This window comes from Carya illinoinensis, chromosome 15 (genome assembly GCF_018687715.1).
Source record: "Carya illinoinensis cultivar Pawnee chromosome 15, C.illinoinensisPawnee_v1, whole genome shotgun sequence".
Classification (NCBI taxonomy): Eukaryota; Viridiplantae; Streptophyta; class Magnoliopsida; order Fagales; family Juglandaceae; genus Carya; species Carya illinoinensis.
In genome coordinates, this window is record NC_056766.1 from 30,663,333 (window position 1) to 30,735,421 (window position 72,089).

A 72,089-nucleotide genomic window follows, 5' to 3' on the forward strand; every position below is an offset into this window, starting at 1 on the left:
GTTAATGCTGTACAACCACTCCACCACCCAAACCTCTTTTTATACCTGACTCCATTTCATTTTTTAAGACCTCACAGTTCTAATTCTTCTTCGCCTTATTCTTCTTCTCCTAAAAAAACTCTCTCTCTCTCTCTCTCTCTCTCTCTCTCTCTCTCTCTCTCAAAGCATTTAATCTGTTTAACTATGAGTTGCTCTGATGATGAAAAGCAGTTTGAAGGTAATTAATTTTTCAATCTCTCTCTAGCTCTCTCTCTCAATCCCTCCCCTAGCCCATGCGAGAAAAATCAGTTCTTATCTGCATGCATGTTCAGCTTTCGAAATTTTGTGCACCAATGTGTTGAAAATGTACGTCCATCGTACCTACCCCCAGAAAACGAAAAGAAAAACACGTATAACCACTAGTACTAACAGAAAATATGAAAGTACTACTACTCGTACGTATATTTTTTAAGGTTCGATCTTTGTTCTTTACGGCTTTTCTTTGAAAATATACTAACCCTTTTGGTCAACTCAAAGCAGTCATTATCATAGTACTTTTCACCATCAAGCATAACAAAATTACCCGATGATGGTGTCTGTCTACATATGCATATAATATTTACTGAGATGTTCTGGATATATATTTTACTACTTGTCACGTGCGTGGGATGGTTATAAAGGATTGATATAATGCCGGCCTCATTGTTAGCATGAGGATGATTTCGATGTTCAGATGAAAATCACTTCAGGTGAAAATTGTTTTGTCATGTGAATTGAGAACTGTGAGATAGTTTTTACAAAGTTAAAATGTATTTTGATTTCAGCTCCAATTATGTAATCACCTTATTAGAATTTACCATTTGAAATTATGTGTGATGCTAGTGATTATGCAGTTGGAGTTGTGTTAGGCCAACGTAAGGATAAAAGGTTGTGTTATTTATTATGCAAGTAAAAATTTAAATAGTGCTTAAATGAATTATTCAACACCGAAATCATCCTCATGCTAATTAATAAATTAATATCCCTGCATGTAAATACTGCCTGTGGTTGTTTCGTTTGACACTTTTTCACACGTAATTTTGGTTTATATATATATATATATATATATGTAATTTATGCTAAGAGTGTTGATTTGGGATTCTCATATATATACATGATCCTTCAGCTCCTACTCCGGTGCTACCTTATACGGCTCCACCACAGCTGGTTGTCATAATTCCTATAAAAGATATTCATGCTTACCCAACAAATCCTCATCCTCCCTCTCCTCTCCCTCAGGTGGAGGAATTTAAGGCTAGGAATTCTGATGATTTCTGGGAGGGATGGTAATTATGGATCTCTCTCTCTCTCTCTCTCTCTCTCTCTCTCTCTCTCTCTCTCTCTCTCTCTCTCTCTCTCTCTGTGTGTGTAATTATGGATCTCTCTCTCTCTCTCTCTCTCTCTCTCTCTCTCTGTTTTAGATATATATGTACTGATGAAAAAGGATTATGTACTTCATTTCTTTGCAGTTGTGATGATTTGCGCTGTTACCGTTGCTTGGATTTTTGGTTCTAGCTAGTGAGGAGAACACTAGCTAGATCATGAAAGTGCTTTTGGAGGATTGTTATAATATATTCCACAAAAGGAAAAAAAAAGGCCGAGATCATGATATAATACTTCTACACATCAATTCTCATTTTTATATCATGTTTATGTATTGATTTATATCCATTTCAGCTGTAGTACTTGCAAATGTACGTAGTATTTTATTTAAAAATCTTGAGCTGTGCCAGTTCATCACGTTGTTGAATAAATTAATGTCTCCTATCAGCTTGAGCTCACTCGATGATCCCCTTCTAACCGTGTAGAAAATTTATATAGATAAGACATTGCTTTCTTTCTACGTATATGTAGAATAGAAACACGGATCAATGCACTAAGTACTGCTCCGGTCAAAATAGCATATTGGAAATTTGGAAGGGATACTTAGAGCCTCAAATAATGGAAGCCCATGTATTAATGTGCCCCAGTCTAATGAAAGCCCGGCCAGAGGCTGAGCCACGAGCCTAAGGGTTGGTGTTTTGAATATACATTGTAGATAATATAATAGCTAGATAACGCCTTTGACTGATCAAAAAGTGATTATAATTCTAATTTATACGAAGAGTCTTCAAGATAAAATTTAGAATTAGTCATCATCACTATTATTGCGTCTCTATAAATAACGTCTAGAGGTAACATATTCATTCATTCATATACTTATATATATTGAAATCATTTCTCTTAAGCATTGGAATTCCACCAAGCACCTGGTACCGGCCCTTCATTTCGTTGCAGATTATCCGTCAATGTGTTATTGACGGTGCGAAACATGTTCTTAACACACACATATAAACTAGCAACATGATGAACCCTGAAGTGCGTTTTTACATGATCTAAGGCAACCGGAGCTTTGAAGCTAACTGATATAGATCAATGTGATGATCTACAGCTAGCTTTTCTGTACAGCTGGGAGAGAGTTTTGGTGGAAGAATTAAGTGCAACTCTTATAATACGTCCACTGTCAAGTTCAACTAAATCAAATACACCAGAGAAATAAAAACTACGTACTCCTTCAATGTAAGTTATAAGTAATTTAACAGACATAATGTCATGAACCTTCACCTTTTTAATTAGTCAAACAATCTAACAAATGGGTAGCCAATTATGAAATCTGAAGGCTTGAATAATTTTACATTTAAGTCCACAAGTGTAGAAATAAAATAAAATAAAAAATTCCTAGATCATTTTTTCTCTTATCTTCCTTGTTTTTCCTCCTTTTCATTTATTTTCTTTCTTATTTCCCTTCTGATCTAAACTTAATTCGTCTTTAGCTCTCTTCCTCTTTGTCTGCAAACTAAAGTCATGATATTTAGAATCACGGGGCCGCGGCCGTTTGTTGTTTTGTCTTGTAACTACATATATTATTTTTGAGTTTTTCTGGTTATGAATTTTATATTTTGTTGGCTAATACTAAGTTCTTTATCAAGAGGTACTTAAAAATGGCGTACTTTTCCAGAAGTAGGCTGCTAACTTTATTATTGGGTTCTTGCACGTAGTGGTAAATATTTTAATACGAAACATTAAATATAAGGATATTTGATATTTTACTATTCACGATAATAAATAATAATAGTTAGAAAATATACTTTTCTCTATTATAGGTTGATTAAATCTGATATGATTATGATAAAATGATCACTCTAACAACTTTATTTTCAAGTGTTTCTCAATGATTAGAGGCACAATAATATTGTAGGTGAAAACCTTTTAACCTCTCAGTATTATTTATAGACTTTTATCTATCATGAAATTTAGAGTCTTTGTGTCCCACTGTGATTAGATATAGAGGTACTATAGTTCCACTGTGACTCATTAAATTAAGTAATAAGATTGAGTTAATCTAAAATAATTAGATATGGGTGTGTAGGATATAGAGTTTAAATAAAACTATTACACGTAGATGTTAATTCGAAGAAATAATGCATGAAGCTTTTGCATGGTTTTTTTTTTTTTTTTTCAACAACCTTGAGTAGAAAAATATTAAGATCCCGTTTAGAATTTGGACTAAATTGATTTTAAACTGAATGTAATATCTAAACACACAACTTTCAAATCACTAAACTCATATCAACTCAAAACCTCTTTACACGTGGGACCCATAACCCTTTTCAACTTCTCATAAATGCATATAATCTCATCTTAACATCTAACTCATTTAATATGGGTTTCACAAAATTCACTCCATCATTTCAACTCACTGCTATTCATAAATAATTCAAAACAATTCAACATCTAAATGAGACCTAACACATATGAATCATGGGTATAAAAGCGCACATAAGCGATTAATCTTTCTTAATTAATAATTGATTCACATCAAGCATATATTTATTGATTTTAATTGCAGCCTAATGACATTTACCCTCCTTTTTCACAAAGTATGATCTCAATAGTACAAAAGTTCTTATCGACCAATTAGAAATTCTTGTGGGAAATGGTCTCTCTATTTGCTCCGGCTTGTATGCATGTACTACTTATTGATCTATAAATTATTGGATAGAGATTTCCATTACTTTTTCGTTTTCTTTTTGTTGGGGATTTGGTCTCATGTGTTGTTCGTTTGTGGATGTGCTTTTCCTTGTGCTTCTGTTGTTCGTTTGTGGATGTACTTTTCCTTGTGCTTCCGAACGACAGATCAGACCATATATTAAACTGCACACCTCTCTAGACCTCTCACTCTCTCTCAAAATCCAACATTAAATAAGGATGATGAAACAAATTTAAGGCCTTAAAAACAGGATAAAGTAATATTTCACCCGTCAGAAAATATATACAGTAACATTACACTTTTCATATTATTAAAAAATATAAATTTATTATTTTATCTTTATTTATTTTATATTTTAAAAATAATGATGTGTTGAGTAGAGGCTGCTGTATAACATCCATCTTCACCCGCATATAAATTACCGATTGATTGCGCTAAAGCGGCCATCCTAATCAAACCTTCCATGGCAGGCTATGCCGCAGCCTGCCATACATGCGCTTTTCAGAGTTTTGAGTGCGACAAGTCTTTCCTTTTCTTTCTTTTAGCTTTCAAGCAGGCAATAATAGAGCTCTGTTGCAGAGCCAAACCGGAAGAAAGAGCCCACATGCACGTACTGGGTGGGTCTCGTGCTGCTCTAAATTAATCTAGACAGCGGGGCCTCTCCGTCTGCATTAATTGGTTACCCTTCAAAAGAAAGAGCAGGAGGACAATTTTTGTTTTTTTTTTTTTTGTTTTTATTTTATTTTATTTTTATTTTTTATGTGGACGACACTCCCAGTTCATGAGCTCCTCGCTTATGGCTGAAGAAACCGTATTAACAATCAGAAGAGAAAAAGTTATTAAGATTAGGATTAGAGAGTGAGATGAGATGATATCATATGATTTTATATAAAAGTTAAAAAGTAAATAAAATGTTATTTTAATATTATTATTATTTTATAATTTAAAAAATTAGATTATTTATTATATTTTATATAAAAATTTAAAAAAATTATAATAATTACATGAGATGAATTGAGATAATTAGTTGAAACTATCTTTGTATTCAAATCTATCCGTTTACGATAGATTTTATAAAAATAAATTTATAAATTGATGTAATTTTATGCGATATATTAAATTTATTTTATAATATGATGTATCAAGTCAAATTAAATTAATTTATGAATTTATTTTTATAAAAATTTCTTTATAAATAAAACATTTTTGAAAGACTGATTTTACAAGTCAGTGGAAGTACTAAAAGTGAGCTTTTTCGCAAGGTGGATTTCACTTTTTTTAAAATGACTCCACGACCTGAGACTTGCATGTCTTATATATGCACAAATCATTTTCTTGCAGATAATATAATTCTAAAACACAAATTTTAACTAGTTTAGTGAGAGAGTACTGAAATTCACTTTAAATATACGTATTTATTGAGTAATGCACATGTAACGGTTCGAAAAAAAATTCAATGGATTAATTTTTTAAAATATTAGATCAGAATGTTATGAAATCTTGAAAAGATTTTATGAATTGAGTAACAGATTAAATTTCAATTTGTCAGCATAATCAGATCCAGACCCGTTATGGTGATAAAGTTGCATTTTTTTAATTTTTTAGGCACTTAGAAATATACGTCTGTGAAACGAAATGCACTATTAGTCTCGAATGATTATTTAGAATTTTCCCGTGCAATAATACGTTTTCCATTTCTCGGATGAATAGTAATCAGGAGTGCATTTTTATTTAATCCAGGCACATAGGAATCCAATTTCTCGAAACGAATTGCTACTAGACTCATAGGATTATTTAGGATTTATGGTACAATAATAGTTTTTACATTTTTTCGGATGAATAGTAACATTGGGGATAATGCCACATGGCACCCGATTCAAATGATTGTCAAATTGCTATATAGAATGTCCAAATCTACTTAGAATCACTATGATTACTTTTGGATGGACACATTATACAATCCTAACTAGCCACTCCAAATGATAGTGTTAGTACACTTGTTACTTAGAGATAAAGTATTTCAACCAAACCCTAAACCATTGGATTTCAATAAAAACCCTAAAATCCCATGTGTTAGCCGAAACCCTAAACTTGGCTTCAAACCCTAAAGTGACCGGTTTTGATTAATTGTTTAATCACTATGTTAATCACATCTACATGATATTAATCACTCAACTTTTCGCTCATATACCAATAAAAACTCTCTTACAATTGGTAATCATATTAGGCTAATAAAATTTTGATTTGGACTCACCCATAACCGAAACCCCAAATGAAGCCATTGAAACTCTAAATTGAAGCCCATCGGTTAGGCCCATTTTTGGCCCACCAAAAACCACCACAAGCCAGGGCTTCTTAAGAAAGTTTTTTCCCCCTCTAAAAGCCAAGTCTATGGATGACATCCACTCAAGTGCTAGCATCCAACAGTTACTTGATGAGACTAAAAACACCTACCTCCATCACTAGCCATCCTTTTAGACATAATAATATCTAGCATATCCATTTGTACTAGGGGTGTACAAGAAACGTGGAACCAGCTGTGACCGACTTAGACTAGCCGCCGGAGGTTGGAATTGGCCGAAACAGCCAAGGAACCGGTCGGCAGGCGGCAACGATTTAGCAAAACTAACTATCGTCGGTTCGGTCGAGGTTTGAGGCCTACTCAAACCGCTGAACTAGCCAATGTAATAATACTCTCTTTTTTTCATTATATTGATATGAAACGACGTCGTTCCACTAAAGTTTAAGTTGAATGACATCGTTTTACTCCTACGTTTTTGTTTTATACATAAATTAAACAACGCTATTTGTTATTAAACAAAATGGCGTCGTTTTGTCTATAAGGTGCAAAAAAAAAATTAGAATGGTGTCATCTCGTATTAAACCAAACGGTGCCGTTTAAATATTATATAGTCGTCTTCTTCCTTCATTCTTTCCCGTTTATGCGTTTCTAACCCTCTCTCTCTCTCTCTCCTCTGCAACTCTCTCTCTCTACTCTCTCAAATGAACGACGTCGCAGGGGGAACCGAGAACCTACCATGAACCTCCGGAGTCGATACAGCCGATTGTTCTCCTCCCCGTAAACCGGTTACGGTCGGTTGCTCCACCGTTTTCCCTATCATCTGTAGGCGGAGGTTTTGCCCAAAAACCCGCACCGAAGGGGTCGGTTTTCACCCCTAATTTGTGTGACGCCCCCAAATTCCGTTTGGGATCGGAAGAACATTTAAAGTGTCGAGACATGTAACACAAAGTTACCTGCTCCCATTCATGACATATAAGATGCAATGTTCCTAACATGCATCTAACATTATACAATATTCGCAACGGATAAATTTTTTCTTTAGCAATACTATGCACCAAATTGAAAATATCTGAAATGCTTAAAACATACTTTATACATAAAAACCCATTGAACAACTAAGATCACAACACTAGTCCAAAATGGTTATGATCCAAAAAGTACTAGAGATACAACTTCATCGTATAAGTAGTAATTTACGTTAACTACTATATTAACATTGACGTCGCACCATCGCTTAGTCAACTGTGTCTAGTTGGTCAGCTCCTGATTCTCCTTCGGGTCCTATAACAAGATCTACCATTCGATAGGAATGGTAGTTGGGACTACCACAGTGAGATTTGATTACAAATCTCAGTAAGTTAATAAAAAACTTCCACACAGGCTAATGATGCATGGATGATAGTAAAAGCATGAATGAATAATCATATTCATAAGTAATTAAAGCATAACTTGACGTACAACATAGCATAATTGACATAACTTAAATTGAAACGTGAACTGAACTTGACTTGATATGAACGTGATCTGAAACTTGACTTAACATGAACTTGCTCTGAAACTTGACTTAACATGAAAAATACATACTCCACAGTTGTTGTGGCCCCATGTTATCTACACATCACAATGCAGTTAAATACATACTCTACAGTTGTTGTGGTCCCATGTATTTTATGTGTCACAATACAGTTAAATACATACTCCACAGTTGTTGTGGCCCCATGTATTTTACGTGTCACAATTGCTGTGTCTCATGTAGTGTATGCGTCATAATTACTGTGAACCCATACTGTGACCCCATACTTCATGTGCCACAGTTGTTATGGATCCCACGAAACTGAATGTAACTCAAGATGAAACGTGACTGGAATACAAAATGATTGAAACCCTGACGTAACATAATGTGATTTGAACATAACTTGAAAGATATGACTAACTTAAGATAGAAACATTTCGTAACATGACATATAATAGATAACATATTTAACATGACATACTTGTAACAGTGAATATTACATGACTTGACATATATGTAATAGCTGGCATACTTAGTATGACGTACTTGTAATGTACAGTAATACATGACAGAATATATTATATAACAGATAAAAACTGATGACAGAATAAATTCTGTATAATAGACAATTACGTGATAACTTGGCATATCATGACATATATGATAACACACATACATACACTGTAGTTCCGTTACTTAGCACACATATACAGTAGACTACTAGTAAGTTAAAAGCTAACTTACCTCGATCTCCGTGTTTCTTATAAAACCTCAAGCGCGATCACGAGGAACTATAATTAGTAATTTTAAAAGTTAGAACTAAGTCACTAACAATTTGAAATGTGGAAAATACTAACTTAAAGAGTAAAATTTTCATTTTACTCTCTACATGTAGAAAAATGACTGTTTTATCTATAACTTAAGGATTTTGCATACTAACTCCAAAAGTCATCAAAATTTACATGCTTCATGTAAATTTTATCCTCAACTTAAATATCAATTTAGAAAAATTTAAAACTAATCACAACTATTAAAACTCCATAGGGCCGAAATTCCTATATGCTATTTTCATTGATTTTTGTTTCTAACTTGTTTTGATTAACCTTTTGATCTATGACTTATAAAGATATGATTTTCAAACCAAACCATCACATAGTTTAAAATGACATTCTAAAAAATATATAAGCTTCTAATTCAAGATCACATGATTAAAAATTAACTAAAACATAAATTTAGCCAAGAACATTCACACTTTAGCTTATCTGAATATTTCTTTGCATAAAATTTTATATCTTTGAAATAATATCAAATATCTTCAAACTAATAATATAACATGTATATAAGATGCTTAGGATCCTCCAATAAAATTATCAAAGTCATTGGAATAGGTTTAGACCACCAAAGAGTTAAACTTTCTCAAAACAAAAACTGTTTTTCCTCTTCCAGTTTCTAAGTTTCTAAATCTAAGAAAATCTTTCATCAAAACCTTTAATCATGCAAAAATCATCAACCAATAATCATATATACATGTTAACAATACTCCATAAAAATTTTAGACCAATATCTATCCATTAGTTTGGTCAAAAACTAGAAACTATAACATATTCTCCAGTTTATCTCGCAGAATGACCTTTTTATAGTTTACACAATATTTGGCTGACCAAATGATTTTCAAATAGAAAAAATAAGATATCTACGTAAATTAGACTAAAAAAGGAATAACTTATATGAATGAGAATTTATGATAAAATACTTACAAAAGCTTTGAAATGGGCGTGTAAAAGAACACCTAAAAGCTGTCCTAGAGAGAGTATTTGGTATTATTTCAATGGAAAGTGTAAATAAAGATAATTTCGTGGGGGGGTGGTTGGAGATACTTATGGATGAGATATGAAAGCGATGAGGCTAGAGTGAGAGTTGAGTGTAGGTCTTTCTTACCCGGAGTGAGAGTTAAGTGTAGGTTTCTCCTACCCGGAGTGAGAGTTAAGTGTAGGACTCTCTTACCCAATAATATCTACAAAAATCAACTCAAAATATTTTTATCCAATAATATCCACAAAATTAGCTTAACATATTTTTATCCAATAATATCCACAAAAATTAGCTCAAGATATTTTTATCCAATAATATCTACAGTTTTGAACAGACGTTTCGTCCAAAAATATGAAAAAGAGTTATTGCGCCATAAGATCTTAAATAACCAACCGAGTCTAATGGCACAAACCATAATACATTTAGACACTTCTAACTATCTCCAATAATCAAAAACACACTTCTGATACCATAATGAGTAATAACACTAACTATATAGTTAGACTAAAATCTATATGAGATTCGTGAAAACTTATAAAGTTTTCACGAAGTTCCTAAAATTAATAGAAATTTTACAATTGAATTTCTAGCGGGCTATTACAATTTGTACCCTCTTTTTAGCGACCATCCTTCTAGCAACTGTGTAGCCCCATTTGTCCCCACCTTTTGGCTGCCAACTTCCCTTCCAATGGCTACTAAGCCACTTCATGTCAACCCTTTCTCATATATTCTATGACCCTTGCATTTCTATTTTGCACTTGTGGATTTTTCCATTACTTGTTGAGAGAGAAATTGAGAAAGCTCATCAGGCAATTTTTCAAGCAGTTTTTACTCCAGCATTTCCAACCCTTTGTAAGTCGATTCTCACAACACAATCTAAATCTATTTTGTTCCTCTTTGAGTCTAGTTTACGCTGGAATATAATGAATAGTTTTTCATGAAGTTTTGATTTGTGAGAGTTTGGTTTGAACATAAAAATGTCTCACTAGATATTAGTTTTAAAGTTTGTGTGAATCTTTGATATTTTAATGAAATTTTTGGTGAAATATTTTGTAGATCTTGCTTGGTGAAGTGTTAACATGTGTATATAAAATTTAGCATTGGATTTATAACATGTTAATATTTTTATAAAGAAAAATGCTGTATATAGCCACCCTTGGGGAACCGTTGGGAAACCATTGCCCACGTGAAGATAAACGCCCCGTTTCATTTCTTCTCCACTCCCGCCCTAGTCTTTACAAACCCTTTGAAACCACCATCGAAGACCCCCCCTTCATCATCTACCTCCTCTTCTCCACTCAAATACTGTGACGCCCCCAAATCCCCACGCACGGACACAGAAAAATCGAAACGTCCAGATGATGACATAACGGGTCACCACCCTATCGACGTGCCAAGTGTGTGTAAAATCGACGAATGTGCACGAGAAATACGCAGCGAAAAGCAAAGTCAATAACTGAGTACCAGAATTTTTCTTAATTCAATACAAAGCTGTTCAAAACATACATAATAAAATATTACAAAACACAAATATAGTTTTAAACCAAATAACAAAACTTTAACTTTAACTTCAGCACCCCGGTGGAGCCGCATCCTCGGGCTCAACCTCCTCCTCCTCATCCTCGATCTCTGCACCAAAATCCACAGTACCAAAAATGGTGCCGCAGGTAAGTAAAATTCAAACACCACCATATAAAAACATATAAAACTCAAACAATATGCATGAAAGGATGCCAATGCACAAAACCCATAAAATCATATTTTTTCCACGCACGCCAAAAATCCCATTTGGCCCAAAATATATCCTTTAATCAAATCCTCGCCATTATCCCAGATAATGGCCCAAAAACCAGTCTCGCCATTTTCCTAGAAAATGGCCCATTAACCAAACCATCAGGGCACTGTAGGCGAAAATCGCAGGCGGGACTCTACCACCATCCCTGCTCACCAACATCCCTACGCATGCACCGTAGGCGGGACTCTACCACCATCCCTGCTTACCACTATCCCTACGCCGCGTGCACCGTAGGCGAGAATTGCAGGCAGGACTCTACCACCATCCCTGCTTACCACCATCATTACACGTGCCTCTGAATCAAACTAATCAATCCATACGTTCATATATACCAATAAAACATTTCTCGCTTGAAAACTCAGTTTTCAAGATTTAACACATGCATATGCGTGCACAATGCAATGCAAATGATACGACACCAAATAACCAACAATTTCCAAACATCCATAACAATCAAACAAGTAACTCTGTCCTCAATCCATCTAACCCCCGAACTCCTCGGACTCAGTCCGGAATCAGACAACCAACAGCAAATAATCATTGTAGGAGTAAAATATATTTAAATCTAAAATTAGGATTTGGAAAATACTTACAGTGCTATATGGTATTTTTCAAAAGCTCGAGACATTGTAAATGGCGGAAGAAAAGCAACGTAACAGTGTAATTTACACTGTAGTCGTGGGTAATAAATTACCCATTTTTGAACGGGGACAAACCAAGACTCGGGATTGATAGAGAATGGTCTAGGGATATTTATGAAGTTAAAGGAAACGAGTTTTGGCCGTGGGTGGTGGTGGAAATGGCGGTCAAAGGCCAGAAATGGGTGGTTTAGGTTGGCAAGAGATAGGGGAAGAAGCTGTGAAGAAATGGTGGTCAGAGGTAGTGCGACGGTGCCGGAATCGGTGAAAAACCGTATGGCTTGGAGGAGCTCGTGGTGGCTAACGATGGCTCGGATGGAGGTGAAACTTGGTGGGGATGTTTACCGATGAGAGAGGAAGAAAACTAGGTGGGTGGTGTAGGCCACGCCGCCTGCGAGCGGTTGTTCTGGGCTGCAAAAGCAACCGGCGACGGGGGAGAAAAACAGGTAGGTGTCGTGACTTCCAGGGGCTCGTGGTGGCTAACGGCTGGTCCGATAGCTCTGAAAATTGGTGGGGATGATCTCTGGTGGGAGGGGAAGAGAATGGTAGGGGTGGTGTACAACACAGCTTCTGGACGACGGCGCACTTGGCGGTCAAAGGGGCGGTGACGAAATGGAAAGGAGAGCTGCTGCTACGCACGGGGAGAGGGAAAACGGGAAGAAAAAGAAGAAGAAAAAGAAAGAAAAGAAAGAAAAGAAGAAAATGAAAATGAAAAATGGAAAAAGAAAAGAAAAGAAAAGAAATAAGGTCTAATCCTCACCTCTGGAGTCCTACAACTGATCCAACGAAAATAAGTTTAAAAGCAATAAAACTAAGAAAGTATTTTAAACACAACGTAAAGCTAAAATATAATAATTAACTAGTAAAAACAAACTATTTAATTTTAAATCCAAATACAAGCTAAAATAAATTAAACAGCAATTTAAATTCAACAGCAATTAAAATCCAATTAAAATCTGATAATTTAAAATAAATGAACTATTATATTAATTAAATTAAAATATTCTTTCAGTGAAAATACACGTAAAAACGGGATGTCACAAATACGATCTCCACAAACACTTCGAAGCCACCATCAAAGCTCCCTTTCATCTTCTCCAAGGACCCACGAAGCAAACCCCTTTGTCTTCGTTTCTCTACTCAAATCTAGACTCCACAAACCCACGATAAAAAACATCGAAAGCCCCTGTCAGCTACTTCACTTAGAGCTGAAATCCATGATTTTTTATGCCTTTTTGAGTAGGCAACTGGGATCCATACAACATAGCTAAAGAAAAAAAAAACAGAGAAATCTTGATTTAAAAAAAAAAAAAAACCCAAGTTAATCGTTATCATGTTTATCATTTTCTTGCAAATTTGAGAGAGAGAGAAAACCAACTATTTATAGATCTACAAGGATTTTCTTTGCCAAGAATTGTTTGGAGAAATGGGCACTTGGGAGCTGATGGAAGAAGATCGGGGGAAGAATAGTTGCAGAGAGAAGGGCGATGGATGCATTTTCGTCATCGTCGTTAAGTGGGTCGCCATCTCAGTAGTCCTTGGCCTCGATTTCAAGGACTAGCTCAAGACCAAGATTGCCTAGGCTTATGCTGAGGAGTTCCTCAAGACCATACGGGTGAAGTGCTTTACTAAGTGTATTACAAAGCCAAGGTCAAGCCTCCATGGGAGTGAGAGTAGCTGCATATCTAGGTGTGTGGATCACTACATTGAGGTTACTGGCATTGTTAGCAAATCTCTCTTTAGTGCACAACACTGATTTTTTAGAGTGGAGAATTTCTTGAAGAATGTCAGAGTTGCATAATTTCAGAGAAACTATAGATAGACAGGTAGAGGTCCTGTGTGGTATTCTATACCAACTCTGGTATTTTTCATCCAGAAAGTTTTCTTCACATTAAGAACTGATTTACATACTCAAAATTGTATCCCCTTCAAACTTTGTAACTCACTGCATTTTGCCTGCTGCTGCTTTGGAACTAAATGCTTGAATGGAGTTGAATTATTATGCGCTTTAAAGAAAAAAAAAAAAAAAGGAAGAAGAAGACTGGGGGCTTAATAGGAGGCATTTTTTTTCTTGGATGCTAAATTCAATGAAGACTTTGTACATCTGGCCCAGATTAGCAGTGTTGACATGGGAGTAAAGCAGAGTAGAGGTGGTCATGAGGTGCCGAATGTAGTTGGTGACAATCTTAGCATCCCGGCGAGTCGGAAACTTGAGAACCTTGACATTTTTGAGGTGGGGAAACGGGCTGAGAAGCAGGAGACCAGTGAGATCGTCCTTGACCAATTTCTTTGATCTCGACATAGAAGTATTGCAACATCCTCTTTTTTTTTTCTTTTTCTTTTTTTTTCTCTTTATACGCGTCTTAGATTTATGTTTCTTGCAACATTCTCTTTCCCCTTACACGTAAGCTTTGCCACGTACAACCGGTTGCATCCTGTTTCCGCATGCCGGTTGTACGTAGCAGTTCTCTTTTATAAAATAGTTTTGCATGATTTTTGAAAGCAAGAAACTAGATGACTCAAAATAGTTTCTATTTTGGTGAAGTTGTGATGAGTGGTTTTAGAAACTTGATCTAATGGATTTGATCTTCACATATGATTGGTTATTTATCTTGGTGGTTTCCAAAGTTGTGATGTGTGGGTGAGTGGCTTCGTAGTGCATGATTCTCTTCTCTTTTCTCTCTAGGAAAGAGGTGGAGCAATGCGTCAGTGCGCGGGAGGTACGTGAGTGTGAGTGGGGTTAGTTATAACAGCAAGGTAGTCCTAGTGAGTGGTCCGGGGCTTTTCCTGGCAAGTAGTGGTGTAGTCCTGCCGTCAAGTGGCAGAGCACACGGCGGGGGAGAAAAATTCAAGAGATGAAGGGAAGTATCAGGCACATACGATGGATGTTTTAGAGGAAAAATGGAAGGGACTTAGACTGAGGGAAGAAGAAGAAGCTGTGATAGAGCTGGAGGAGGAATGGCAGAGCGAGTTGGGATTGAAAGAACAACAGTCAATCATGGTGAAAATCTGCTCAACAAGGACCATAAGCAGGGAAGTAGTGGAGACAACAATGGGAAAAATCTGGAGGATTAGCAAGGCCGCACAGTTTTACGGAGGTGAGTAAAAACACCTTTGTTATTGAATTCAATAATGTAGCTGATAAGGAGAAAGTCTGGTCAGGGAGGCCATGGTTGTTTGACAACCAGGTTCTGGTAATGAAGGAGTTCGATGGTTTCACTCCTATACAGAGCATTAGTTTTGATACTGAAAGCTTCTGGGTAAGGTTACATAACCTGCCTCTTTCGTGTATGACAAAAAGCAAAGGAGAACAAATTAGGAATAAGGTTGGAAAGGTGGAGCAGGTGGATGTGAAAGATGATGGATTTGGATGGGAAACTTTCCTAAGAGTCCAAATCCTATTGAATCTGACTCAACCACTGGCAAGGGGCAGAATGACGAAGGTAAAAGGGAAAAACATTTGGATACCATTTAGTTATGAAAAAATGTCAAAGATATGCTTCTCATGTGGGTGTATTGTACATGGTATCAATGGATGTAGTAATGGAGAGGTGGTGTCAGAAGCCAAAGATCAACAATATGGGCTATGGATGAGGGCCAAGCAATTTCAAAAAAACAATTTCTTCAATAGTGGAACTAGTAGGTATAAGGATGAAAGCTGGTGCAGGAAAGAGGGTAGAGACAGGAACCTAAATGGGATAAGTGGAGGAGAAAATGAGGGAGAGGAAGGAAGGAAGGAAGGAAGAGGGGAGTGAGGGGGAAAAAAGTGTGAACATAGTGCAAGAAACAAGAGCTGAGGAAGTGGAGGGGATAAAACAAGGGGGTAGTAGAGATGTAAGCACAACTTTTGAAGAGAAGGAGAAGGGAAAGAATGAAGGAAGAAGAGACGAGCTCAAAGAAGGTAATGGTGAGTTAGTTTGCATATCTTTACAGTCACAAGAAGAGAGGGGGGAGGAAGGATTACAGGACATTGTGGTTACATTTGAAGAAGAGAGGGTGGATGGGAAGAAAAAGACCCGGAAGAATGGGGTTTGGAAAAGGAGGGCTAGTCAAAAACATAACCTTAGGGGGTTTATCAAAACAGAAAAATTACAAAAATAGAAAAGGGGGGAGGCTGAGGAGGATGAAAAGATAAATCAGAAGAGGAATAAGAGAGGTAAGATGGAGGGTGGGATTGTTTCAGAGATGAACACCAATGTATTGGCGGAGGCTGAATGTCAGCCCCGCCTTTTATTATGAAAATACTTAGTTGGAACTGCCGAGGATTGGGGAATTCTCGGACAGTTCGTGATCTTTGCACTATGGCAGAGAAAAATAAACCCAACTTGGTTTTCTTAATGGAAACTAAGGTTAGAAATAAAAGTTGTTCCAATGTTAAAAAGAACTTTGATTGTGATGGCTGTTTTGTAGTGGAGGCTATGGGAAGAGGGGGGAGGTTTAGTCTTATTATGGAAATCAATAGTGACACTAGAAATTATAAACTATTCCCAAAGACACATAAATGCATGGGTGGAAGGGGAAGGTGTGGATAGGTGGATGCTCACATGCTTCTATGCACAACCAGAAACAGTAAAGAGAAAGGATACATGGGTAATGCTTAAATCCATGAAACCAAAAGCTGGAGAAGGCTGGTGCATAGTAGGGGATTTCAATGAGATTTAACTAATGATGAGAAGTGGGGTGGGAAGACAAGGCCTGAAGGGCAGATGAAGTTGTTTAGGGAAGTGTTGCATGAGGGGAACTTATATGACCTGGGATGGAAGGGGGATAAGTACACATGGAGTAACTCTCACAATGATGAAACTTTTACAAAGGAAAGGCTGGATAGGGCACTAGCAAATCATGAGTGGAGGGATATTTTTAAGGAGGCTTGGGTGGAAATCTTAGTAGCTAGAACATCTGATCATAAACCCCTTTTAGTTCACCTAATCAAAAGTAGGGCAGCTGCAGACTCGAGTCAGAGGTGGAAGCATAGGTCATTCAAATATGAGGCTTGTTGGACTTTAGAAGAAGATTGTGAAGAAGTCATAAAAGAAGTTTGGAAGAGTGAGGGGTCAGAAGGATCACAGAGTATGTATTCTAGTGTGACTGGTTTATTGCAGAAAACTAGAATAGCTTTTCAGAAATGGAAGAAGTATAGGAGGAAGGGAGTGGAGAAGGAAATAGAAGATAAAACAAGATTGTTAAAAAGATTATAAGCAGAGGAATCTAATAGCAATGTGGAAGTTATTAAGAGGACAACTGCAGATCTGAACAGGTTATTGGATAAGGAGGACCTCAGGTGAAAACAAAGAGCAAAAAATAATTGGTACAAGCATGGAGATAGGAACACTAAATATTTCCATGCCTATGCTAATCAAAGGAAAAGAAAAAATTACATTAAAGAAGTGGAGGATGAGAATAACAGAAGGGCTGTGGGATATAAGGAAATAGAAGAAACTTTCAGGCAATATTTTGAGAAGCTGTTTCAAACTACGAAACCTAGTTGAGAGGAGATTGAAGCTTGCCTTGTGGGGTTGGATAGAAAAGTCACTAATGAAATGAATGAAAGGCTAACAAGAAGTTTCTCAGAAGTAGAAGTCGAAGAAGCAGTGAAGCAGATGGCACCTTTAAAAGCTCCTAGACCAGATGGGTTTGGCCCTTGCTTCTATCAGAACCATTGGAGCTTAGTGTCAAGTGAGGTATGTAAAGCAGCAATCTCGGTGTTGAATGATAACCCACTAGAACCTTCTCTCAACTATACTTACATAGCTTTGATTCCTAAGACAAAAAGCCCAAAAAAAGTGAGTGAGTTCAGACCCATAAATTTGTGCAATGTTATGTATAAAATAGTGTCAAAAACCATCACAAACAGATTCAAACATTTGTTAGCTGACATTATATCCCCAACACAGAGTGCATTTCTTCCAGGAAGGTTAATCAATGATAATGTAATGATTGCCTATGAACTATTACATTCCATGAAAACCAGAAAAAAAGGAAAGGTGGGAAGTATGACTTTGAAGTTAGACATGTCAAAAGCCTATGATAGAGTAGAATGAGAGTTTTTAGAAGCTGTTTTGACTAAGTTGGGGTTCTGTGAGAAGTGGGTATGTCTATTAATGAAATGTGTTAGGACTGTTTCTTTCTCTGTATTGATTAATTTTCAGCCTTCAAGAGGATTAAGACAAGGTGACCCATTGTCACCTTATCTATTCCTTTTATGTGCCGAGGGTTTAAGTTCTTTACTAAACCATTATGAGCAGAGACAATTCACAATAGGAGTGTAGGTGGCCCGAGGAGGAACTAGAGTAAATCACCTGCTTTTTACAGATGATTACATATTATTCGGTAGAGCAAGAATGGAGGAGTGGAGAAGGATTCAAGAGGTGCTAAAAATATATGAAACAGCATCAGGTCAATTCCTTAACAAGGATAAGACCTCGGTTTTTTTCAACAAAAACACAAAAGTAGATGAGAAGAAGGCTATAAAGGAAGCTGACAATTCTATAGTTTGTGGAACATATGAGAAGTACTTGGGCTTACCTGCAATGGTAGGAAGGTCAAAACTCAGCACCTTCAGGAACCTTAAGGAAAGTATTTGGAAGAAAGTGACAAGCTGGAAGAACAGTTTCATCTCACAAGCTGGGAAAGAAGTAATTATCAAGGCAATACTGCAGGCCATCCCTACTTTCACTGTGGGGGTTTTCAAACTTCCTAAGAAGTTGTGTAAGGACATTAATGGCATGTTTGCAAAATTCTGGTGGGGAAAACAGAAGGAAGGGAAGGGTATTGTGTGGAAAAAATGGGAGAAAATGGGGGTGCAGAAAGGGAGGGGGGGTTTGGGCTTTCGAGATTTAGAAAGTTTCAATATAGCTCTCTTGGCAAAGCAAGGATGGAGGTTCATAAAATCCCCCAACTCTTTGGCAGCTACCATATTTAAGGAGAAATATTTCAGAAAAATAAATTTTTTAGAGACAAAACTGAGTGCAAATCCTTCTCTGGTATGGAAGAGCATTTGGTCAGCTAGAAGCTTGTTAAAAGAAGGGATAAGGTGGAGAGTAGGGGATGGGGAAGAAATAAATATTTGGGGATCGAAGTGGATTCCTAGCCCTTCATCATATGCCATTCAATCCCCAGTAACAGTGATACACGCTGAATCTAAGGTTGCTGTTTTAATAGATAAACACAAAGGGGAATGGGATGAACAACAGATCAAAAGCATATTTAGTAAAGAAGAAGATGAAAAGATACTTATCATTCCTTTGAATAAAGGTAGATCCAAAGACAAGATGTACTGGGGTCCTTCAAAAAAGGGACTCTTTTTGGTCAGAAGTGCATATTTTTTGCATATAGAAAATAGAGAAAAGGCAAAAGGCGAGAGCTCCTATGAAGTAAAAGATGATGAAAGATGGAGGTTCATTTGGGATTTAGATATTCCAGGAGTGACAAAGTTATTCTTGTGGAAAGCTGACAATGACTTACTACCTACTAAGATGAACTTACATAGGAGGGGAGTGACACAAGACAAAAAATGCCCTATGTGTGAACTGGAAGATGAGTCTCTGATGCATGCCCTTTGGGAATGTCCTGCAGCAAATGACATATAGGGAGATGAAAGTAGTCATGTACAGAAATGGAACAGTCTTGAAGATGATTTTATGCTTTTGTGGCAGAAACTAATGGTGGTCTTAAAGAGAAATTAGTTGGAGGAATTGGCAGTGACATTCAGGAGGATTTGGCTGCGTAGAAATGGTTTTGTATTTGAACACAAAGTTGAATGTCCTAAACATCTGATTACTTCTGCAAAAGCTACGGTCAAAGATTTTCAAGAAGCCCATAACAAGTGTATGACTGCAGGGAAAGTACAGGAGGATGGTCAAATGCAGAATAGGGGTATGAAGAGGAATATGAGATGGGAAAAACCTGATAAGGACTTTGTTAAGGTAAACTGGGATGCATCTCTGGACACAAAAAGGAAGTTAATGGGTATTGGTATTATGATAAGAGATGAGAATGGTGAGGCTTTGGTTACTTTGTGTGATCAGAAAACAAATGTGGAAGATGCAGCTGTGGCAGAGTGCTATGCACTGAGGAAAGCAGTTGAATTGTGCAATGACCTCAACATTCAGAAGGCTAGATTCGAATGGGATGCAAAGGAAGTCATTGCAGTAGTGAAAAGTGAAGAAGAAGTTCTGGCTAGTTATGGCCCTATAGCAGATGATGTAAAATTTTCTTTTAAACATAGATTAAATTGGTCTATACAGTTTGCCCATAGAGAAAAGAATATGGTAGCTCATACATTAGCAAAAAATGCTCTGACCATAGATGAGGAAAAAGTGTAGATAGAGGATGTCCCAGAATTCATTGTGGGATGCCTAAACAGAGATAAAAATTGTATTGATTGATGTTAGTTGAATGAGAAGTTTATTTTCAAAAAAAAAAAAAAAAAAAGCATGCTGATTTGGTTATTATTGTATTTATATTTTTATTGGTTTTTGAAATATGTATTTATATTTTTATTATTCTTGTTTAGATTGAGAAGGCAAAGGTAATGTACTGATCAACATAAAAAGCCACATTTAATTTGGACCATTGTTAGAATCTATTGAGGCACTAACCAAAGTGGTAAATGCATATGGATAATATGCCAACAAGGAGAAAGAGAGACTGCCTACCATTCCAGCTGCTAATGTCAGGGATGACAATATTTGTGAGAGCATGTCTATTAATGCAAAGAGACCACTAGGCAAGAAAGCTGAAAAAGAAAGGAAAAGAAAAAGGAAACGCAAAGAATCTTCACCTAGTGATTTTGATGAAAGGTTAAGTCATAATAGTGATTTTGATGAAAGGTTAAGTCATAAGGAAAGTGACAGGAAGATAATGATAATTGGGCGACGGGAAGCGGTAAGTCAGGCTAAGAGGGATATGACTGAGATGATAGACCTTACGAAGAAGAAGATGGAGATGGAAATCATGAGTTTGAATGTTAATAACATGAATGCGGTAGAACAAGAATACTTTAAGTCACTTCAAATGGAAATCCTAGAGAAACATAGGAATAGATCATCACCATCTCAATCTTAATATATTTTGCTTGGTTGTTTTTGTACGGTGGTTGGGGTAACTTATTGTTTTAATCCACCTACTTTGTGTTGCTGTTTTGATTATCCTACTTTGTTTTGCTATTTTGATGAACTTATACTTGGCTGGACATTATGTATTAGGTTGGAAATGTATGGATGGATTTTGTGTTGGAAATTCACCTACTTTTTGTTGCTACTTTTGTATAGTAGCTGGAAATGTATGATTTTATGATAGAAATTCAGTTTGACAGATTATGTATTAGGTTGATAGATGGAAATGTATGAACTTTTTATAGATTAGTATGAACTTATGTTGTAGCTGGAAATGTGTGGATTTTATGATAAAAAATTCATTTAGCATGGTTATTATATATTAGGTTGATAGATGAAAATGGTTATTATGTATTAGGTTGATAGATGAAAATGTATGAGCTTTTGATATATTAGTATGACTTATATATTAGCTAAAATGTATCGATTTTATGATGAAAATTCAGTTAGCATGGTTATTATGTATCAGGCTTATAGATGGAAATGTATGAATTTTTGATACATTAGTATGGAGTTATGTAGTAGCTGAAAATGTATGGATTTTATGATAAAAATTCAATTAGCATTATTATTGTATATTAGGTTGATAGATGGAAATATATGAACTTTTGATATACTTTTATAAGCTTATGTTGTAGCTGGAAATTAATGTATAGAATTTTTGATAAAATTTAGTTTGATAGATTATGAAGTTAATTTAGGTTGATAGATGAATTTTATGTATGTTGATATAGAGATTGTTGAGAATTATGAAAATAAAAAATATATATATATATATATTTTAAAAAATAATTAAATAGTGCATTAAAAATATATAAAAAATGAAAAAAATTATTATTTTATTATTACATAAAGTAAAATAAATAATCTTATATGAAGTCCAACTTTTGAGTAATTAGACATAAGGCAAAAAGTGGCATATTAGCCATGCTTTAACAGGTCTTCCTTTACCCCCTTTCTTTTACATTGACAGTTAAATCTTAACTAGGGGCATAAACTATAGGAAAATGCTAGTGTACCGTATTAATTTATTCCTTTATTTTGATTGTTCATATATTTTAATTTTTTTTATTTTTTTACTTAATGGTTAAGAAAGTGAATATTAGTATATCATCGTGTTTTTTTATTTTTTAAAAATATTTAAATATGGTTAAAAATTGTGAAAAAGAAAAAGAAAAAAAAATTGAAAAGTGGTATTTAACCTGTGGGGCACGCCCAACAGTCAAAGTGGAGCATGACTCTAAATACTCTGTTTGGATGTTGAGTTGAGTTGAGTTCTTTATAAATAGTAGTGAGTTGAAATGGTGAAGTAAGTTTTATAAGACTTGTCTAAGATGAGTTTAGATGTATTTGAATGTTGATATGAATTTAGATGTATTTATAAGAAGTTGAAAAAGCTTGTGGTTCTCGCGTGTAAAAAAATATTGAGTCGAAAAAAGTTTTAGGTCTCACGTGTAAAAATGTTTTTAATTAATTTGATTTTAATTATTTAAAAAGTATGTGTTCAGATGTTAAACTCAATTTAAAATTAGTTTGAACTGAGTTTAAATTTCAAATTGGGCCTAAACTTAACTCTTTATACTTTACATAATCTAAAAATAAGATATTACATCAAATAAGATAATAATCATTATGTTATGGTTTATTAAATTTTCTTTATTATGGTTATATCCCATGTTTTTTTTTAAATATATATTCCAGCATCCAAAGCCTTGTTTTCTTTTTGTTTTTCTTATCAACTTTCATATATACTCAAACAAAAATTTTATGTACAGTTATTTTTATGAACTCTTTTATGCACTTTAGTGATATGATTGGTTATGTATTAAAAAAAAAATTAATCCAACCAATCATGTTAGTAAAATACATAAAAAATATATAAAAGTGACTGTACATAACATTACTCATTCTCAAAATTAGGTACCTTCTCACCACAAAAAGAAAAACCACTAAAGAAAAAAAGGAAACTGATGGGCCAAACTCGGGTCAACGAATCCGGGTCTCTCCAAATTGCATGACTTTACCATTACAACGGTCAAAGAGACAAACTTTTGGATAGTATGTCATCCATTTTCCGTCAACTCCCTGTTTTCCGCCATTCTTTTTGTGAGAAATACCAATCACTCCGCCATTGATTGGCCTAGCTTCGAATAGGTCCGATGGGAGCCACTACTTGGATCGATTGGGAGCTGGAGTCGTACCCGAAGCCCGAAGACTTGTTGGTCGTTCCCTTATTTGCTCTCTTTTTCCCTTCCGTGCGGCTTTTTCTTGACAGATGCGTCTTTGAGGTACTCCTCTTATTTTTCACCATTTTTATGTCTCTTTTTATTTTCTTTTGGGTTTTGGATGTCTTTTTTTTTTTTTTCTTTTTTTTCTTTTTTAGGCTTATAACATTCGAAGCGTTGTTATTCCATTGAACTGATATTAGTATTGCAGTTTGTGTTGACTGTTTTCAAATTCGTCGAATCCTGAAAAAAAGTCCGTATTCACAAAGCCCAAGCAATTATCCCACACTGTGTGTGCACTTAAAGTTGAAACATTGTATTTATCACACACTTGTCTTTCTTGTGTTTAAAAGCGTTGTATTCATACTTAATAAAACATTGAAAGAATGATCTCTCTCTAAGCTTTCTGCACACGAGATGATTTATTTATTTATTTTCACAGAGAATAATGACATTGCCAGCCATCTAGGGGTTTATGGCTTGAGGAAGGACATTAATACAATCTTAACTCCAATAGGATTAGCAGTGGCACTTTTAATTACTCAGAACGATAATTCACTGTGGTGTGGTTCAGTTCAGTATATAATCAAAATAATCCAACATATCAATAGAAATCACCACTTTCACAATCAAGATAGATATGTTATAGTCTTATCAGATAAAATGCCCAATTTTATTAGTGATAATATGCACTTAATTTATAAGTTACAGGAAATTTGTGATTTAAATGTTCTGTATATTGTACTCTCATTCATACACCTAAATCTCATATAATGTAGATTTTATTAAATAAAATATTAATACAAAATGTCATACAAATTGGATTCTTAATGCACTATTCCTAACGCATTTACTGTTAAAGATATGATGACAAAGGAACAAGAATGATAGAAGAGAGGATAATAAAAATTAGACATTTTTGGTTTCGAATGTAATGAAAATTATTATTGTTATTTTTTTTTTAAAAGTAAGAAATACATGTTATTAATATGAATGTTATGCAAATTATTAACTTCACATTAAGTTTTTAAGTAAAATAGTCTGTAACACTTCAGTTCCACATTGGGAATATGATGTGGTACTAGAGCAGTGGTTCTAACTCACTCTTTATTTCACTTACATATTTCACATGCTGGACATGCATTTTAGGGGAAATGTTGCTTAAACAAGCAAGTGAGATTTGTTTTTAAAGTTCCTACCCCAAAAAGATAGTCATATTTTCAAAGGGTGAATGCAATGAATTTAGAATGAAAAAAACTATTGCAGCCCTCCATTCACCTCAAATTAGTGCAAAGATCCTATTTTGCCACATTTATGATTTTAAACAACCAAGCTTCAAAAACTCCTCTTATTAGAACAGCCATCACTTCTGACTTGGTTGCACTATCGAAACTTGTGGAGTGCAAAATTGGCCTTATGTCATTTTGCTATCCCAACGGCTATCATTCATTTGACAAGAAAAAAATGGTCTTAATTAATTTTTGTTGTAAAACCTCTAGGGGTTGGTTCAAGCGGTAAGAGCCTTGGTCTTGGGAGATTGCTCTTTCTAGGTCTAAAATTCAAACCCTTGGGTGTAAATAATTTCTAGGGGTCATTTCTTATAGGTGAAAAGCCGTCGATTTGCCTATCCATGTGATGCAGGCATGTTAAATGGCTCCATGGTTTAACTGGATAAAATACATGTTGTGTTTGTATAGTCTCCAAGGTTCCCCATCATCAAAAAAGAATTTGCTCTCAGTTGTAACCATTAGTTCATACCTTTGTGTGACATCTGAATTCTGAAGTTCTTTTCTGCTTTTTGAACATCATCGACTATCCTTTCTGCTTAATTTTTATGTCTACATTTACCTTTCCTTCTTTGGCAGTCTCTTTCTTCCTTTTTCCCTTTTTTCGTATAATTTTGAGCTTATATATTTTGAACTAGATGATCATGCTTGATGCAGAAATTAGCCAGGCGATTGATTTTTGGAAAGGGGCACATCGCTTTGGACGTTGAGGCACATGATAAGAGGAAGAAACTCAATAAATTCAAAGAGTCTGCATGGAAATGTGTTTATTTTTCCTCAGCAGAGCTTTTGGCTCTTTCTGTTACCTATGATGAGCTATGGTTCACTAATACCAAATACTTTTGGGTAGGGCCTGGAGATCAGGTTTGGCCAGACCAGAAAATGAAGTTAGTTCCTACCCTCATACAGAGCATTTATCAATATAAGTCGACTAGTATAATGGGCTTATTTAATTTAATTGGTCTTGATGATAATTACATCTCATTTATCTAGGCGTAACCACATAATTAACCTCTCTTACCCTGCCAGGTTAAAATTGAAGGCATTCTACATGTATGCTGCCGGGTTCTATACTTACTCCATCATTGCTCTGATCTTTTGGGAAACGAGACGTTCCGACTTTTTGGTATCAATGTTTCATCATATAGCAAGTGTTATATTAATCACGCTGTCTTATATTTTCAGGTATATTTAGAGGGCTTTGGCTTTCAGCTTGTTATTTCATAATGTTCTTAAAAAAAGATCAATTCATAATTAATGAAAAACTAGTCCTAGTTCTGTTAATGCATAAGAAGAGTTGAAGTTTTAAAATGAAAAATAGCATACATAACTAAGTTAACATATCTCGAGTCATTTTACAATAAATAGGACCTTTAAAAGTGTGTCGATGTTAGTGCCTTGATTTCCAAAGTTTGGTCGAGCACCTTATTCTTTTCTTGCCCTACTCTCCTTATGTTTTTATGTAAGAAATGGAAAGGCTCACAAGCCTTGTTTGAATGGAGAAAGCGAACCAAGAGCTGTTTTTTTAGTGTGACAATGTAACCTTACTCATAAAAGTCATAGCTTGTAAGCTTTTTAAGTTCCTCTGAAATTCAATAATCCTTATGAATCCAGGATTCATTGATTATAAAACTAAAAAGGCATGAGTTGAGAAAGCCAATGCATTAAAAAAACTAGAAACTCTATTAACATTTGAGAAGATAGACAGTTATCCAACATCATGAGGGAGAAGATGATGTTAATGAACATGAGTAAGAAAGTAACATGCTTGTCTTTTTATTCTAAAAAAATCTTAGTGCAGGCACATGCTCAGAGCATTGGCAATGGTCTAGCCAAAGCCAAAGCCAAAATTTGCCTAAAACTACATGTTTTGCCTAAAACCAAAGCCATTCAACATATAATCCCATATTGGATTATCCATATATTGGCCAAAGTATAATATAATATTTTTTTTTTTAATAATAATATTTTAAACAAAAATTCTTCATATTTTGCAACTACACTAACCATATGTTAATTAATAATTAGAGATAGTAATATTTTTAATAACCATGCACAAAATCAGTTAATTAAGATTATTATTGACAATGTTAATTAATAATTGGAGATACCAATATTTTGGAATAAAATATGTGTTTTGGCTATGAACAGCGTCTAACCAAAGATGGAGAAAGGTTTGGATTTACTGTAGCTCATATGTGGAGCTCCCAAGTTTTGGCTACTCCAATGCTGAGAGTTTCACCAATATAAAGCCAAAAAATTTAGATGCACTGGCATTTGCTAAGCCAATGCCAATGCTCTCATGATTCTCTTGTAAACATTTCCTAAGTTTTAGATCAAGATGCACTCATGTCTTCTGTAGCTCATCTATCTCCATTTGCCACCTGCAGGTTTGCCCGTGTTGGTTCGATCATTTTAGCTATCCATGATGGAAGTGATGTATTTATAGAAGTTGGAAAGATGTCCAAATATAGTGGCTTTGAAAAGATAGCAAGCGTTTCTTTTGGTCTTTTTGTTCTCTCTTGGACTGTGCTTCGCATTATCTACTATCCCTTCTGGATACTTTGGAGCACTAGGTGAATGTTATGTGTCAATACTTTTGAGTACCTCCTTACCCCATATTTATTGTGACATGGCCAACAAGATTGTACATCAATATGTACTCAAGGATGTGTGTGCATTATATCTGATAGATATACAGAACTATGACAAAAAATATAACCATTTATCATATCATGTGAGATAACGACCTAATTTCTGTCAGGAATTTGAGGGTGACTTTTTGTTTTGTCAGGACTAGATGTTGCCAAGTTTCATTTTTTTATTTTTATTTTTTGTTTAATTTGCACTAGTATTTCGTTTTTATATTGGTAAGAGAGTCCTCCCCCCTTTTCCTTAGAGGCTCCTCTACTTGCACCTTCAAGTTTCTGCCACGTAAAATCTCTTTTACAAATTTCAGTATTGTGTTTCTTTCATTAATGAAGGCATCTATTGTGTCAAGTTTGAGCATAATTTTATGTGGCCTTTTCCTATTAGAATTCTTAGTGCCATACTTATAGTAACTGCAGTCATCATTTCTTTGACTATAGTAACCTAATATCTTCCAATTCTGAAAATATATACACCTGGGTGAACACCATATGGTCCAGATCTTGTTCTCGCCCTTTTTTTCTTTTCTAATTATGGAAAGGACAGTTCTTTCATTGCTTTATATTATTCTCTCCAAGTCGATTAACTTTGTTCCATTTCTTTGTGGCAGCTATGAAGTTCTTTTGACCTTGGACATGGAGAAGCACATGGTGAATGGATCCATTTATTATTACTTGTTTAATACTCTTCTTTTCTGCTTGCTCGTTATAAATATCTATTGGTGGAAGTTGATGGTTGTAATGCTCTTGGAACAAATTCATGCAAGAGGCCAGATTGGTGATGATCCTAGATCTGGTAAGTAGCATAATTTTCATTGTTTGGAAAATAGCGCACATACACCTGCACAAGCATGTGCATGGGTAAAAGTAAGAAGAATTTCAATTCAAGGAAGGATACATGTGAAGGCTTAGTATAAAAGATGCAATAAGAATGATAAATGCTAGGCCTACAAACAAAATTACAAGGAAGAATAAAAAGAAAATTAGAAGAAAGAAGCTGGCACGGTATAATGTGATACATCAGATTTGCTTAAAAAAAAAAAAAAAAGAGTTTTATAGGCTGACAAACCACATCAATCCACATAACAGTGTAAACCAGTTTTGTATTCACTTAATGTCAGGCTAAGTAGCAAAATCAATGTTATATCACTTGCATACACTATTGCATACATCATTTTCTACCTGTAGCTATATATTATCGTTACTCATTAATCGCCCTTATTCATAAAAATTAAAAAAATAACGAAGAGACTAATGTTATCTAATTTCATTGTATCCATTCTTGTAAGTTCCTTCACCAAAGAACTTATTTAACCCACATGCCTAAAAGTTTATGTATTACCCTAGGATGATTCCACAATAATTAGTCCACAAACATAGATTTGTGCTTGGAATTTATTTTATAATTTTACATTAACAAACCTGATCATATCAATGTCATAATGAAAATTTTACGTTAGGTCCAAAATCTTAAATATTGTTTCAAACATCTTTGGCTGTAAAAGGTTGATCTAAATTCTTTCAAGTGAAGCTTCTATCCAGAGATTGACTGCAAGCTTATTATGCTCTTTGAAGATTTCACAGAATGACCTTTTACACGATCTTCAAAGTTCAAACTCTTGAAAATCCAGATATCTATTGGCACATATGAATCATTCTACCATCAAATCCAACATTCGCAGGAAAAGTTTTGAAATCATTTTGGTTAGGATTTTAATTTATGAGAGGTGATTGTCATGTCATTCACAATGCTCATTAGTTAGAGCCAAAAAAAATTTTAAAAGTCCAAATAGACAATTATGCAATTATTCAAAAGACGTAGCAGATTTTTATTTCTTTCCCAAAATTACACCCCATCACTAACCTACATGTAATAAGAATGCTATATGGGATAGGCTGTAGTTAAAGGAAAGAATTTATTGCTTTGTAGCTATCACCTATGGTTATGCAGTCTTGGATGCCTTTGCTTTCTACAGATTCTGAAAGTGAGGCGGAACACGATGACTGACCATGATATCGAAGTACACCAAGAAGGTCTAGTATTCTCACTTTCACCATCCTGGTAGAATACTCTGCTGTTAGTTCATCATTCTGATGGTTGTGAAACAGGCATGCCAAACTTGATGTCCACATTCTCGTATTTGATCTGAATGTAAGTTTGGATTTTTAAAGTTTTTTGCACTTGATAAGGAATCATTGTAGTTGAGGAACTTTATATATTATATGATGAAACAGAAAATGTGAATGACTGAAAGGTGGTAAGTTGTTAATGGCTTGATTCGTGCCCAACGTTTGGCCGGTATAAAGCAGAGTTAATCATAAAAAGAGTAGTTACAGGAGAAATCTTGCAGTGTTTCTTTTGTTCTACTTGTGCAATTTTAGACCACTTTTGTTCTACTCGTGCCATTTTAGTCCAGTTTTTCATTTCATAATGGTTGTCCATTCCTCAAAGACAGCATATCTATTGGGAATAATTTTGCTTCTAGTATATTTGACTAGAGCACTGGCATTGGCTTAGCCATATGCCAGTAAAAGTTATATTTTAGAGAATGTCTATTAAATTGAGCTTACATTGGATTAGCTAAACACAATTCATCTGAAAGATTAGCTACAGTAAATTCATCCCACATTCCAATATGAAGTGAACTGTAGCACCTTTATATTAATATTTTATTATTTCCTATTGTCGTTTCCCATTTCCTTCCGACTAGTCTATCTCACTCCTCTTTTCCTTTTCCTTTTCCTGCACATCTCCTTCTCCCGCACGGCTCTTTTCCTTTTCATTCCCGTAAAATTTCCTACAACTCCGTTCCAGCATAGACACGGGATCAAACTTCCAGCATTCATGATTTCAGAGACTAAAAAAAGATAAAAAAAAAAATACCACCTTCAGGATGGAAATCTTTGTTCAAGAGAATGGGAGTATTTTCCCTCAAAACTTTGAGGCTAAATTGATCAGGTTTCTTACCTCAAAACTTTCATACCAAAAGAGAAGAAAAAAAGAACAAGCAGATCGAATCAAAATCATAGAGAAAACAAGGAGAAGAGCCAAAGAGAGAGATTCAGAAAAGCGAAGAAATATAAATATCAAGTAAAGCAAACAGCTTGTCCAAACATGGTAGATAGAGTAATGTTTAAGCAGCTTTAGCTGTACAAGCCAATAAATGTGGGCTAGATCATGCAGAAGACCAGCCAGATCTCCATCAACCTCACCTTCTTTGATCTCTGCAAGCGCTCTCTCAAGAAATCATTGAGTACCCATTTCTTGATTTGCAGGAGATTCTGCCATTTCTTCATTGCATTCTCAAAGAGAGAGAGAGAGAGAGAGAGAGAGAGATGGATAGAAAAAAATATACTTCTTAGAGGAAGAGGGGATGAGCAATCCCTGAAACACAAAGAGAAGACCATAGGAGTCATGGAGCTCAACATGGACTGCATCTTGAACTAGGTAGCAAATCTGAGAGGTAAATTAAAAAGTATTTAAAAAATATAAATAATAATATTTTATTATTATAAAGAATGTAATGACTAATTTAATGTAGACTACAAGTTTTGAGTGATTAGTTAAAAGTAAAAAAGTTACATATTAGTCAAATTTTAAAGATTGAGATGACTAAACCAATGTCAATGCTCGCAATAGGAGGATGAGTAGCCAAAATTTGGAGGTCAGCATATGTGCAGAATCCGAGCCACACATTCCTTAGCATGGAAGCCATCACACCTCCACACAAGAAGTAATTTTCTGTTGATTATTGTTCTCTGTTTCTTTTCTAAATTAATCCATGGATGAATGTTACTTTTCTCTCCCTTCTCTTTAGAAAATCCAAGCTTTCTCCGCTTGAGGGAGGAGCTCATCTCTCCTCGCCGTGCTCGCCCGCCTCTCTAAGCCACTGTCCATACATCTTTTATTCATGTATTGCTAATCTACTGTTTTTCCACAAAATATTAAACGCACACCATCATCATGCTCATTGGCTGCTGATCTTCAAAACTCAGGTAGAAGTGCTGCAAAAAGACCTGCATGTGGCTCTCATGCGCCACCCACACCGTCGTGTATTCCAGCCACTATCATCCATGCAAAGCAAGACTGATTTCCCATGTCCATATCTTACAAATCTTGAGCATCCCATATCACATCCCACCGCACGCAAGGCCAACATGTTGCCACTCTCATTGCGAATTTATTTGGTGAATTACCGTTGGTATAGCTTGTCCAAATTGAACTATCAAACTATGTTCGTGCTTTCCCTGCTTAAAATTTTGGAGGAAGAGGATGTGGATAACCCTATCATCAAGATAAATACTGTAAATTGCAGTGATCCTTACTCGGTTGATGTTACAAACTACATCTGAGGAGTCCATCTATTGGACTGCAAACTGCTTTATCTAGCAGTCCTTTTTTTTTGATGTTTTATGCTTACACTGCATCAATTTTAATGGAGTTTTTGTTGAGATCTCCCATCTCTTACATTCTTAATTTTACTTCAATGCAAATCTTTAATTACCAAAAGAAAACTATCATAATGTCAATTCCTTTGGGCACCATCTCGTTGAATAAACGGCCTCCAACATCATTATCAAACGTATTTTCCCGTTAGGATTCCTATTACGAGTTTTACTACACGTTACACACCCATTAGAGTCAATCAAAAATTTTGGAAAAATCCTATAATCCAATCAATGAAATTGTGTTACGTGCGAGAGACATTTTTTAAGTTGGTGTACTAATTTTAGGTTAACAAATTCAGATTTTAGATGTTCAACATATCAGAAAAGTATTAAATTAATTATACTAAAATACGTAAGTACTGCTACTCCTGCAGAAAATTCGGTACCAAATACTATAAATTGATATCTCAAGAGATAAAACTAGATAGCAATTACAAAACAATACATTGCAAGAGATAAAACTAGATAGCAATTACAAAACAATACAACAAAACTAAACCAATGCACAGCTACCCAAACTATTACTCCACAATCGTTGTAACATTGGCACGTAACACTATTGCTTAAGTTGTTTTGATAACTTCATTTCCATATATCCCTTGGTTGAAAAATGGACGATCAATGGAACTTAAAAAGTCAATCTGTTGACATGCATATAACCCATTTATCACGCTCCAATGTGTTCATTCCAATATTGTCTTAATTAGAGAACTTTGAAATCAACTTATCCACATGGATTATGATATCATCTATGCGAGGGCGAACTGCAGCCTGGGGTTGAAGCATCCATGTCACAAATTGGTGAAGAGCTTCTGGATATGGGGGCTTACGACCAGCTGGCCACTTTACCTGGCCATTTACAATGGCCAACTGTAGGCTTCCTCCAGATTCTCCAAGTGCGTACTCAAATGGAGATACCCCATACCTGCAATAAGTAGCTATCAGTGACTTATATATTAAAATTTCTTGCTAAAGATGCAGCTTTGCTTCAATGGGAGAATCCATTTTCTCAAGATGATGAGTCATAATTATCTTAAGAAAAAGCCGTGCTTGTAATCCATGAAACTAAAAAGAATGTTCTATGCAGAAGTCTATAGCATTTGTATGCAGATACAAAGACATTCTACTAGAATTGATATCTCAGATTTGGTTCAGTTTGAATGTATTGCTGGAGAAGGTGTTGAGTATTACACTGGACGTATACTTAGTTGATCTTGTCTATATATGAGAGATTACAGGGAGCCCCAATAGTGACTAGTCCTTTTGATATATTGGTCACATGCAATTAGTGTCTCCTGTAGTGAGAAATGGTACTAAAACTAACCTAACAATGCCATGGTAGTGTTGGGACATCTCAGCTCAACATACACCTTGATGAGGATATTAAAAACTTGAATGGCAAGATCATGATTACCCACCCCCCCCCCCCCCCCCCCCCCCCCCCCCGGCCAAAAAAAAAAACAAACAAACAAATAGTGTGGATGGTGACAATGACGCAAGGACAGAGTTGCATCCTATATTTAGTGTATATCAGTAATGGAATCAGACACGAGAAAATTATGATCTGGTTGCGCTGTATTGTAACAGCACAAAAGCATATAAAAGATAGAACTTCTCTTTTTGGGCAAATGAGAAACTACAAACTGTTCGGATAAAAAACTAAGGATACTTTATTAATCAACACTCTTAAATAAGAAAAGTAAAATACAGTCCTATTCTAATCTTAACAGTAAACCAAAGAGAATTAAACTAGCAATCCAGATCCGAATAACATTGCAATCCTAATCTTAACAGCAATCCAATTTTGACCTCCTCCCTGAGCAGAGATTACGCTTTATACAGGTAGTGGGGTCATGTATACTCACGGGATTGCTTTTTTTTAGTAATTTGAACAAATTCAAATTGCGTCCATACCAATCAAGATCTAAGTAGTTGTTCGGTAAACTATTATACTTATCACATGCAGTCTAATCCAAAGTAGACTGCTCCGGAAAAAAATCCAAATAAAACTCTAAAATAATAACAAACAAACAAACCTAATCCTAATTAAACTTCTTTTTATTGCAATACTGTTTCACCAGCAATCTTTTACCACATCCGACAGGTTTTCCATCACTTTCCCCTTTTAAGAAGTACCTCGTCTTCAAGGTTCAATAAGTGAAAGGCTGCCTTGTATCCAACAATTTTCCTCCAACCACTATACCCTCCTCGATGAGGAATACTTGAGGTTGAAGTTTGTTAAACTCGTGCCCCAGCATACAGCATTCATTGCAGTTGAAACATAACCCTTTCTTACGTCTCTTTCACAGCAAAATTAGGTACTTTATGGTCGACTTTATGGCTAACAACGGGGAAAACGGTGTGCAAAGGTTTTCATAGGCAAGGAAAAGGGCATGCTTTCGAGGTTGCAAAGAAGAAAGAAAAGAGAATTTGGTCAGCAGCTATGTGAGCAGTGACACGAATGTCCACAATACACCAAAGAAGGAGAGAGAGAAAAAGAGAGGGGGAGAGAGAGGGAGAGAGAGAGAGAGAGAGAGGTGCTACGATATTCTTGCCTCAAAATGCAAATCACTTCAATCTTTCATTAATCAAAATCTCTAAAATTCATTGAGAAGATTCACCATAAATACATCTGCACTCATATCTAGTACTAACATTAGGATTCCAAATCAAAAATAAAAACTTAATAAACTCAACTAAAGAATAACTTATACTCAAAAGAAATACACCAAGACAATCAAAATTAAAGACTCCAAACTATATTACCTAAATATCCATGATTCACATAGAGTTGAGGAAAATTAATTATCTGCCCTCATACAAAACCTTTTTTTTTTTTAATAGAATCCTGGAGACCTTGAGCCCTCATTCAAACTTAACAATAATTGTAAATCAAAACAAAAATTGAATAATATGAATAGATCATCAAAACCATATGCCTGTTGCTTCAGTTGGACATCATACGTTTGAAAATTTCTTAGCAGTCATACCAGACAGCTCTTATCAGGAAAAGATGCTGTTTTTTTTATAATTATACTAGATTTGAGGTAGGTGATGGCTTTAAGACTAGACTCTGGCATGGCTTATGGTGTGGTGACAGCACCATGATGGCAGTGCTCACCCTGCGCTTCCTATAAGGCAGCACCATGATGCATTGAACCAATACCTAACTGAGGCAGCAAAGTTTACAACATCCTTTCACACGACTGTTGCAAAATCTTCTTGGTCCATTGTTATTACTTCAGAAAAAGTCTTGAACTTGAAATCTAATTTCACATCCATCATGCACAAGGATGGAAATTTTTTGCAACAATCTTTTCTTAGAATCTCTTCACTCAAGTACCAAACTGATATGGGACAGGATAATGGAAATGAAAAATTCTAAACATAAGCCTACACACCACATACCATACTTTTTTTAATTTTTTCAAATTTTTTTCTTTCAGAATTTATATTTGCGAAATTACCACTTGTCCCAAAAGCTTAAGCTAATGGAAAGATATAGATTTTATTATTTAGTTTATATCTTAACACTCCCCCTGAAGTGGGTGCAACACGTAGAATATTTAATTAAAAGAGTTGGAGTGTAGAGTCAAGGTTCAAACTCAGGACCTCTACTCTGATATTATGTGAAATAATCACTTGTCCCAAAAGCTTAATCTAATTTGAAGAGATGGATTTTATTATCTAATTTATATCTTAACAATATTGAATTGGAGTTCCAAAAATTGAATTTTAGTGGCTGAAACAGCGACATCAGCTGATGTGAAGAGCAACAGCGCTAGAGAGAGAGAGAGAGAGAGAGAACTAGAGAACATAGACACTCTTGTCCCACAACTCAAATCACTCAATAAGGTCGTAAAATAAGCTGATTTAAATCTAGTATACTTATAACTAGACCTTTGAACTATACGACTCTTGCTTCAATTAGACTTTGCATGTTAGCACTACATATAAATAGTCGAAGTTGTCAGAACTAAAGATCACTCTAAAGACAGCAACTTCACTCTTATCCCATGGCTGCATCAATATCCAGTCAAGCTATTAAAAAACTAATCAGTTATGCTAGGCCTCACCAGTGAAGGTGTATTATCACTAAAGATAAAAAAAAAAAAAAAAAAAAAAAAAAAAAGCTGACCCTTGAGCTCCCTATATTCCTCGAATAAATATTTATGTACATTAGAATGCATGCACAGACCTACATTACATACAATAAAAAAGTTTCCCAAACTGTTTAAAATATTATCACTAATGACACGAGGTACAGTAAAAAAAAGTTGCTTAAAAATCATGAATATAGTGGCGACAGTAAAAGAGCAAGAATTATCCTCACATTATTGCATATAAAGTGCAACCTAATGACCAAATATCAGTTCTCTCATCAATGTCTGCATGGCTTGGGCAATCCCACAACTCAGGAGCTCGAAAAGGAGCTGAACAATGCTCAGATGCCCATTCCTACACAAGAAGAAAACAAAAAATCACCATAGCTATAGCATACAATCCAATGGGTTGATTGAGATGAAAATTGCAAGCATCTATAAATATTAATCATAACAGTAAAGGAAGAGACAAGAGGCTGACCTTGCATACCAAGGATAAGAAAACATGGAAATTAATTTTCAAGACATTTCAAATTAAAAGTGAAGAACTTAAACTAAAGAGTAAAATGGTTCTCTTAGATATCATTAAACTACAAAGCACGCACAAAATATGCAAATATGCATAGACAAAGCATATTTAGATATTTACCAGGGATCCAGGACAATCAACGTTCTAACATCACAATTATTGAAAAAAGAAAGATGAAAGTGAAGAAAAAGTACCTGCAACTGTAGTGCCTCCGAACGAGAGCGAATCTGCTTTCTGGCAGGTCTAGCACTGCCAAAGTCCATTAATATAGCAAGAGGTGGTTTTCCTTTTATATGAGTAATAAGAACATTACCAGGTTTGACATCATTATGTGCATATGGAGGATCAAGATTGTGCATATGATTGAGTCCTGCACAAAGCTGTCAAATTGAATTTCGTTAATTAAAATGATTATTATGCATGTAAGAAATTTCAGATCAATTTATAACATCATCATATCTAAAAATACTACAGATATAAACACAAACAAGGAAAAAAAACTCGTACGTGCTTCTCGTATAGAATCTAGAGCACAAGAAACAACAGACATCCATATTTCTAACAACATGTCTACCTTGGGCCTCAAGCAATCAACTGCAACTCTCGACAGAAGCTAACCAAGTACTTTCAATGATTGTGGCTTGGAGTTAAGAAAGTGTGAACAAAAGGCAGAAAATTATGATATCCATGAGAAAAATATCCACCTTAGGCAGTATCTAGTTATCATGGAAAAAAAAATATTCTAAGAAAATTGATTTGCAGTAGGAACAGTATAAATGAAGTAGAAAAAGAAAGGAGATTTTATTCACCTGTCGAAATATATAAAGAACATCTGAGGTAGAAAAAACCTCCTTTCTAGCTTTCATAGCTTTGGCATTATCCAGTAATGTTCCATCCAAATGAACTGGAAATAACAAGTATGCTTCATGGTTCCTAGATCCTTCTTGTGTTGGCTGTCAGTGAAGTAATATAATGTTATATAAATATCTATTTTTAAAATTATTTTAAATCACATTGCATTCTAGAAGGGATTTTTTCAAATAAATAACATTAAAAAAAAGCTAATATCGCCCAAATAAATTATATTCCCACCACCTAGTAGCAGTTTGAACCTTAAAAAACTTCCCTAAGCACACTATGGATGATTTCCATGCCAATGTGGTTAAAATACTGTTGGTGTGCAACTCCAGCACTAATAATTGCTTTACCATGCTTCCTCAAATTTACACAAAATGTTTCCAAATCTTGTGATTTGGGGGCCCAATGTCAAAGCCAGAACTATATAGTTCAATACCAAGTAATTTTCACACTGAAGCCTACCAACTAAAGCAACAGCCATATATCATTCCTCTTAGAATATTGGTCAAAAAATTTATTTTTTTTAAAGATGAGAAAACTAATTAATAAACTAGAAATAAATAACTATACCAAGTAACTACCTTAGTAGAAATGATAGCATGATCAAGAAGCGGTAGCAAATTTGGATGACTGAATAGCGATGAGACGCGGATTTCCTCCCTAACCAACTCTAACTGTTCAGCATTCTGAATGAGAACTTTCTTCATAGCATAAGTGCCATCATCTGCACACACGCCAAGAAAAATCATTTTTTTCCATCAAATTACTTTCATAACAGGAAGAAAAAACCAGACACAAACATTTTAAGAAATTGAGTAGACTAAGAGTTTTAGTACAAGAGATTACAGAGTATAAATATAACTTAAATGCTATTTTAATAATTTTAATACCCCATATTGAGCGAGTATAGAAAGGTGGGGAATTAGATCCCACATTGTTTTGGAGGGAGAAGTTCTTGCTTTTTATAATGATCCCACGGGAATCCAATAGTATCAGCAACTAGTCTTTTTGGAGTACGGGTTCAAATGTTACTTGGACTTTTTGTGAGTCGTTACAAATGGTATCAAAGCCAAACCAAACCACGAGTGTGAGACTACAGCCGTGTCACCTATGATCGAATTGCCTGACAAGGTTGTCGAGATTTAAGGGTTGGAGATTGTGATGCCTCCATATTGAGTGAGCATAGAAAGGTGGTGAATGGTATTCCACATTCATTGGAAATAAGAAATTCTTACTTTTTATAATGATTCCAAGGCGCTCCAATTGTATTTTTGACTAATCTTTTCCGAATATGGGCCTCGTGTGGCTTGGGATTTCCTTGCATGGTTAAAATAATATATATATATATATATAGACACATGCTGCCGCCAACAATTTTATTCATGTAAAAAAGATAATTGCTTAGACTCCACTAGCTCAAACCAAGATAACAAATTCTTTATCCAGTAAATTTCTTTGAATAGTTTTGATCTACAAGTAATATCACCAGACAATATGGAAATAGGTGAGGGCATCATAGTTATGTGTGAATGCAGATAAATAAGATAGATAAGATAGATAGATAGATAGATGTGTGTGTGTGTGTGTGTGTGGAAGTCTACAAAGTTTAAAAAGAAGAGTACATCGCCAGATTTGTGAACCCAGAAAACCTTAAATCAGAAATTCAAATTAAAAAAAAAAAATAAAGCAAAAAATTCAAACACCCAAATCTGATTCCAAGTATCATAAATTGTATTTAATGATATATATATATATATATATATATATATAGAATAATACCTGAAACACAGATCCAAGGAAAAGAAAGAACAGCAAGAACAAAACAAAGAATATTGGAGAATATAAAAATGCAAGCCCGCCACATTTTAAGATCTACTTTCATAGAAAATTCTATAATTCCGATATATCCTATATAACAGTTTCAGATCACCAAAAAATCCCTCAAGGCCACCATATCAAATTGAGATTCACTCGAATTATTCGATTCAATGGCAAGATTCAATCACTTCTGAGCTCAGACAGACATTCAAAAACGGTTCATTCAGATTCATAACTCGATGATCCAGATGAGAATATCTTAAAAAATGGATACATGCTGACTGGTTTAGAAGAGAGAGCTCAAACCAGAGAGATGAGATGGGTCCTTGACTTTCTTAGCCAAGCCACCACCGCCACCAGTGGCCGAACCAGAGTCTGTGGGCACCTCCTTGACCAGAAAAACGTAGGCGAACCCGCCCTCCCCGAGCTGCCTCACGATCCTGAACCGGTTCTCATTGATCCAAACGTCTCCTCCACCGTTTACTGCATCGTATAGCGCATTCAACCCAGAAAATGAGCACCCCATCTTCCCCCTTGTCAATCTTTCTTGCGTCCTTCTGAATATATGGGGACTGTTTCTTTCTCTCGTTTCTCTCCGATCTCAAGCAAACACATGGTTGGGTTTCCGCGCTTCATGTCGTTATAAATCCACCTTTCGTCGTAAAAACCTCGAAAATCCTTTTTAAGTCGAATCAAGTTCAACTTGTCATAATAGTTCATCTTAATCGAAATAATTAGTTGATAATATATTAATATCCATCGGTGGGGAAGTTCCGTCGATAGTGACACATCCATATAAAAGGAGAATAAATGCAGATTAGACCTTAATGCACCCATTGAGTTTTGTTAGATCCATATCTATTTTCTGATCTTTGTAAATGAGTAGTTATTTTATTATTTTTTTTGCATAATATCATATTCTACATCATAACATGGTAGAATTATTATCATCTCAATCTATCATTTAATATCACATTATAATATAATAAAAAAATAATAAAAAAACATATGACGAATAGATAATTTCTAATTATCTAAAACCGTGTCATGAAATAATGAAAAAATGATAAGAAAATAAATAATAAGTAGAATTATTAGGTTTCGCACATTTTTTTTTTTTAAAAAAAGACCATAACATAAAATTTTATATTTTTAAATATAACCTGCTCAAAAGATTTGCATAACAATTGTACACTTTAATTTTGTAACTATAATTACTCGCAACGTTTGGATGTTAAAATGATCTCAGATGATTTGAGTTGATTTATAAATAAATAATAATTACTCCAAATTGGATGTTCGATAATGATATAATATATTTAATTAAAATAATATATAAATTATAAAGTAAGAAATAATTTTTTAATATTATTTTAATGTTAATAATTTTTACTAATATAAATATAGTTTTAAAATTCCATTGTTTACAAATATTTGTATTTGATAATTTACAATTTATATTTAATTTTGTGTCATTGGCTTGAGATAATGTTTCCTTTATTTTTATTTAAATATTTAGAAAGTAATGATACAATATATTTAATTAAAATAATATATGATCTTTTTAAAATTTCATGTTAAATATTTTATAGATGTATAAAATACTAAAATGTTTTAGCAACTTGATTATATATATTATTTTACATTTAATAATTATATTTTTATATAAAAAAATGAATTTCATTAGATTTATTATATTTCATTTTATAAGCTTAACTGAATTTTATAAACTCATTATTTCTCATTTAATTATAATACAACTTGTGGTATATGGGAATATGTCAAATTATTCACATGACATAATTTGATTTAAAAAATAAATTTTAAATCTTACAAACAAAATCTTACCATTTCAGTAATATAAACAATGTACTCTACACACCAATTTGAGAACAAAATTTTTCGAAAAAATATATAGGTTATAGATACAGATAAATTTAGATAGATATGACTATAAGACTTTCCTTTGAACCGTAACACAATCTATAAGATTGCAGCCTTGCAGGCGATTTATTATTACTTCCATTCAACATTTTGGCATGTCAATTTCTTACATATCTGCCTGAGTGGTACGATTCATAGCACCATCTAAAACAACATACAACCTCAACGGTAAACCTCTGGAGGCACTGTCTACACCCATTTTCCTCTGCACCATCTACAACAACATACAACCTTAAACTATCTAGAAAACCAGAAATCAAAGGGATGTGATAAATAAAACCGTGCAAGTTAATTGTTCAGCTAATCTCAATATGAGCACTAATACATCTGTGCCCATGTTCATAAGGAATCAGTCGTCTTTCACTGTTCCATGCGGGATAATGGCAGGTTGTTGTTGAGTAATACAATGTATGTTTCCACCCCCTAAAACAATCTCTCTTGCTCCTTCGATTCTTACCACCTGAGACAGCCAAACATCATTAAAAGGGTTTGTTCAGGACTACAAAGTTACAGGGCAGTACTGATCCAACAAAAACTAGGCCATACCATATTTAGTAATATGTCACTACTTGGATATTAGCCATGGAAGTGATGAAAAGTATGATGTTTGATAAAAACAAAATGATTTTTTATTAGGTAGATAAAATAAAATATGTTGGCTGATGCATGTGGACTCTCCACAACTTTTGAAATGAAGATTGTACATGTAAACTGAAGAGTGTTTTCTTACTTCATAATCTGGAAAGGCTTCAGATATGACACGAGCAGCTTCTTCATCCCACTTTGGGTCGCCGAACTGTGGCAAGATTATTGCTCCATTGGCAATGTAAAAGTTCACATATGAGGCGGCAAGTCTTGTACCTGGAAGTCTTGGTTTAGCCTCACCGTCCTGTTGCAAAAACAATGAAGATTAGGGAAAAATAATAATAATAAAAAATAAAAATAAAAAGAGGTTCTATGCATTCAAGTGACTACTATTCAATTGAAAAACGTAAATATTGTTCTCAAAAAGGAAAAAAAAGAAGAAGAAAAGAGCACAGAGAGAGTACGAGGCATTCTGAAATAAGTTTAATTCTGTCAGGCATCTTGAAGACGCCTAATAAGAAGATCCACAATGGCATGGCCACAAGAAAGAAGGCATCAGTTCTCCAGATTCAAAGCAGCAGTGGAATATGTTCCGGTAATTTATTTTGCTTGATTAATGCATGTGTGTAGGAGTAATTCACAAGTTATTCATAGCTCAAATGGCCTAAATTTGGGATTGATATATAGCTATATTCAGGGCAGTGGGGCTTATTAGAAAATATTAATGGCATACGCTACCACAGTTTTGTGCTAGGGAATATGTTCCTAGGTATGCTATCAGAAAATTCCTGTTTCTGACTAGCATACGGCAGAAGAGTGTGTATGACAATGCTGCACACTGCCAACCGATGACAGCGGCCTTTATTATAGTTTGTGAGAAAACACTTGGGCCATGCCCTTTTCCTAATGAATAAATCTTCTTGAGTACCTAAAAAAACAAAACCCTTTGGAAGATAACGGCGGGATACCATCTTTTATCATCTTGTGTGCCATTTTTACAGAAAAACACTACAATGCGACCCACTCGGCCATAGGTTATTTGAACCCATGCCCTCACCCTAAACCATCATTTAGGGAGAAGATGCTATATGTCCAAAGACAATGCAAAGGCAAAGGAAAGAATCACCTCATATTTAGAAGGTAAGTAACAAGCCCTGTTGATTTGGACAAAAGATCTATGAGAGCAAAGAAGATGATTCAAATAGTTAACCTTTTGGCCATCTTAAAATCTAAAAGATTTTTAAAAATTTATTTAGCTTCTATTTTGTAACGGTAATCATATTTATAAATAATAAAAAAATATAGATCTTTTATCTTGAAAAAAGACAACAAAAAAAAAGGAAGAGAGAGAGAGAGAGAGAGAGAGAGAGAGAGAGAGAGAGAGAGAGAGAGAGAGAGAGAGAGAGAGAGAGGAAATGCAAGCATTATTCATTGAAAAAAATAAAAAATGAACCACAAACTTTCAAGGTTCCGAAAACTAACACACTAGTGCTGTTAGTGTATCATGTTCATTTCTATCCTTTAATTACTGAACGAAAGAACTGCAGTAGGGACATTTCTTACCCTTAGATTGTAGATTGACAAGTGTTAAGACAGAGCCAAGAAAGGCCAATGCTGGACCTATAAAACACTACCTGAATTACTCCAGCCGCCTCTTCATCTGTCATATAAAGTGGCCCGGGAACATGGAGTTTAATTATTTGTAGTTTCCTACCATTGGCATCAGTAGCACCAGAAAGAACAGAAAAGGCTTCAACAGATCGTTCATACTGAGGATCATTTTCATCATCAGTCCAGGATAACAGAACCACGCCGGGCTTCACGAAACAGCACATATTATCGATGTGACCATTGGTATCATCATCACCTGTAAAGCATCATCCAAAATATGCTTTAAGGAAAAGTTGAGAAGGTGACCAAGTGATGTCCATCTGTTTAAATATTGTATGTAAATAAATACATATTGCAAGAAGGTGCTTGAATGAGGAAAATGGAGGGATTTGAACGTTAGGAAAGAAAATTTCCACAAACCAGGGGATTTTGTTGTTTTAATTAGTGGGAGGAGTGTTGAATTCCTGGAGGGTATGGAGAGCACAAATCATCTTTCCTCCACCTGCATACATGTTGTAAATGGAGCCCCTCCATTTAAAAGTATCAAGGCACATCAAACCTCATCACTACCCCCATCAAGCCCACCACCATCACACCATCAAAAATTTCCACAAGAACAAATAGACAGAGGATGTACCCTATATCCTCCCCAGAGTTTACTAAAGTTTAAGAAAGCAATAAATCCTAAAAGAATGGCAAGGTCAGACAATATGACAAAGGAATAACATTCTATGCAATCTTGTGTATATGATAATAAGAGAGAAAGGCATGTAGATCTTCATAAAGAGAACAACTATCAAGAGCAAAGAGTTTCTCAGTAAAGAAATATAAGCCATAGGATTAAGCAAAGCATCATTGTAGTATCACATACCATATAATCCATGAGGCAACCAAATAACCTTCCTGACTCCAAGATAAGCCTTAAGTTCATTCTCTATTTGCTCCTTATTTAAATGCGGGTTCCTGTTTTTATTCAGAAGGCACTCCTCTGTGGTAAGGCAAGTCCCTGAAGGCAGAAAACAAATCCTGAATAAATGCAAAACAAGTCAATTCAATGGGCAGGAAGCAAACTATATGGTGATGCGTTGAAAGTTTCAGTAACAGAAGAATGGAGAAAAGCTCGGGTTCTGAATTTTTTCCATGTGAAGTGCATGGTGATTCAATCCTTGATATATTGACTACGGGTGTAACCTTTAGTAACACTTTCTGTGAGGAGAAGTTTGACAAAGGAAAATGTAGGAAATATAATATGTGAGCCCTTGAACAATATTAAGATAAGGAAAATCATCCCAGTAAAAGTAAAATTGTATATTTTGTGAGTTAGGTTTTGTTTATATATTCTGCTTTCCAAACAATCTCTGGCTTAACTGTTTATAAAACTTCTGCTTTCTTCTAGCAAAACTTGAAGAGATATGGAAACCTTGATGCATTTAGTGGACTGAAGTGAAGCGCATCTTTCAACCACACGGCAAATGTCCCTCAGTTACAGAGGATATGAGCCTCCCTTATAATGCTTGCTCATTATAGAATATTCAAATGGATAAGCATGCAATCATCTCAAAATACAATGAGGAAGATCCGGTTAAAAGGAAGCATGTAGTAATGGAATGTCATTCGCCTCAGGTAACACAGGATAAACCGTTACCTTGCCCGAAAATGGTAAAGGAGATGTAGGATCTACTGAAGTTGCACGTTTAGGGTCGCCTGAGGTGAAGGGACTTGCTGTCACCCCAGAAGCTCTAATGGGGATGGAAAGAAACAATGGAGTTGATGAGGAGGTACGGGACTTGTCGTTGGTGCCTTGCATGGAAGAAAGTCCAGAATTGGGAATGCAATTGGTTAATGTGTCTGAGGATAATGTTGCTCCCCTGGTCTCTTTTCCTCCAATAGCGGATTGGATTCTATCTACAGTTAACGAGATTCTGCCTTTTGTGGAGATTTCACATGGAGGATGTGAATACCATTTCAATGAACTAATCACTACGATCGAGGCAAGCCAGGCACTTGAAACCAAAAGTTTCAAGAAAAACAAGGAGTTACAACGTCTTTCTTGGGCAATTAACTACGACACTAAGGAAGGTAGCTCAATTAGAGGGAAATCTAAAGGGAGGGCAATGTGAAGATGGGAAACACAAGGGACTGGGGTTTGGCTTGGGTATTAGTTATACGAGAAACAAGGGGTTGAGGTTCAGTGTAATTTTGGGTAGTTTTGGGATTAGTGTATTTTGAATTGTTTTTCTCGGGCTTTGTTGGGTCATTAGGGGCACTTTATTATGGGTTAGGTGTTTTCTTGTATACGTTCAGTGTACTTGGTTACTCCTTTTGATATATATAAAATATTTTTACTTATTAAAAAAAAAAGATCCGGGTAAAAGTACTTTTAAAGTTAAACTACTTTCACGTAAGTAAATACTGAGTAAAAGATAGTGATGTATGCAATTAAACTACAGATTTCTTTAATAGAACTGGTGGCAGTCCCGTAAGTTCCAACATGGAGTAAATATGCGCAAATTGGTGAATGTCCTTAAGAATTAGTTTTATAGTATTTTCAAAATAACTTACATGTAATGAGCCACTTGCCCAAAATGACTATGGTATGCAAACTTCTAAACCTGGGTAGATAGTCTTAAATTCGGAATGGAGCTGCATATTAGTGGATTATATTTATTTAAATTAATTCCTATGTTTATCTAATTAATTCCTATGTTTATCTATGTATTTCGGGTATAGACAAATTTGTACAGCTGTATAGGATTTATAGGATTTGTAATTTGAATATTTAGATTGGGTAGATAAGTATGGGAAACATATCTTATCCAAGATTTGAATCCCTTTAAGATAGGAAGTCGGATTTCGAATTTCCTATATATGTAATCTATTTTTTGCTATTTATGAATGAGAAGAAAGAGGAGGAGATCATTCAGCAAAAGAAAATTGTTATGGTATCACAGCAAGGTTCAGAATCCTAGGTTTTTCTGATCCTAAGATTTCTTTTTTTCTTTTTTTGCTACGGTTTTTCTGTTTCCAGAGTTGTGGCTATTTTTTTCTCTAGTCTCAAGGGTTGTGGCTAGGGTTTCTTGTCTATCATGTCTTTTGAAATTAAGATTCTCTTCTGGTTTGATTCAATGGAAAGAATTATGCTGAGTGGTCTTTTCAGTTTCATCTTTTGGTGAAAGGGAAGGAACTTTGGGGTCATATTAATGGGAGTAGTGTGGCACCAGAGGACAAAGATCAGCAGGCTTCTTGGGAAAGCAAGGATGCCCGAGTCATGTCTTGGATTTGTTGATCTCCATATTATCTTGAATTTACGCTCATTCAAGGATGTTCGTGATATGTGGAATCATCTCAAGCGGCTGTATACTCAGAATAATGCAGCTAGGAGATTTCAACTCGAACTAGAGATGTCGAATTTCTCTCAAGGAGCTCTCTATGTGGAGGAGTTTTATTATGGTTTTTGTAACTTGTGGGCTGAGTATACAGATATTGTATACACATCAATTCCAGCAACAAGTTTGGCCAATATTCGAGCTGTTCATGAAGCAAGTATGCGGGCATAGTTTCTTATGAAACTAAGGCCTAAATTTGAATTTATTTGTGATAATCTGATGAATCGAGATCCTGTACCTCCGCTTGATATGTGTTTGGGAGAGATATTTCGAGAGGAGCAAAGATTGATGACTTAAACAACCATGGAACAAGCTACTCCAGCTTCTGTGGCATATGCAGCTCAAGGAAAAACCAAAGGGAGGAATTTGAGCACTACTCAATGCTATAGTTGCAAAGGTTATGGGCATATCGCTGCAAACTGCTCCAAGAAAACTTGCAACTATTGCAAGAAGCAAGGACATATCATCAAGGATTGCCGGATATGTCCTCCACATTGCCAAGAAACTGCCTATTCAGCTACTAGTGCTGCCAGTTCTACCTTGGCCACTTCCTCTCATGTTCTAGCTTCCACTTCTCAAAATACCACCTCTATTACACCAAAAATGGTACAATGAATGATCATCTTAGCTCTTTCAGCTTTTGGTATTTCAGGTAAAACTAAATCTGCCTCTAAACCTTGGTATTTTGATTCCGGTGCCACCACCCATATGACAAGTGCCTCTCACTCACTTGTTAATGTCTCATAATATGCTGGTCCACTTAAAATTCACACGGCAGACAGTAGTGCCCTACCTATCACTGTCATAGGTGATATTTTTCCTTCCTTGAAAAATGTTTTGGTGTCTCCTTCATTAAATACCAATCTGATTTCTATTGGCCAATTAGTTGACAGCAATTGTAGAGTGTCATTCACTTCTTCTGGTTGTCTTGTACAGTATCAGGTGACTGGGAAGATAATCTGTAACACCCCGTTCCCGTAGGATAGAGACGTTACTAACAAACATGATAAAATGCCCGGTAAAGAGACTCATTACTCTGAAAGACCTCATTTATTGAAAGAAACTTAATTGAAAGGATATAAATAGTCTTGAAACTTAAAATTGAATAAAGCAAAACATGAGCTAGTCTTAAACAAGACTAGTTATTGAAATGACATAAAAGAAACTTAATCCTTGTGTAAAAGACACTTATTCATCTCTAAGTACTTATACTAAATCTACTCTTGGCCATCCAGCTCTGCATCATCATAATCACCATCTGTGGCAATCAACATAGAAGAAAACAAAAAGACAAACAACAAAAATGAGTCGAATACTCAGTAAATAATACATCATACTGTAAAATACTATCTAGCTTAGCATAAAATTGATTTTAAAGCCTTATCATAACTTTCATATAACATTCATGGATTACATGAACGGAAACATTCATAATCATGGCAACATGAAGCGTGAATGCATGAGTAACTTGTTTATCTTGAATTGTACTTATTTCATGTTGAACCACGCTTGAGTCCATGGCACCACATAACTTGTCATGTAGTGAAACACGCTTGAGTCCGTGTTTCACTTAACTTGCATAACATGAAGTGAAACACGCTTGAGTCCGTGTTTCACTTATCTTGCTTGACGTGGAGTGAAACACGCTTGGGTCCGTGTTTCACTTATCTTGCTTGACATGGAGTGAAACATACTTGGGTCCGTGTTTCACTTAACTTGCATGACATGGAGTGAAACACGCTTGAGTTCGTGTTTCACTTAACTTGTGGTAACCACGCTTGAGTCCGTGGTACCGTCTTAGCATGACTATGGTAAACACGCTTGGGTCCGTGCTACCCTAAAATGATTATCTTTCTTAATGCATGATAATTTTTTTGGACTTCATAGACTTTTCTAGCATGGCATATTCTTGTACATGGCATGGCATAACATGATATATTCTTATACATGGTATAGCATAGCATGACATGGCCTAACATGATTTAATCATTTTATGACATTTCATGGCATGCATGATCTCAAAACTGCATGAATATGACATACATGATCTGGCTATTTATTACATGGCATGCTTGACTTAAGTTATTGCATGAACAATACATGGCATACATGGTCTAAGCACTACATGAATGAAGCATGCATGATCTGGCTATTTTAATTCATAGAATACCTATCTTAAATTATTATATGATCATATCATGGCTTCCATGTGATTTTAGTAACATTCAATCCATCAATCAACAATCCATAAAAGCATAACACATATATAGGCTTACTTTCATGTAAATCATCATAATTCATAGAAGTTCATGAAAGCGATCTAACCTTGACTTGGCTCTTAGCTCAACGTAGATAACCATCAAAACCATATCATATTACCATACCCAATTATAATATTTACATTACACATACATTTATATGATCATATTATTTACCTCTTAGCGTTGCTTCCGAAAACTCACGTCGTAGATCGTGACCTATACGAGGCACTAGACGTTACTAATCTTTCTAGAAAACATGTCGTAGCAATCTAATTATTTAAAATCTTACCATAAAGATAATATAATGAATATTCAAATATAAAAAGATTACCTAAAATAATATTATTCCAAAGCTTATATGATAATCTTAATAATTTTATAAAACTTAGTTAAAGGTCAATTGAAATATTAGCTAAGATAACAAGCTGAAACAATATAAAAGAATTCTTTAAAGTATGCTTAAAAGCCCTTCAATATATTGTATAAAAGAATGAGTCTAAGACTAATATATTTATTTAAGTGAAACTTTGGTCTGATTTAAGTTTCAGCCCAGCCCCAATTACAGAAAACATTAAGGTTACTAGAACAGTTTCTGTAAATACAACCAGCCCAATAAAATAATCAAGCCCACAAGAAATCAACTCACTTATCAATTAAAACAAGTTTCTGAAATATACTAGAATCAAGCCCAATTTAAAACAAAAGTCCATACTAATGAAACATGTCTAATAAACCTCAAGCCCAGCCCACAAGGAAAAATAGCCCACGTATATGATCAGGTTTAAAATATAAAGTCTGCCTAGTTACTAGAGGGTAAAGAGGTAACTTCACCAAAAGTTCCTTTATGAGGCAGTTTACGGAAAGGTTAGGTGCAGTGGGTTGAAGGGCATTTGTGTAATAACCAAAACTTGCATGTGCTTTTCAGTAAAGTAAAAGAAATAAGAGGATATGAACAAAGCAAATAATCATTTGCTGGAGAAAGCAGGCCAGCGATGGGATCTAAGGCTTGCTAAGGAAAGGTAATGTGTGACAAGAGAGAGAGAAAAAGGTGGCAGACTGCAGTGGCTTACCAGATAGTGGGGTGTTCAACGAAGTGGTTGACTAGCAGTGTCTGTGCAAATCTCAAGGTGCTCTGATGAGGTGGCTGGGTAAAAGAAAAGAAGGGGCTGCACGAGTGCTATCCTTTTCTTTTCCCTCTTTGTCAACTAAAATTTCTGAAACATTATTCTGAGGGTCTGGTGAGATTTTATAAAGGTGAGGGAAAGGGTTTTACGTGAGTTTTCAGGAGATTAGCTAGAGTTTTCAGGAGATTAGCTAGAGTTTTCAGGGGATTAGCTAGATCTGATTTGGTTTTGATCTTAGAATCTTTTCAAAAAATTTTAAACCTATCCGATAATAACAGAGAATACAAGATAAAAGGAAACCACCCTAAAAAAACTAATTAATCTGGTTCATTATCTTATTTAACAAATAGATAATTATAAGCATCTGAAGATAAATAAATAAGTAATTAATAAAAGCAATAAATATAATCAGAACATAACTAAATAATTCTAACTGAATTAACCTAAATTCTAGGTTCGTACGTTACATAATCGCAAGGGGTCCTAAAGAGGGTCGGCTGTTTCCTTTATGTTTAGATTCAAAATCTGTTGAGTCAAAGTCTTTATCTTCGTTTTCTTGTAATGTTGGTACTTTGAGTGTGAAGGATTCAAATAGGCAGTTGGGCCAGCCCAATTCTTAGATACTTCATAAGTTGTTATCTTCCAGTTTAATTGGCAATAAAGAGATTCTCTTGATCAATTAAATTTTGATTGTGATACATATAAGATAGCTAAAAGTAAATTTTTGCCTTTTCCTTCAAAAGGATCTCATGCCACTCGTGCCTTTGATGTTATTCATAGTGATGTATGGGGTATTGCCCTGATCAAATCTCATGATCGTTATAAATATTTTGTGACATTTATTGATGATTATACTCGTTTTACATGGATTTACTTTCTTCACACTGAGAATGAAGTATTTCAAGTATTAAAGCGCTTCTTGGCTTATCTCACTAATCAATTTTCTGCCTCTCCTAAGGTTCTTCACTCCAATTCAGGAGGAGAATAATATCTACTGAGTTTCAAATGTTCCTTCAAGATCAAGGAATTATTTCTCAACGTTCTTATCCATATACTCCACAACAAAATGGAGTAGCTGAAAGAAAGAATCATCTTCTTGATATGTTCTGGGGTTCTCCTAATTGATTCAGGTGTGCCCTCTCGTTTTTAGTGTGAAATTTTGTCTACTGCTGTGTATTTAATTAATAGATTACTTACTCCGGTATTAGACAATGTTTCTCCCTATTCTTTGCTATTTGGGCACTCTCCAGACTATTTTCAATTGGACTCATTTGGTTGTATTTGTTTTGTGCATCTTTCATCTCACGAAAGACAAACTTTCCGCTCAATCAGTCAAATGTGCTTTTTTAGGTATAATTCTTTTCATAAGGGTTTTGTTTGTTATGATCCTCAGGCTAAACGCATTCGAGTTTCTCGCAATGTGGTGTTCTTTGACAAACAAAAATTTTTTCGTACTCATCTAGACCCTATTCCTCCTAGTTTATGCGTTTTGCCAAATTTTTCATATGAGGATACAACTTCTACACCAGCTTCCTCTCGATTTAAACCTGGTTGTGTTTACACAAGGCGTAAATCATCTCATCCAGCAAATCTGACTGCTCTTTCTGCCCCTTCTGAGCATCTACCCGTGGGTCCTGATCAATCCCTTGACACATCTTATAATCCTCTCATTCTATTGGTATGGTTTTTCCTCTCATTCTTCTATGACTACTACACTTTCTTCTATTGCTATTCCTTCCTCTTATAAGTAGGCTATGGAACATGAGTGTTGGAGGAATGCCATGCAAGTAGAAATGGATGCACTAGCAGCCAATGACACTTGGGACATTGTGTCTTGTCCTTCCTCTGTGACACCTATTGGTAGTAAGTGGGTGTATTCTATGAAACTTAGATCAGATGGGTCCCTTGAGAGACATAAAACTCGATTGGTAGCTTTGGGAAATAGACAAGAATATGGGATTGATTATGACGAGATGTTTGCTCCTGTTGCTAAGATGACGACTGTTCGTCTCCTTCTTGCCATTGGTGCTTCTCAGTCTTGGCAATTGCATCAGATGGATGTGAAGAATGTTTTCCTTTATGGTGATTTAAAAAAGGACATTTACATGAAACTTCCTTGTGGTATGCCACTTTCCTTAGCTAATGATGTTAGTAAGGTGAAAAGGTCATTGTATGGTCTAAAACAAGCTCACAGAGCTTGGTTTGAGAAGTTCCGCAATACCTTACTTGAGTTTCAATTCACTCAGAGTGAGTATGATGCTTCTTTGTTCCTTCATAAGAGTGATTCTAGTTTTGTTTTCCTATTGGTCTATGTGGACAATATCATTATTACTGGATCCGATATTGAATTTATTCAGAGGGTTCAGATGTATCTTCATAAGGTTTTTCATATGAAAGATTTATGATTGTTGACTTATTTCTTGGGGCTGGAAGTTCATAATCAGCCACATGGGTTACTTATTAATCAACATAAATACACCCAGGACCTTGTTCAGTTGGCTGGGTTGGGGGAGACGACTATATTTGATACTCCTATGGATGTCAATGTGAAGTATCGGAAGGATGAGGGTGATTTGATTTCCAATCCTACATTATATAGGAAGCTTGTTGGGAGTCTAATCTACCTCACTATCACACGTCCGAATATCTCATATGCTGTCAATATTGTGAGTAAATTTATGGACACACCTCGGCACTTGCATTTAGTGGCTGTTAGTCTTATTATCAGATATTTGATTGGGACTCCTAACCGTGGGTTATTTTTTCCTGCTGGCAGTTCTCTACAACTTATGGCTTATAGTGATGCGGATTGGGCTGGTTGCCCAAATTCTAGGCATTCTACAACTGGTTGGTGCATCTTTCTTGGAGATTCACTCATCTCCTAGAAATGCAAGAAGCAAGAGTGTGTTTCTAAATCCTCTACTGAAGCTGAATATAGAGCTATGTTAGCAGCTTGCTCTGAGGTGATGTGGTTGCAGGGCATTCTTCAAGAGATTGGTTTTTCGCAAGACAAGCCAACTCCTCTTCATGGTGACAACACTAGTGCCATTCAAATTGCTGCCAATCCAATATTTCACAAACATACCAAACATATTGAAGTGGATTGTCACTATATTCGTCAAGCCTATGAGGCTAAGTCTATTATTCTTCCTCATATCTCTACGAATTGTCAAGTAGCTGATATATTCACAAAGGCGATGACTAGACAGAAGCATCAATTCCTAGTTAGCAAATTGATGCTAGTAGATATCAATTTGAGGGGGAGTATTAGTGGATTATATTTATATAAATTAATTCCTATGTTTATCTATGTATTTCGGGTATAGACAGATTTGTACAGCTGTATAGGATTTATAGGATTTGTAATTTGAATATTTAGATTGGGTAGATAAGTATAAGAAACATATCTTATCCAAGATTTGAATCCCTTTAAGATAGGAATTCAAATTTCAAATTTCCTATCTATGTAATCTATTTTTTGCTATTTATGAATGAGAAGAAAGAGTAGGAGATCATTCAGCAAAAGAAAATTGTTACTGCATACGAAATATGTAACTCTATTAATTGAGTGTGAATCATATTTACATCTAATAGATAGAAATCTAATTAAATATATGCAGCAAAAGTGAACCAGATGCATGGCTTAGAATATCCCATAAGGCTATACCAGTGTGCTTGTACATTACATTAGGAAGACATTGCCTTTAATCGTTTTCTAGAAGTTCAATATCCATTACTCCTCATTATGAAAATAAATAACATATATATCCACATATAATGCCATGCGCTCATATAGTATGTGTTGTACTCTTTCATTGCATATCAGAACAAAGAGGCAGCAATTGCTCAACTATTGTCTACATGGACATCAGGCATTATTTCTTTTAAAGCCTTTTATTTTATATTTGCTCAAAAGCAGCAAGAGAAATACTCTCAAGTCGCTAAACTACCAGTACATAATTTATTCTTCTCCTCTTTACTCTTTCTTTTCTTTTCTTTTCTTTTTCTTTTTTTTTTAACTGGAGAGTATATGAATTGTTACCTTCTCCATCAACATGGATGCTACCACCTTCAAGAACAATTGAGTGTGGAAATCTAGGAAGCCTCTCATTCTCCAAAATCTAACAAAAAAATATTAGCAATTATGCAGAAGAATTGTCCTTGGAAAAAAAATAAAGGTAGATATTATGAAAAAAAATAAAAGCAATGCTACAATCTATCAAACTACACTAACCTTTCTCGCAACAAGGAGGTCAAGACTCCAGTCTTGGTAGCAACCATCACTAAAACCTAGAAATTTAGAGTAGTCGCGGTTATAGAAGGCACCAACCAACAAGATGTATCTAAAACGACAAAGAAAAAGGGCAGTAATTTCTTTTATGCAACCAATGATGCACCCTTGCACTATTTTCAAAGATTACTGCAGCAGATATAATGAACAAGCTTCATTATCTCACATTTGATTCTTGATTTGGTTCCTCAAACTACAGCTGTTGATCAGCCCTTTTATTCAATTATGGCAGACGATATTGATCATCATTTTGCTTTAAGAAAAGGACAACATTTATGATAAGAGAGTACAAGGAAATGAACAGGAAAGAACATAGGTTCAACTCAATAGTTTTAGACTCTGTTGTTGTATACAGTATTTAATAAACCATTACCCAAAAAAAAAAAAAGTTTTCTATGAATACAACAGAACATTAAAATGTCAAGATTATCATGCCTGTAAAAGATGAGAATTCTTGCAATATCTTGAACTTATTTTTAATATCAGTAGTATATTCACTGAAGACATGAGATGACTATTCAAAAGTTTACCACCCCAGCTGTTAAAATTCCAATCAATGCCAGCCACATTCTGCTGTGAGATAACAGAACTTGATGTGCTCTTGCTTACAACGAACTATTACAAAGAAAAAAGACAAAAGCAAAAACACAACTGTCATTGTCAATTTAAATAGCAAACTGAAGATATTACTATTCCAAATACCAAAATGAGTAGAAAGGGAGAGCTCACAGTTGGTCCAGTATCACGAAACCAAGAGTCATTCATGCTCATCTCAACCACTCTTATGTTTTCTGGTAGCTGATTCCGTGCATTGACCCACTGAGCATGTAAGAAACAAAAATCTCAAACTTAGTTAAGAACAAAAGCAAAAGCAAGTTGTGAGACAAATCAACATCTCCAATATGTTTAACCAACCTGAGCAGCACTTGCACAGACAGTCACAGGCTCAAACATTGAGATTGCAGATGCTACCTTGGCATACACACGTTGGGCATGCAATGCATTATCTCTCCAGTTATCTGGGCGTTCCTGTAACACGAACAAAGCCTGATTGTCATAACAGACTAAGCGATAGGTTGAATCAGAGATGATCTACAATTTTGTGCATGGAACCAGGACTCAAAAAAAGCTTAGATAGATACATAGTGAAGTGCTGAGAGCAGTGTGAGAAGGAAGATCAGGATTGACAATATGCCAAGACTGCATATGGTGCAACCAAACAGCACATGTAGCAAAACTGTAACATCCAGAAATTATTGCTAACAAGATTTTTTGGGGTAGAAGAGTAGTGAGAGTATAATAACTTTCTAATTTTGTTTGCAAAAAATCAAATTAGAAAGGGAGGACGGGGGGTGTAATTAAGCACTCTGAGATTTCTATATCACTTTGACCTTTGGGAATTTATTCTTGGTGATGAATGATGGTGAAGTTACAAAGCACAGCTCTAAGACTCATTTGCTAAAGGTGTGGGTTTCTGCGTAGTGCCATTGCAAGTAGACCTGTTCAAAAGGTGTTGGCATGGGAGGTCAAAAGGCATTCGAGGCTGATGATCTTGGACCATATAGTGTATTCACCCTCCAAACCATAAGGAATGCAGGCTGAGGTCATGGATTCAGTCCCATATTGATAATGAGGTTTATTTACCTATCAAAAAATGTGACTAAGAATTGTATTTCTGTAGCGCAGTGGACAAGCAGAAATGGTGTTCAATCTGTTCGTGAACATGGCTTTATAAGGTGTGGAGGTCATTTCAGCTTGTAAATGGAGCTGGTACCTGGCTTTTTTTCCCATTTGGGGAATAGGGCCGTGTGTCATTTGGTCCAACGGGCCTTGCTTTGGCACAAGCTGGTACCTGGCTTTGATACATCGTTTGTGGAAGGTTTATTCTAATCCACTTGGCAAATGGTTTCACTAGTAAATTTTAGCTTCTTTAAGGAAAGAAAAGAAAGCGCTTTTGGCTTCTTTTCTCCTTTTATCGTACAAAAGCAAATCCCGGTCACTTGGTGTCTTAAAATGTAGACAGAAATGCTTCTTGGACTGCAGGAAGAAGCATTTTTGGCCTCCAGAAATCCCTTTTCACACCAAAAAGAAGGCCTAACTAGTTTCCCAGAAGAATCAATGGCTCGGAAAATGGCATCCCTTGCACGTAGTCTATATATAAATGTATGCCAAGTTAATACACAATTCATACATATCCACAGAAGACATGCCCTATATCAAATCTCACAAAATCCATATACAATACTAGACGATAATTAATAGATAAAATAAAATAGAAATCAGCGAACATATGAAAGGAATTACAATAGCCTCAAATCCATAACATACTGCACATCCAAATTAAGCATAGAAGTTCTTGAGGTATCACTATGAGATACATCTGCTTTACTATTAACATGGATACGCATAAGATAGGAAAAGCCCAGATACATCACGGATTCATACAAATAACCAAAAATCCAATTAAGTTAATTGGGTTTCCCATGCAACATGAACCAGGCACAGAACCCATTTCTCAAACAGAGAAAAACACGACCCATAACTCTGACCAAAACACTATTATGTGATATGCAACCGGTGAATTGAAACCAGATGTACTTACCGGCCAGCCCATCCAACACTGTGAATGGGTTTCCCACTCAGCAGGCATTCGATACCCATCGAGAGCAGGGGAACCTTTTAAATCCATTACCGTGAATTGGCTAAGCTGAAATAGTAGACAGAAAGTGAAGGCGGGAACTCCGAGGATCCCCTATGGCAAATGGCAAATTGTTGCGACCTGAGAAGAGAGACGAAGGTAAACTAAACAGAGTGGTGAGGAAGTGAACTCTGTCAGTGGAATAGTACTGTAGTACTGTTGGCTGTGCTGGTCTCGCTGGCTGCGTACATGTGATATGATCGGTTAAGGTCTCTTTTTTTTACTTAATCTTAAATTATTTTATCTTATTATTATAATTTTTTTAAATATTTATATAAAATATAATAAATAATTTAATTTTTTTAATTTTAAAATAAAATTAATATTAAAAAAATTATATTATAATAATATTTTATTTAATTTTCAATAACACATCTCATATCATTTTATCTTTAACTATATAACAAATGGAACATAAAGCTACTCGGCCGGCTGAGCATTATCACTCGTTTTGCCCCTTTGATCTGGCTTAAGCCATATGGCAGCATTAATTTATTAAAAAAAATACAAAAACTCAACATCGAAAACCCTAGATACCTTTTGAAACCCTTCACCCCACGTGCCTCCCCGCCTCCCTCTCAACTCCCTCTATAACCCCTCATATGGTATATGAAGTAGTGGCCAGTGAAATCCAAATATAAAAATTGGAATTTGCTACGTACAGTCGTCAGATGCAATCGACGTGCAATCGACTGTACGGAATGAATAAAAAAAAATTATAAAAATTTTTTTTTATATTCAAAGGGACCTACATAAATTATAAAAAGTTATAAAAATAATTTTTTTTTTCATGTAGGTCCCGTATTAATTTTTTTTTACAGCCGACTGCACGTTGATTGCATCTGCCGACTGCAAAAAATATTTCTCATAAAAATTACCAGTTCTTCAAGTTTCAAAATCAAAAGGCCCATCAAACCCAAGAACCACTAGACTAGCAGTTGCATAAACCCTTTTGACAGATTCTCAAATGAGTACAAACAGAAGAATATAAAGGATCAAGTTTTTACCATAATTGTGCACAGCTGAAATGGACAGCGTTCTAGCATGGAGGCTTGGTATTTGATTGTATGTTCAAGAGCATTGAATGCCCTCTTAAATTCAACAAGAGAAACCAAATACACCACTTATACAAGTACTTGCTTAAGCGAGCAAATGAAGCATCAAATATCAACTTTCATATATCATAGACAATCTACCATCTAGTGAGCTCTTATGCTAGAGACAGAGAGGTGAGAGAGAGAGAGAGAGAGAGAGAGAGAGAGAGAGAGAGAGAGAGGGCATCGTCGGGAGGGAGGGAAAGAGGCTAGAGGGATGAGGGGTTCCGCAATGTGCTAAGAGTTTTCGACAAACAAACCACATCCATCCACCTGGTTCGTAAAGTGATCAAAATGAGCGGTAACACTTGAACAGTAGGATAGCTTTTTCCTGTAAATTGGAGCGCATTGGTTTAGGCATGATAAAATGCGGCCTAGGCATCTGTCCAAGTTAACTCAAGTTATGACCAAGACCGATACCTAGAAGAATCCAAAATTTTGAAACACAAAAATCCAAGTGTCCAAATTGTACAAAATCTTAATTTTTTATTTTTTAAATGCCTATATTTTATTAAAAAAAACTTCAAGAAAACAATAATGTTGAAAACATAACAAAGGAAATTAAATAAATCTCAAAACATTGAACCCTGTACATTATAATAAAAATAGATTAAAAAGGAAAACTAAATTTTATGTCAAAAATAACTAAAGCTAGAAACAACTAATTACCTTTTTTTAACTAAATACATGTAAAAAAAAATCCAATATTCATCATGTAAAATGCATACAATGCACAATGCAATCCATTGCATAATTCATTATTTGATATTTATACATTACATTACAAAACATAAAATTACAATATGTGAATTACAAAATAGGCTTCCATTACTAATTTAATCTCACACCATATTGCAACTTCAATATCTCCTCCAATTTAAGTGAGAGAAAAGAATAGGTGATATACATCTACAAATGTTTGAATAAGATAAAATATTATTTCTACACCTGCATAAATGTTCTATAACACAACAGTTTCTTTATCCAACAATCAACTTGTGACACTAATCCAAACATCTCAGTGCTACTCAAGTCCTTCTAGAGCTGGAGTGCACATAAAATTCATCGGAATCATAACCAATGGGCGCATCAATTGGCCATATGGGCCGCAACATACAATGCTTTCGGTTGCATACTCCTTATCAAATTACCCCAATGTGTATTGGATTTCCATAGTGGAAAGGACTCCCCTTATTTTCTTATCCTGGTTTGTAGTAATTCTTTATGATAACTCTATATTAATCTATTAATATTTGCCAAAAAAAAAAAAAATTTGTGACACTAATCAATCACTTTTCGCATATTTTTTTTTTATAAGTAATAAACTTTATTGAGACGAATGAAACTAGGCGGAGTCCATGTATACAAAAAGCATACAAGATGGGACACCTAATTACATTCTAAAAAGCTGAAAAGAAAACAAAAACTCATGAACACTCTCTCCCTTTAATACAATAGCAGAAAACTATTGGAAAAGAAAAGACACAAAAAAATTCTAGATATGCCCTACTGCTCTTTCCCTGTTGTCAAAACATATGTCGTTCCTTTCTGTCCAAACACACCACAATAAGCACAATGGTATCATCCTCCAAGCCGCATTCAGTTGAGAGTTATTATGATATCTATTTCAGTAGGCTAAAACCTCCACCACCCTCTTAGGCATAACCCAACATAGCCCAACTCTACTAAGAATACCAATCCACAACTCCCTAGTCACCTCACAATGAAGAAATAGATGATCAATTGATTCATCATCCTTTTTACACATCACTTTTCGCATTACATACATTCAAATACATGTAGCTAGTAAACTAGTTGCAAATTAGCTAATTAAGGAAAAAACCGTTCACTCATCACAAGAAAGGAATGTTGCAAATGCTTATTATCACATGAGATTAATCAATCACTTGCCTTATGAGTAAAGAGTCTAAGAAAACTTTGATACTTCAGATATCTGCATGTTTATGATCCTCAAAGATGTATAAATGAAAGAATGGCATGCATAGTTTGTGATACTATTGCTTTTTTCTCTCTGTACAGCATCTACATGAATGTACATAACCTTTCCTCTGGCACTTCTCGCCGAAGCTGATTTCCCTCTCGCTCTCTGAATCTTTTCCCTCTTCATCTCCTTTCTTTTCTTCTCTTTTTTCCCTCTTTTTATCTCTATTTTCCTCCTTTGTTTCTGATGGAAAGAGATAGGCATTTTATGGTGGAAACGAAAATGTTCATTTTCTATAAAGATAAGTGATAACAAATTCCGTATCACTGAGAGAAATAGACGTGTGGCACTATTCCTTCTCATCAATGGGGCGTCGACTTTATGGGTGGTGAAAATGGTGGTGGAAGTCATTGATTCTCATCGGCGTGAAGGTTTTTTCAAAAAGTTGAGGGTGCGTAACCGGTTCCTCACCTTGCAACATCACAGAAATTCCAAGGGTTGTTATCTACACTTGGAGGAGTTTCTCAATGGCAGAAGAAGGGGTTCTTTGATAATACCTAAAGGTGCTAAGGGCCGTGGCTGGGAAAATTTTGCTTACCACCTTAAAAAGGTGGCTGGTTTCGTGGAGATACACCTTAAGGGTGGCTTGTGTCGGGGTTGGGGGTTTGGCCTTGGGTTGGATTTAGGCAGGTTAGCCACTTATGCCTCTGTCTTGGCTGGCTCCTCAATAGAATGCAACTCTGCCATAGATGGTTCCTCGAAGGGCAATGGGAACAACGGTCCTTGTCCCATGGTCATAGGGGGTCCTTTGATGAATGTACAAAGGTGGGGGAAGTGGAAGGCATACTTTGGGTTGTCAAAGCTCAACTTTTTGGGATTTTAGAAAAAGTTTCCATTTTGATGAATAAAGTTGATCTGGGGTTGAGTATGGTGATGGGATTGGGTAGTGTACCTCTACTCCAGCCTTGCTTGATGTGAACGATGGAAAGTTGGCATAGTTAAGGCCATTGGATACAGATGGGTCCTCATTAAGGATTCCCCTGAGTCCTCTTTTGCCTACACGGGTTGTGAGCCCTTTTTCACGAGCCAGGAGCCCTCAATCAAGGGTTGTGAGCCCTCTCTCATGGGCTAAGCCCTCTGTTAGGCCACTTAGCATTGATTGGTAGGCCAAACATCATCATGGGCATCCTATGGGCCAAGCCCTCACTCACAGGCCAAACTCCTCGCCGGTGGTTGCTTTGGCCACTCCGCCGTTGGTACAGATTGTGTCGATGGTCACTGACAAGCACTCTAACATCCGTAGGGAGTAGCCGTTGGCTTCCTATAAGCAGCTTGGTCACGCAAAGGCATCGAGGTTGGAGGAGCTTGATGTCACCAACTGTTTCCAAGCCACTGGCAACCTGCTGTCATCTCAGAACTAGCCGATGGGGGCCGAAGACCTCTCCAACAGCTGTAGGAGCAGCCAATGGCCTCCCTTGAGAAGCTTAGACTTGAGAAGGCCTCGGGGTTGGGGGACTTTGACATCACTAATTGATCCCAAGCCAAGGGAAACCACTCGTCGGCACAGATAAGGCTGTCGTGCATTGCAGTTCGTTTGGTTTGCTCTTTGGAGCAACTCACGGCCACGGATGGTAAGCTTAGCAACGTAGGGGTGGCATCCCCTTCTGGGCCAATTTCAAAGGAAGTTTCAGCACTTCCTTAGCCATTTTTAGGTCTCTTGAAGACTATCTCAAGGGTTCTATGCACAATGTTGGAAGAGGATGAGAAGTCTTCTTTGAATGGGGGGGATCTTAGATGATGGGTCATCTCATGGGTTAGATTTACAATTTCATGCAAGTGATTAAGCTGAATTATTGCATTTTTAATGCTTTTGAAATCAATATATATTAATTCTTTCATTACTTTATCATTGGTTTTATATGAAAAAATGAATAAATCAAAGTTGTGATTTTAATTGATTAAAAGCATGAATTTCTGCTCTAATTTTATCAACTGTTGATTAATATGGTTTATGGTACATATCGCTAGAGCGGCGGCTTCTGGCCGCTCGAGCGAAGTCAGGCAGAATCAAACGCTCGACTTCCGCTCGACAGTGGGCTCGAGCGAGTTGCGGGAAAAGAGATCGCTCGAGCGGAGGCATTTGGCTGCTCGAGCGAATTCAGGCAGAGTCGAATGCTCGATGTTCGCTCGACAGGCCGCTCGAGCGAACTTAGGCAGAATCGAACGCTCGATGTTCGCTCGACAGGCCACTTGAGCGAACTTAGGCAGAGTCGAACGCTCGATGTTTGCTCGACAGGCCGCTCGAGCGAACTTAGGCAGAGTCGAACGCTCAATGTTCGCTCGACACTCCGCTCAAGCAAATATTGTATTTTACAGATCAGGGTTTATTCCGCCGTCAGAGTATATAAATGATTTTTTACATTTTATGGCCGACTTTTGGCTAGGGAAAACTCGGTTTTAAGTAGAAAAACACTTAGAATTCATTATTTTCCATGGATTTTCATTCAGATTCGGAGATGATGATTCATACAATCAATCATTCACGCAGCTACACAATTTCCACTGGATTATTTGCTCACACTGCAGCAGATTGAAGAACTCCTTGAGGGGTCCAATTGTCACTGCAGCTCAGCCTCCTCCACCGCTTTGAATCTTCATCTCCATTCAACTGGCTTGATCTTTTCAATTCCCTACTTTCTATTTCATTTCAGTTTTGAGTTTCTGAATTATTTTGGAGAATTTTGATTTAGACGTTTGAATAATTTATTTGTTATTCATTTAATTCATGTTATTTATTTTTATCGTTTCGTTAAACTTTCATTTTAATAGTGATTACAATTACGGTGATTTAATTTGAGAATTTGTGATTTGAATACAATGATGAACCTAAAACATTGATTTTGGGGCTTTTCAATTTTCAGTGCATGTTTGGTCAATTACTTCTTAATTTAGTTTAATTCTTAATTTAGTTTTATTAATTTCTGAGTTTAATCTATTAGTCCTTTACATTCCAATCCGACAATCAAAATCTAAAAACATGAATCTAGTCCATGACTAGTACCCTTTTCCATCCATTGCACATACCATCATTTTATTTTCTCTTTGTGAAGTTTTTCACCCTTTTCAAAGAGTTTGATTTTTAAGTAACTTTCCCTGAGGAGACGATCTAGGAATTTATTCCTAATTATTACATGACATCCTCCTGCACTTGGGATAGCTTTAGTGCTACTCATTTTTGAGTGAGTCAAGTTTTTGGCGCTGTTGCTGGGGAAAGTATTTTAGCTTAAATTTAAACTCGTTATTTTGTTATGCTCTTTAAACTGATGTTTCATGTCATGGGTGAGGGACAGTTCAAATAGGTTGCTTAGAGTCACATTGAGTTTTGAGAGTAGTATACACAGTTTGGAGATAGATAGCTCTTCTATCTTTTCTATTAGTGAGTCAGGTGAGGAAATTGAAATTGAACCAGAAAACATGGCTGCACCTGCACCACGCACTCTTAAGGATTATTTGCAACCCACTCGCATCACTATACCTTTATGCATTGTTTTACCTGAAAATGCAACTAATTTCTCTATTAAGCATGGCATGATGTCAGTGATACTTCAGTTCCACGGGATGGATTCTGAGAGTCCTTACCATCACTTGACAGATTTTGAGTTGGCATGCACTACTTTTATCACTAGGGCTGTTACTGATGAATTCATTAGATTTCGTTTATTTCCTTTCTCTTTAAAGGATAAAGCGAAGATTTGGTTTAATTCTTTGAGACCTAATTCTATTTCTAGTTGGTCTGATATGCAGCGTGAATTCTTACAAAAAATTTTTCCTTTTTAGAGAACTCAGTTTTTGCAAGAGCAAATCAGCCAGTTCAATCAGAGACCTGATGAGACCTTTCAAGTCAGTTGGGAAAAATTTAAAGATTTGGTGAACATTTGTCCATATCATGGTTTTAAATCTTGGAGGTTGGTGAGCTATTTTTACATTGGTCTCACTCCAGAATGCAAGCAGTTTGTTCAGACAATGTGCAATGGGGAGTTCTTCAGCAAGGAACCTGATGAAGCACTATCATTTTTTGACTACCTTGCTGAGAGCGAACAACAGTGGAACACTCGTACTGATCGAGTTCCATTAGCAGCACGAGGGCTATTTTTGGAGGAGGCAGATATGAGCTTAAGGAAGACACTGATGTTCAAGCCCGAATAGCTGCATTGACTAGAAGACTAGAGGTCATGGAAATGGAAAAAGTGAAGGCTGTGAAAGTAGTAGAGGCATGTTCTATATGTGCTGATTCAAACCATAAGACCCAAGACTGCCCGATTATGCCAGTATTTCAAGAAGGTGGTTCTGAGCAGATGCAATCAGCTAACTGGGTTAATAGAGCACAGAATCAGCCTTTCTCCAACACATATAATCCGGGGTGGAGGAATCACCCAAATTTCTCATGGAGAAATGATCAGCCTAGTAGGTCCCCACCACCTTAGCAGCAGCCATTTAATCAGGGTGCTCCTCAGCACCAGTATCCGCCATATCAGAATCCTCAGAGCTATCCTTATGTAGCTCCTCCTGGATTTCAGTCTCATGTAGCTGCACAGAGTTCTCAGCCTTCATTATCTACAAAGAAGACTCTAGATGACAGTATGGCTCAGATGGCCAATACACTTCAACAATTCATGCAGATTCAGGCCACCACAAATAATCAGAACACTCAGGCTATAAATGAGTTGCGAGGCACTATTAATAAGATGAGCACAACCTTGAGCACCCTAGAGAAAGGGAAATTTCCAACACAGCCTCAGCCTAATCCTCAAGTATACAGGCAGCAACAACAACAAGTGCATAATATCTCAGGGGATATTATTGAGACAACGAAGACAGTTCTTACTTTGAGAAGTGGGAAGGAAGTTCCCCAACCAGAGATGCCTATAGACACACAGGTAGTTGGTCCTACACCTGAAGATGTAACAGAGACTGATGAAGTCGAGAAAGAATCAGAGGTAGTGAGACCAGAGCTGAAAAGGCATGTGAGTGCAGATGTTGAGACTAGTAAGGGATACCAACCTATGGTTCCCTATCCTCAGAGATTGGCAGCTGGCCAAAAGAACAAGTATCACACGGAGATTCAAGAGATTTTCAAGCAAGTGAAGATCAATATTCCACTCTTGGATGCCATACAACAAGTGCCTTCATATGCAAAATTTTTGAAGGACTTATGCACAGTGAAGAGGAAGCTGAATGTGAAGAAGAAAGCTTTTCTAACGGAGCAAGTTAGTACATTGATATTGAGTGAGACTCCTCAGAAGTTTGGAAATCCCGGCTCTCCCAACATTTCCATTATGATTGGTGAATCACGCATTGGGAGAGCTTTACTTGATTTGGGGAGTAGTGTGAACTTGCTACCGTTCTCAGTATATGAGCAATTGGGATTGGGTGAGCTGAAAAAGACCTCCATCATGCTATAGCTGGCTGACAGATCAGTTAAGGTACCGAGGGGTATTGTAGAGGACGTGTTGGTCTAGGTGGACAAATTTTACTACCCAGTGGATTTTGTGGTTCTTGACATGCAGTAGCTGGTCTCCACTATTTATCAAGCTCCTGTCATCCTAGGAAGACCATTTCTAGCTACATCAAATGCTTTGATCAATTGCAGAAGTGGAGTTTTGAAGCTTACCTTTGGGAACATGGCACTTGAGTTGAACGTTTTCAACGCTTGCAAGATGCCAGCACATTTTGATGACACAAGTGATTTGAATGTTGTGGAGAGTTTGACACCAACATATTTTATTTGCTCAACTTCTCTCTTATCTGATGATGATTATATTTTTCAGACACCTGAATTTTTACTTGATGAGAAAATTGATCATATCAATGAAGATGACTTTGATTTTTTTGATTGTTTTGCAGATTCTTCTTTACCACTTGAAGTACAATTTGCGGGAGCAAGATGGAAACCCCAATTTGAAGCTCTACCACCGCTAGACATGCTTAAATCTTCAGAGGAAGAAGTTCTCCAGTTGGAGCTGAAAACCACTCCCTCAAGATTTAAAGTATATGTTTCTTGGTCCTGAAGAAGGCACTTTTCCGGTGGTGATTTCTTCAAAGCTAAATCAGAAGGATGAAGCCCAGTTGATTGAAGTATTAAGGAAGCATCAAAGCACAATTGGTTGGACAAGAGCCGACATCAAAGGCATTGATGCCGCTATATGTACCCACAGAATCCATCTTGAAGATGATGCTAGACCGGTTCGTGATGCTTAACGTAGGCTCAATCCTACCATGAAGGAAGTTGTGAAAGAGGAAGTGCTTAAGCTACTTGCAGTGGGTATCATTTGTCCCATCTCAAACAGTAAGTGGGTAAGTTCAACTCAAGTGGTACCAAAGAAATCTGGTTTGACTGTCATAAAAAATGATAAAAATGAGTTAATTCCAACTAGAATGGTTACTGGCTGGAGAATGTGCATTGACTATAGAAAACTTAATTCAGCCAGTAGGAAGGATCATTTTCCTTTACCAATCTTGGATCAAATTTTGGAAAGAGTAGCTAGTAATGCATATTATTGTTTCTTGGATGGCTATTCTGGTTATTATCAAATTGTTGTAGCGCCTGAGGATCAGGAGAAAACCACTTTCACCTGTCCTTTTGGCACTTTTGCTTTTACTATAATGCCTTTTGGTTTGTGTAATGCTCCAGCTACTTTTTAGAGATGCATGATGAGTATTTTTTCTGACATGATTGATGATATTTGTGAAATATTCATGGATGATTTCTCTATTTTTGGAAAATCCTTTGAGAGTTGTTTGCATAATTTGGCACGTATTCTCCAGAGATGTAAGGAAAAAAATCTTTTACTTAATTGGGAGAAATGCCAATTTATGGTCACTCAGGGCATTGTATTGGGGTATATTGTTTCTTCTGAGGGTATAAAGGTTGACAATGCAAAGATTGAGTTAATATCTAAACTTCATATTCCTAGGACGGTTAGGGATATTCGTTCTTTTCTTGGTCATGCTGGCTTTTATAGGCAGTTTATTCAAGGGTTTAGTTCTATTGCAAAACCTTTGTGCACTCTTTTACAAAATGATATTGAATTTGTTTGGACTAATGAGTGCCAAAAAGCTTTTGATACCCTGAAAAAGTCGCTTACCACTGCCCCTATTGTGCAACCCCCACAGTGGGACCTTCCCTTTGAGATTATGACAGATGCTAGTGACTATGCCTTAGGAGCTATTTTGGGGTAGCGGGTGGATAATAGGTCGTTTGTGATTTATTATGCTGTAGAACCTTGAATGATGCCCAGAAAAATTATACTACTACTGAAAAAGAATTGCTTGTAGTGGTTTTTGCACTTGATAAATTTTGGACTTATATTCTTGGTTCTCTTGTTACTATTTTCACTGACCACTCTACTCTTAAGTATTTGTTGGCTAAGAAAGATGCAAAGCCACGCTTGATTCGTTGGATTCTATTATTTCAAGAGTTCAACATCAATATTAAGGACAAGAAAGGAGTTGAGAACGTGGTAGCTGACCACCTCTCTAGATTGTCATCATCTCCTTCTTCAAATGTCAGCCTTCCTCTTGATGATAGTTTTCCGGATGAGTAGCTGTTTGTGGTTGATAGAGCTCCCTGGTATGATGACATAGTAAATTATCTGGTGACTGAGCGAATGCCTTTTGAATGGTCCACCCAAGATAAGCGTCGGTTTCTCTCAAAGGTACGACACTTTTATTTTGATGATCCATATCTTTTTAAATATTGTTTGGACCAATTGATTCGAAGATGCATTCCTGATGATGAGGTTTCTTCGGTTTTGAGATTTTGTCATGTGGGTGCATGTGGTGGTCATTTTTCAGCAAAGAAAACAGTTTCAAAAATTTTGCAAAGCGGTTTTTCTGGCCTTCCATGTTTAAAGATGCTTATAATTTTTGCAAGGCTTGTGAGCCTTGTCAAAAATTGGGATCCATTAGCAAAAGAGACATGATGCCTCTTTCCCCTATTCTGACTTTAGAAATTTTTGATTGTTGGGGAATAGACTTCATGGGACCTTTTCCGGTTTCTTTTGGAAACACATATATTCTTTTGGCTGTGGATTATGTTTCAAAATGGGTGGAGGCCATTGCTTGCAAAACAAATGACCATCATGTTGTCCTGAAATTTTTGTAATCTTTATTTGCTCGTTTTGGCATGCCAAAGGTTATTATAAGTGATGGGGGTTCTCATTTTTGCAATAAACCATTTTCTACACTTGTGAAGAAATATGGTATCACACACAGAGTTTCTACCCCTTATCACCCTCAAACAAATGGGCAAGCTGAATTGGCAAACAGAGAGATAAAAATTATTTTAGAGAAAACCATCAAGCCTAATAGGAAAGATTGGTCGGTTAAACTTCTTGATACTTTGTGGGCTTATAGGACAACTTTTAAAACAAATCTAGGGATGTCTCCTTATCGATTAGTTTATGATAAGGCTTGTCATTTACCTGTTGATATTCAGCATCGAGCTCTTTGGGCCATAAAACATGTTAACATATCACTTGATGAAGTTTCAGGGTTGAGAAAATTGCAGATCAATGAATTGGATGAAGCTCATCGAAATGCTTATGACAACACTCAGATTGCAAAGGAATGCATGAAAATTCTGCATGATCAGAAAATTCATCCAAAGCATTCACACTTGGCTAGGAAGTTCTTCTCTACAACTCTCGCTTGCACATTTTTCCTGAAAAGTTGAAATCCCGATGGAGTGGGCCGTACATTGTAAAGACCGTTCATCCTCATGGTGCGGTAGACATTGTCAATCCGAAGAATGGTAATAGCTTCACTGTCAATGGACAACGTCTAAAGTCATTTCTGAAGGTCTTTGATCCACATGAAGAGATCTTGCTTGTGCAAGACCCCAGGGAAGTGTTTTGATTTGCTTCTCCTTCTTTACAGTTTTCTTTACTTGCTTTGTTTTTGTTTGTTCTTTTGCTTTGATTTTATATTTCATGTTGTTTGTTTATTTTGCTTGTTTTTTTTGTGCACTTTGTTCTCTTTCGTTCGACTCATTGAGGACTATGTCTCTCACTAGTTGGGGGTAGCATGTGTGCACAGTTTAAAAATATATATATATATATAAATAAAAAAATAAGATTTGTGAAATTTGAGCATCTTGGTGGAGTAGTTGAGCGGGATCATTTGTGAAGATTTATTTTCAAGTTTAAAACATAGAGCATGATTTTTGATGCATCATATTTTGTTGATATGTGGCTTGAAACACCGGGATGTTATGCTTATTGAGATGAAACTTGATAAAATTTTTGTAGAACGAAAGGCAAATTTTGAAGGACATTTTGTACATGCTTACGCTTGTAGTGTTCCTTATTTACTATTCATTGATTTAACACTGGAGAAGTAAACTGCAGGACTACCGAGCCATGCCAAAAAAAAAAAAAGGAAAAGAAAAGAAAAAAGGATTTGAAAAGAAAAAAAGGAAAAAAAAAGAGAGAAAAGGAATAAAGGCGACTTAGTGAACTTTCCTAAGTAAAAAGGGCTAGAAACAGTTACCCAAGACTTTGGGGGTTGAGTGTCCAACCTTTAAAAATAGAGCTGGCATGAAAACTGCTAGTCCCTTGGGCTTTGAGGTAGTTAGAATCAGCAATGATTAATCTTAAGGTTGAAAAATCATATGGCAAATCATAGCTAGTAATGAGGAACACACAACCGGTCTAGCTCCACACACACATTTGAGTTCTGAGACATTTGCCTTAACTTTACGTGAAAGATTGTTGAGATAGTCTTGGTGGGTATAACTTTTGAGAGTTGAGTAGTAACGTGTCACTTTTGTGAGAATTTAGAATTGTGTTTGATTATTTTTGTTTGAATTTCGATCTTTATGGAATATTCATCTCAATTAATGTTCACTATTTTGCTCAAGGATTAGCAAAATGCTAGTTGGGGGTGTGATTGAGCTGAATTATTGCATTTTTAATGCTTTTGGAACCAATATATATTAATTCTTTCATTACTTTATCATTGGTTTTATATGAAAAAATGAATAAATCAAAGTTGTGATTTTAATTGATTAAAATAATGAATTTCTGCTCTAATTTTATCAACTGTTGATTAATATGGTTTATGGTACATATCGCTCGAGCGAAGTCAGGCAGAATCAAACGCTCGACTTCTGCTCGACAGTGGGCTCGAGCGAGTTGCGGGAAAAGAGATCGCTCGAGCGGAGGCATTTGGCCGCTCGAGCGAATTCAGGCAGAGTCGAAAGCTCGATGTTCACTCGACAGGCCGCTCGAGCGAACTTAAGCAGAGTCAAACGCTCGATGTTCGCTCGACACTCTGCTCGAGCGAATATCGTATTTTACAGATCAGAGTTTATTCCGCCGTCAGAGTATATGAATGATTTTTTACATCTTATGGCCGACTTTTGGCTAGGGAAAACTCAGTTTTGAATAGAAAAACACTTAGAATTCATTATTTTCCATGGATTTTCATTCAGATTCGGAGAGGAGGATTCATACAATCAATCATTCACGCAGCTACACAATTTCCACTGGATCATTCGCTCACACTGCAGCAGATTGAAGAACTCCTTGAGGGGTCCAATTGCCACTGCAGCTCAGCCTCCTCCATCGCTTTGAATCTTCATCTCCATTCAACTGGCTTGATCTTTTCAATTTCCTACTTGTTATTTCATTTCAGTTTTGAGTTTCTGAATTATTTTGGAGAATTTTGATTTAGACGTTTGAGTAATTTATTTGTTATTCATTTAATTCATGTTATTTATTTTTATCGTTTCGTTAAGCTTTCATTTTAATAGTGATTACAATTACGGTGGTTTAATTTGAAAATTTGTGATTTGAATACAATGATGAACCCTAGAACATTGATTTTGGGGCTTTTCAATTTTCAGTGCATGTTTTGTCAATTACTTCCTAATTTAGTTTAATTCTTAATTTAGTTTTATTAATTTTTGAGTTTAATCTATTAGTCCTTTACATTCCAATCCGACAACCAAAATCTAAAAACATGAATCTAGTCCATGACTAGTACCCTTTTCCATCCATTGCACATACCATCATTTTATTTTCTCTTTGTGAAGTTTTTCACCCTTTTCAACGAGTTTGATTTTTAAGTAACTTTCCCTGAGGAGACGATCTAGGAATTTATTCCTAATTATTGCACGACATCCTCCTGCACTTGAGATAGCTTTAGTGCTACTCATTTTTGAGTGAGTCAGCAAGGAGCTAAGTACTGATTCTCAGTTAATTGTCCCGGGTGAACCCAAGGATGTGCCTAGCCCTCTTTGTTCAATGCCACCAACGATTTACAACCAGATTGGGTACTTCAGAAGGTCCACGATATGCATCATTGCATGGGGATGTCTTGTGATGGTTTTGAGGACCAGCTGCAAGATCTACTCATCTCCATTAGAGCAGGTCAACCGTCACTCGGCAGATTGGCAGTTAAAAAGGATAGGGAGCTTAAGAAACTGGCTTGCTCCATAAACTATGATGTATAGGATGGTAGTGCGAGTAGGTAAGACACAAGGATAGGGTGAATCTTGGTGATACATGAAGCCTAAGATTCTTTCATGGAATGTTCGGGGGCTGAATAACCCAAGTAAGTGCCTTAGAATGAAGAATTTATTACGAGAATGGAAGGCATATGTTATTTGTTTGCAGGAGACGAAACTAAAGACCATCGATATGCACATCATCAGAAGTTTGTGGAATTTTTCTTATGTAGGATGGACCATCCTCGCTTCCAAGGGTGCTTCAAGGGTTAGTTTGGTGATGTGGGACAAACGAGTAGTTAACTTTGTGAAGGAATGCGTCAGTGAATTTTTGGTAGCATATTTTTTCTCGAATGTGGAAGATGGTTTTGGATAGGGATTTGTAGGGGTATGCGGGCCTAATAATGACAGTAGTTGTGATGACCCGCTTTTGCGTGTATTTTCACTGAAGTGTTATTTTTATTTTAATTAATATATTAGTTTAATTATTTTAATTTATTGCGT

The 72,089-nt window shown here is 35.9% G+C and overlaps 4 protein-coding genes across 6 annotated transcripts; 2 read left to right on the top strand and 2 right to left on the bottom strand.

Annotated features, from left to right (window-relative positions):
- The first annotated feature begins 14,989 nt into the window (after positions 1-14,989).
- Positions 14,990-15,863, top strand: LOC122296794. Its single transcript, XM_043106590.1, has 2 exons — positions 14,990-15,206; positions 15,247-15,863. Exons 1-2 carry the CDS (start codon positions 14,990-14,992, stop codon positions 15,861-15,863), a joined length of 834 nt encoding a protein of 277 aa, XP_042962524.1.
- Positions 15,864-23,262: 7,399 nt separating this feature from the next.
- On the top strand, positions 23,263-29,672 carry LOC122296255 (ASC1-like protein). Its single transcript, XM_043105807.1, has 6 exons — positions 23,263-23,512; positions 25,393-25,622; positions 25,765-25,920; positions 27,126-27,311; positions 27,995-28,179; positions 29,360-29,672. The coding sequence occupies exons 1-6, from the start codon at positions 23,384-23,386 to the stop codon at positions 29,389-29,391; spliced, it is 918 nt and encodes a 305-aa protein (XP_042961741.1). The 5' UTR covers positions 23,263-23,383; the 3' UTR covers positions 29,392-29,672.
- Positions 29,673-32,201: 2,529 nt separating this feature from the next.
- Positions 32,202-39,739, bottom strand: LOC122296254 (probable serine/threonine-protein kinase DDB_G0291350). Its single transcript, XM_043105805.1, has 6 exons — positions 39,447-39,739; positions 37,904-38,046; positions 37,274-37,417; positions 36,659-36,844; positions 36,166-36,290; positions 32,202-32,757 (listed from the first exon to the last, which is right to left on the bottom strand). The coding sequence occupies exons 1-6, from the start codon at positions 39,664-39,666 to the stop codon at positions 32,532-32,534; spliced, it is 1,044 nt and encodes a 347-aa protein (XP_042961739.1). The 5' UTR covers positions 39,667-39,739; the 3' UTR covers positions 32,202-32,531.
- Positions 39,740-41,105: 1,366 nt separating this feature from the next.
- LOC122295934 (agmatine deiminase) lies at positions 41,106-57,240 on the bottom strand. Of its 3 annotated transcripts, XM_043105211.1 has the most exons (11): positions 56,945-57,235; positions 55,258-55,371; positions 55,072-55,161; positions 54,873-54,957; positions 54,286-54,341; positions 54,094-54,172; positions 49,102-49,143; positions 44,152-44,286; positions 43,304-43,536; positions 41,815-41,973; positions 41,106-41,544 (listed from the first exon to the last, which is right to left on the bottom strand). In XM_043105211.1, the coding sequence occupies exons 1-11, from the start codon at positions 57,029-57,031 to the stop codon at positions 41,434-41,436; spliced, it is 1,191 nt and encodes a 396-aa protein (XP_042961145.1). In that variant the 5' UTR covers positions 57,032-57,235; the 3' UTR covers positions 41,106-41,433. The 3 variants fall into 3 exon arrangements, with proteins under 3 accessions (XP_042961145.1, XP_042961146.1, XP_042961147.1); XM_043105212.1 differs by lacking the exon at positions 49,102-49,143 and having other exon boundaries at positions 56,945-57,233; XM_043105213.1 differs by lacking the exon at positions 41,106-41,544 and having other exon boundaries at positions 41,834-41,973; positions 43,233-43,536; positions 56,945-57,240.
- Between the last annotated feature and the right edge of the window lie 14,849 nt (positions 57,241-72,089).

Excerpts from the sequence above, each read along its gene's own strand:
- LOC122296794 (XM_043106590.1), top strand. The coding sequence starts at position 14,990 with ATGGATGTTTTAGAGGAAAAATGGAAGGGACTTAGACTGAGGGAAGAA. Across the intron at positions 15,207-15,246 it reads GGCCGCACAGTTTTACGGAG|CTGATAAGGAGAAAGTCTGG; the intron begins GTGAGTAAAAAC and ends TCAATAATGTAG.
- LOC122296255 (XM_043105807.1), top strand. The coding sequence starts at position 23,384 with ATGGGAGCCACTACTTGGATCGATTGGGAGCTGGAGTCGTACCCGAAG. Across the intron at positions 27,312-27,994 it reads TGGATACTTTGGAGCACTAG|CTATGAAGTTCTTTTGACCT; the intron begins GTGAATGTTATG and ends TCTTTGTGGCAG. Across the intron at positions 28,180-29,359 it reads TGGTGATGATCCTAGATCTG|ATTCTGAAAGTGAGGCGGAA; the intron begins GTAAGTAGCATA and ends TGCTTTCTACAG.
- LOC122296254 (XM_043105805.1), bottom strand. The coding sequence starts at position 39,666 with ATGGGGTGCTCATTTTCTGGGTTGAATGCGCTATACGATGCAGTAAAC. Across the intron at positions 36,291-36,658 it reads CGGAGGCACTACAGTTGCAG|GAATGGGCATCTGAGCATTG; the intron begins GTACTTTTTCTT and ends CTTCTTGTGTAG. Across the intron at positions 32,758-36,165 it reads TGCACTTTATATGCAATAAT|GTATGGGGTATCTCCATTTG; the intron begins GTGAGGATAATT and ends TACTTATTGCAG.
- LOC122295934 (XM_043105211.1), bottom strand. The coding sequence starts at position 57,031 with ATGGATTTAAAAGGTTCCCCTGCTCTCGATGGGTATCGAATGCCTGCT. Across the intron at positions 55,372-56,944 it reads AGTGTTGGATGGGCTGGCCG|GAACGCCCAGATAACTGGAG; the intron begins GTAAGTACATCT and ends TTCGTGTTACAG. Across the intron at positions 41,974-43,303 it reads AGGCGGCTGGAGTAATTCAG|GACGGTGAGGCTAAACCAAG; the intron begins GTAGTGTTTTAT and ends TTTTTGCAACAG.